General features: G+C 47.3%; 2 protein-coding genes, 1 long non-coding RNA gene and 3 other non-coding genes across 7 annotated transcripts in view; 2 read left to right on the top strand and 4 right to left on the bottom strand.

The window, feature by feature from the left end:
• The window catches only part of LOC123643854, a 1694-nt gene extending 345 nt beyond the window's left edge, over nt 1-1349 (top strand). The window contains exons 1-2 of the long non-coding RNA XR_006736941.1: nt 1-296; nt 1131-1349. The exon at nt 1-296 is cut by the window's left edge and continues 345 nt beyond it. This is a non-coding gene — a long non-coding RNA (uncharacterized LOC123643854). The remainder of the gene's footprint in view (nt 297-1130) is intronic.
• A 652-nt stretch (nt 1350-2001) lies between these two features.
• Nucleotides 2002-6190, top strand: B3GNT7 (UDP-GlcNAc:betaGal beta-1,3-N-acetylglucosaminyltransferase 7). Of its 2 annotated transcripts, none has more exons than XM_045559659.1 (2): nt 2002-2165; nt 3875-6190. In XM_045559659.1, exons 1-2 carry the CDS (start codon nt 2155-2157, stop codon nt 5058-5060), a joined length of 1197 nt encoding a protein of 398 aa, XP_045415615.1. In that variant the 5' UTR covers nt 2002-2154; the 3' UTR covers nt 5061-6190. The 2 variants fall into 2 exon arrangements, with proteins under 2 accessions (XP_045415615.1, XP_045415616.1); XM_045559660.1 differs by lacking the exon at nt 2002-2165 and adding an exon at nt 2431-3657.
• Nucleotides 6191-37298: 31108 nt separating this feature from the next.
• NCL (nucleolin) lies at nt 37299-46400 on the bottom strand. Its single transcript, XM_045559658.1, has 14 exons — nt 46209-46400; nt 45011-45130; nt 43459-43939; nt 43001-43198; nt 42807-42893; nt 42475-42616; nt 41895-42019; nt 41185-41308; nt 40273-40430; nt 39545-39668; nt 39221-39354; nt 38574-38700; nt 37955-38178; nt 37299-37797 (listed from the first exon to the last, which is right to left on the bottom strand). The coding sequence occupies exons 1-14, from the start codon at nt 46224-46226 to the stop codon at nt 37721-37723; spliced, it is 2139 nt and encodes a 712-aa protein (XP_045415614.1). The 5' UTR covers nt 46227-46400; the 3' UTR covers nt 37299-37720.
• On the bottom strand, nt 38362-38497 carry LOC123644238. The gene has a single exon (XR_006737057.1). It is a non-coding gene; the product is annotated as a small nucleolar RNA SNORA75 (small nucleolar RNA).
• LOC123644244 lies at nt 39010-39089 on the bottom strand. The gene has a single exon (XR_006737063.1). It is a non-coding gene; the product is annotated as a small nucleolar RNA SNORD20 (small nucleolar RNA).
• On the bottom strand, nt 42692-42761 carry LOC123644242. Its single transcript, XR_006737061.1, has one exon. It is a non-coding gene; the product is annotated as a small nucleolar RNA SNORD82 (small nucleolar RNA).
• Nucleotides 46401-62233: the final 15833 nt, after the last annotated feature.

Genomic DNA, 62233 nt, shown 5'->3' with positions numbered 1-62233 from the left:
GCCCTGCAGGGGGGGACAAATACTGATGATAATATTACCAGCAGCCGGCCACGATGCTCACCGCGAAGGGGACACTGGTGTGTGCACTTCGCGTGCGTCATCTCACATAACCCTGTGCTGGCAGGAAACTGAGGTCTCAAGGGGGTAAGCCACCTGCCCCTAGTGACATCCAGGAAATGCAGGGCCCTGACTCAACCCCCACCCTTCCAGTCCCTAAACACAGGCTCAAAACCCCTTCCTAGGGACAGCTGTGCCTGCCCCTCACCAGGCACCTGAGGAGACCCTGCAGCACTCAGGTGAGAGGTCAGTGGTGAGGCCAGGTGGGCTCTTCTCAGCAGGGCCCCTCGAGCAGAGCCTGGAGGGCCTCCATAGCCCTTCCTCAAGGCCACACTTGCAGAAGCCTGGGCAGCGCAGTGAAGCGTGTGGATGAGTGTCCAAGGCCCAGCTGGGATGGGGCAGGCAGCGGGGGCCGCAGGGGCTGGGGTGGCCCTCAGCGGCAGGCAGCCAGGCCAGCAGGGGCTTTGGGCGGCAGGTCAGGCCTGCCTGCTCTGGGACTTCAGGAGGGCCATTCATTGCAAAGGGCTCTGGCCCCAGGGTTCTCCTCAGGAATTCTGCCTGGAAGGCCCTTCACATTCCCTGATTGGTGCTTACAACATCCCAGAACATTCTATTGCACCTTAAGTTTTTCTTCCCCTCCAAGGGGCCCTCAAACCTAAGGAAAGGGCTGAAGGGGCTCCTCACTTCCTGCTCAGGAGCTTAGGGCCCAGCTGCGGCCTCCTGCCCACCCTGTGTGCCCCAGGGCAGGAAAGTGGCTCCCTGTCACTGCTGTCCCTGGGAAAAGGGCTTGAGGAAGGGCCCAGGGCCCACCTCCGCACCAGGCAGGCCTCTTGGATTTGCTGGCCAACCATGGGCTAGTTGCGCACTAAGCTCACTGGGCTGTCCCCTCTACACCTCCATTTCCTCCTTTGTAAGGTAGGAATAATAATAGTACGTGCCTCTAGGATTATGCGAGTCATTCATGCACGAACCTAGAATCAGGCTTGGCATATTGTAACCACTCGGTGAATGGGTTAGCTGTTATGATTGGACCATAAAATGCTTCTCTTTCAACTCTATGGGCATTTTTTTAGTTCCTCCTGTATGCTCAGCACTGTGACTTCAATGGCGGAACAAGACCAGAACAAACAACCTGAGTGACAGCAGGACGAGTGAAGGCTTTTACCTGTTGGAGAGACTCACAGTGCCCTGGATGGGACCCTGCTTGAGCCAAGGATGTCCCCTCCATGTTCCATGTCCAGGTGCAGCCCACTCCCCACAGTAGGTGGACATGGCATGCACCAGCAGATTAATAAAGGCTTGGGGACAAAAAGGGCTTTAAATGAAATATTTTTTGGTGGATGAAAAGAAAGAAGATGGCGCTGAGGCAGACAAACAGGCTGGGCAAACAGACCTTCCCTTGGAGGTGCTGGGGAGCCCTCAGAGGGAGGAGGGACCCCAGAGGTGGGGAGGGGACAGCCCGGGGGTACAGAGGCGGCTTCCAGAGACGCGGCCTGGGCCGGGGTCCTGACGGGGAGCCTATCCTCCTCCAACCTCTTCTCCTAGTGGCCTGCTGGTGGTGGTGGTCGTCGTGGGGTCTGCCTGGGGAGGGGAAAAGGGAAAGAAGCAGAGGGGAAGAAGGCACCCCTGTCCGCCGTCTGCCTGCGGCCCCCAAGAAAAAGTCCGGAATGGGCCCAGAGGGACACGGCGGGGCCGGGGGCGCCCCGCGGGGCGTGGAGGGTGAACGGGCGTCCAGGCTAAGCACGCGTCCGGGAGGGGCCCGCGCCCCCGGGGAGGCTCCGCAGGGGACAGGCGTTCCCGGGGTTGGAGGCGACCCTCGTGGGGTCCCGCCTCGGCCGCTCGCGGTCGCGCCCGGCCGGCCGACGGAGCCGCGGGGGGCGCCTCGGAGAAATGGGGTGGTCCCGGCCGTCGGCAGCGGGAGGGCCGGGGGCGCCGAAGGGGTTAAGGCACCTGGGCCGCCGCCGCCCCTGTCGGCCCCTCCTCCCGCCGCCGGGAAGAGGAAAGTCGCGGCGGGGGCGCGGCCCGGCCTCCGCCCCCGCCGCCCGCCGCCGGCCGTCCAGAGCCGCGCGCCCCGCTCCGCCGCCGGCCCGGGCCGCCATGTCTCTGTGGTGAGTGCGGGGCCGGGGACCGGAGGGGTCGGGACGGGACGGAGGCGCCCCGGTGTGCGGGGCCGGCCTCAGTTTCCCGGGCCGGGCGGGCTCGCGCGGCGGCGGCAGGAGATGCCCGGGCGCGCTCTCCAGCCCCGGCCGCGCCGCCCCCGGATTCCGCTCCGGGACCCGGCGGCGGGGACTCGAGGTCTCTCCGGCAGCCGCGTACCCACCCCATTCCGGCCGAGCTCTCGGACCCCGGGGGGCCTCCCGCGCCGGGCGACCCTCTCCCCTCCCCTGCGGCTCTACTTCCCCGGAGCTCAGGCCTCCGCCTGCCCCGGCCCCTCTCCCCCTGCGGGGCTTTTCTCGTGCAAATGGAGTGGGCAGGGGCAGGTGGGGCCTCGCCCAGCCCCTGGGGAGCACCCCCCCTACTTTCCTGGGCCTGGCCTCCCAAACTGGGGCGAGGGACTTCTCTGGACCCCCCAGGGCTGGAGGGCTAGATCCAGGGTACTCAGCTCCCCTCCCTGGGAGGGTCGGGCCTTGGGTCACACCCCCAGCGCACATCTGAGGTGACCCTGTCTTCCTCCAGCCCCATGCCCAGGAAACCTTAGGACCCCTTAGAAAAAATGTCACTCTGGGGCTCTGCTGTCATTCGCCCTGGGTGCCTGGACCTGCCACCTGCCAGGCTGAGGCCATCCCAGGCATCTCCCTGGGCTCCCTGTCTCCCTGCCACACTGCTCCTCCTGGCTTGGAGGTCAGCGCCGTCTCCCTGCCAGGCCAGCCCTGGGCCCTCAAAGGCCACTCTGCTGACCTGCCTTTTCCCAGGAGCTCTCGGTCCCCCGTCTTCACAGGGGAGACTGCAGCTCCCAGAGGGTGAGCTCAGGAGAGGGGTCTTGCCGGAGGAGGGCTGGGCCGGCTGTGCTCCCAGCAAAGAGCTCTAATTTCTGCTTCTGCAGTGGGTGTGGGGTGGATACCTGGGCCAGGAGGCTCCCTGAGAGCTGGGGTTCTGAATGTGTCCCCTCCCAGGGCAGTGGAGCTGGGACCCGATGTGTCCTCTCGTGATATTAAGTGGGGGAGGGTGTTAAGGTAGCAGTGAGGGGCAGGGGTCATCTGGCAGGTAACCACTCCATTTGTAGGCCTCTGTCAACCACAGGGCAGCTTGCTGGGTCACATGGACAGGAGGGAAGAGGACAGGCTCAGGTCCTGAGCTCCAGTCACTCCCCAAGGTGGTGTTGCTGGCTGCAGAGAGGGCCCCGCCTCTGCCCCTCTGGCTCAGTCACCTAATGATAATGCTGCCTGCAGTTACTGGGGTTATACAGGGAAATGAAAGCCAGTAAGGTGCCAGGGGCGGGGAATAGGGCAGAGGTGTCCACCAGAGGTCCTCTGGGTGAGGTAACTGGTGCCCACTGCCTGCTTGGTGCTTTATATAGCACTCCAGTCCTGTGTTTTAGCCTCACTCCAGGAAGAAATCTCAGCTTGGAGAGGTCAAGACCCACCCTAAGTCATTCAGCATGTAAGTGGCAGGGCCTGATTGCACAGTGCTCCTTGGGAGGGGGTCAGAGTGGAGGGGGAAGCAGGACCCTCCTCTGGCCACTCAGGGGCTCTGGGACTTGAATCTGTGCCCCCAGTGTGCTTGCCCATCTGGGACCAGCCAGCCTCCGTAGGAGGGCAGCTAGGAGAGTCCTGGGCTCATCCTTTCATCTATACTGTTCCCCCCTCTCTTCCCACAGGAAGAAAACCGTCTACAGGAGTGCGTGCCTGGCCCTGGCCCTGCTTGTGGCCGTGACGGTGTTCCAGCGCAGTCTGACCCCCAGTCAGTTTCTGCAGGAGCCCCCGCCTCCCACCCCCGAGCCACAGAAGGGCAGCGGACAGTTGCTGAACTCCAACAGCTTCTGGAAGAATGAGAAGGATGTGGCCACCCCCACTCCCACAGCCTCTCGGGGTCCCCAGGCCTGGGACGTGACCACCACTAACTGCTCAGCCAACATCAACTTGACCCACCAGCCCTGGTTTCAGGGCCTGGAGCCGCAGTTCCAGCAGTTTCTCTTGTATCGCCACTGCCGATACTTCCCCATGCTGCTGAACCACCCAGAGAAGTGCAGGGACGATGTCTACCTGCTGGTGGTTGTCAAGTCAGTCATCACACAGCACGACCGCCGAGAGGCCATCCGCCAGACCTGGGGCCATGAGCAGGAGTCAGCAGGCGCGGGCCGGGGCGCCGTGCGCACGCTGTTCCTGCTGGGCACGGCCTCCAAGCAGGAGGAGCGGACCCACTACCAGCAGCTGCTGGCCTACGAGGACCGCCTCTACGGAGACATCCTGCAGTGGGACTTTCTCGACACCTTCTTCAACTTGACCCTCAAGGAGATCCACTTCCTCAAGTGGCTTGACATCTACTGCCCCAGCGTGCCCTTCGTCTTCAAAGGCGACGATGACGTCTTTGTCAACCCCACTAACCTGCTTGAATTTCTGGCTGACCGGCAGCCACAGGAAAACCTGTTCGTGGGTGATGTCCTGCAGCACGCCCGGCCCATCCGCAGGAAGGATAACAAATACTACATCCCCGGGGCCCTGTACGGCAAGGTCAGCTACCCGCCCTATGCAGGTGGAGGTGGCTTCCTCATGGCCGGCGGCCTGGCCCGGCGCCTGCACCACGCCTGTGAAGCCATAGAGCTCTACCCGATCGACGATGTCTTCCTGGGCATGTGCCTGGAGGTGCTGGGCGTGCAGCCCACGGCCCACGAGGGCTTCAAGACTTTTGGCATCTCTCGGAACCGCAACAGCCGCATGAACAAGGAGCCGTGCTTTTTCCGCTCCATGCTCGTTGTGCACAAGCTGATGCCCCCCGAGCTGCTGGCCATGTGGGGGCTGGTGCACAGCAACCTCACCTGCTCCCGCAAGCTCCAGGTGCTCTGACACCGGCCGGGCCGGCAGGACAGGCCAGGGCACGCACTTCCGAGTCCCCAAGGTATCAGGGCTGAAGCCGCAGTGCCCAGGCATAGCCTTTGGTCCCTGCAGGGAGGTGGAGGGGTTGGGGCCTATGTGCCACTGGGTGTGGTGGGGTGCAGGTAGCCAGAGGGGGGCCTCCCTGTGCAGATAATTTCCAGAAATCAAGACCCAGGAACGGTTGGAGCTGCCAGCTGGAAGTCTGCCAAGGAGTGAGGACATAGGCCCTGGCAGCCCTCCTGACCTGGGTCTGCTGCCTGGCTCCCTCTGACCCAGTGTGAGGCCCTGGTGACCTCTGAAGGAACCCTGTGCTCAGGTACCCAGGTTAGGCCTGGCCCAGGGGTCTGGGGCTACCCTTGTCTTCACAGGGAAGAGTCTCCCTCTGTGAAATCCCTCAGTCTCCCCAGGGACCAAGTGGCCCTTTCAGGAGAAGCTCAACCCTGTGCAGGCTCACAGGTGTCCCCTGCAGTCCATGTCCCACCGTCTCAAGGGCACCTCAGCAGGCTCTCTGCTCCTGGGGGCTGCCCTCCTAGCTGCGTCCTCTAAGGTCTGGAAGCGCAACCAGCCACTCTAACTACCTCAGCGCTCCTCAGAACCTCCACGTGGGTCACCCATCCCACCCCCAGCCCCCCCGACACAGGGCAAAAGAGCCGCGCCCCTGGCCCCTGACATCTCAATGCTGTCTGACCCCAGCCGGAGCCAAGGTCCCTCCTGCAGCCCTACCGAGGCCTGGCTCCCCGACTGGACAGCAGCCAGTTTGGCCCTGGAAATGGACATTCCTCTATTACTGTGAAGTTTTATTTATGAAGAATTTGGAGGGAGAAGGCTCCAGGCCTCAGGAGGTGATGGTGTTCTCCCTGCCCACCCCTTCCTCTCCCTCACTCCAGCCGCCCCCGGCACCTGGGCCCTTGACAGCCCTCTCCAGAGCCTGACTACCCGCTTCTCCAGGGTCTGACAGACCAGCGTTTGCCCCTGTGAAGGGATGGATTGGGGCCCATGGGGTGGGTGCAGAAGGATGCCACCTCCTACCTCAGGCTGGAGTCACCTGGTAAGGACAGAGGGATCAACTATTTTCTCAATAAAATGGGACTGGTTTTTTTTTCTGGTGTGAAACTTCCTGTTGCCAGCTCCATCAGAGGCCCTGCCTGGGGCCCCGGTTGCCAGAGGTTTCTGAAGACATAGCTTGTTCCTTGTTCTTGGCTGGTGGGTGCAAAAGGACGCCTTGAAGGGACTGAGAGGGAGGTGAGTGCGAGGATTACAGTGGGGACAGGGGTATGACAAGGGAGACCTGTGAGCTAACAGGGTACCCAGCTGCTGCCTGTGTGCTGGTGAACAGCTGAGCTCTAGCTCAAGCGTGGACCGATGCCTTCCCATCCCTGCCAAGGACAAGGCCAGAGTTGGCCACAAGGCTAATGTTTCAGTGGGTGGGATTCCGTGGGTGGTGGGCTTCCTGACTTCCCTTGCAGTCAACTTGGAAGCATTGGAAACAAGCTCCCTGGGGATGGGGGTTACTGTCCTGTGCCAGGGCCCTTGGCCTGAGCTGCTTACCTCCGGTGGGGCGTGGGCAGCTACCCCTGGGTGAGAATCACTTGGGTGGCAGTGAGCAAACCAACAGGTCCCTGCATGCACCCAGCTCAGGGGCATCCCAGAGGTGGTCGGGAGCACGCCCATCCTGGGCCCAGCTGCCTGGTCCAAGCCCTGGGGAAGGAGGGCATGATGCTGCTGCTATTTCCCCCTCCCCAGCACAGTCTTCCCACAGTTGCCTCTTAGTCGACATAATTTGCAGAGCTCAGTGCAAAATGAAAATGCAGGACACTGATTCTAAAAAGGTATTAAGAATTTTAAGTTTACAACAGGAGAGCATGAAACCAAGTGCAGGGCACTTCTGAGGGGCCCTGTTTGTTCATCACCCACAGAAGCCAGGCCCTGCCATGGGCTACAGACACCAGAGGGGCCTGGAGCCTCTGTTTCCCCAGAGGTCACAGTCCAGTGATGAAGGGAACAGCCAAGGGACACCCAGGAGACAGAGGTGGAAGGGCTGCTGAACATAGGCCCAGGTGGAGGCCCAGAGGCAGTGGTGGGTTCAGCTGTCCCTGGAGGACCAGGCAGAGGGAACAGCTTATACAGAGGGCTGGAGGGAGGGAGGGGGGTGCATTCTGAGCTGAGAGTAGAGAAGGGAGGCTGGGAGGCAGGCAGGGCTGTTCTCAGGCCTTCTGGGTTCAGGAGGGTGTTTGGACCTGATCCTAAGAGCAGAGGTCCAGGGACAAGGAGCAGAGGTGCTGGATGTGTGCAGACAATCTGAGGGCACAAAGAGACCGGTGGTTTTTAGGCCCCTGCAACCTTCTTCCGTTCACTCCCAGTGGCTCCAGCTGGGCCGAGTGGATACAAAGGTCATTCTGAAAGATTCAGGTATTTACAGTCTTGCTTCCTAGTAATGACATAACAATTACCATTTTATGGAGCTCTTTTGATATGCCTTGCACTGTAGTAAACACTTAACATGTGTAACCAGTGTAACTCAGGGTGCAAATATGGTTACATTTTAATTTTTCTCATTAATTGCTCAAATCCCTTATGTACCCTTATTGGCAGAAAAATCCACCGTTACCCTCTTAGACCCCACCCACTCTCAAACTGACCAAGAACCTCAGGGGTTTCCCTAGTCCAAAGGGTGTTTTCTAGAACTGTGGTCCCCAACCCACAGGGCGCTGCCTGTTAGGTGTCCGCCCCCCACCCATCACCTGCCGTGGAAAAATTGTTTTCCATGAAACCAGCCCCTGTTGCCAAAAAGTTTGGAGACCGATGCTCTAGAAAGTCTGAACAGTCATCTGCAGCTGTTCCCTCTCTCTCCACACAGTGGCGCCGTTGAGCACGAGGCCTGCACAGGCCTGTGGTTTCTTAGGCGCTACCTTTGCTGCACAGGCTACAGTGGAGCCCATGCTTCAGAAAATTATCCTCTCAGTCACCCTCACAAGCTCAGTGATCTGTCCCCAAAGAGCAGCAGCATGCTAGGGGTGCTGGGTCCTGTGGGTCCCAGTCAGCTACACAGTCTGCTAGGGAACCCACAAACTCACTCAGGTTCTCCCTGTCCTATTGCAGCAATTTTCCAGGCCTTTCCAGACAGATAATTGTAGTTAGTCCCCAACCTGATTTGGGGGAGTAGTTTGGGAGGGATGAGTCTTAACTCTTTCCTCTTCAAAGGCCCTGGCTTTGCAAAATGGTTGACCTTCTCCCCTGCAACCAGCTCAGCACTGCAAGGGGCCTTGAAAAGGGGCAGTCTTTGTCAGGCTTAGAAAAGTCCTGTTCCACTCTTCCCTTGGGGCAATAGGTGCCTCCTTGGCCACATTTACATAACTAAGGGAGACCACTCAAAGAATTGTACTCTTCTCAAAGAAAGCCTGTTCTTAGGTGACTTGCTCTGTGCACCCAAACTGAGAAGGAGCTGGGGGAAGCCTCTGGAATCCTGTATGCACCAAGTGCAAAGAAAGAAATGGAGGCCCCCAAGAGAAGGATCCCACAGCTATTGTGTGACAGGCACGATTTGAACTCTGTGCTCTTGGCTCCTAACTCCCCCACCTTACTGTTTCCCAAGAGCTTCCAGCCTCCCTTTTTCCTTATAGTAACTTAGTAGTAAATATGTGTTTGTTATTTTTGTCCGAAAGCCCAGGGAATGGGCAAATGTTATGTTCGATGAGTGAGTGAAATTTTGGTGTTTTGGTGGGGAGCCCAGCACTGTTAGCACTGTAAGAAGTAAATTTTCCCAAATAGTTGTTTAAACTATTGTGAAGAAAAACTTTTCTGTTCCAGTGAAACACTATGCATTGTCTAAAGCAGGGGTCCCCAACCTATGGTGAGTTGTATAATTATTTCATTACATATTATAATGTAATAATAATAGAAATAAAGTGCATAATAAATGTAATGCGCTTGAATCATCCCGAAGCCGTCCCGTCTGCTGCCCCCACCCCCTACCCAGTTGGTGGAAAAATTGTCTTTCATGAAAACTGTCCCAGGAGCCAAAAAGGTTGGGGACCACTGGTCTAAAGCACAGCCCGTAGTTGTCTGCTTCCAGCCAAGTTCTTTGTCCTTGAGCTATTTTGCACCTCTTTTTAAGCTGCAGGTTCTGAGGGCTTTGCAAACTGTCTTGTCAGGTGGAGCTTCCATTGACTCCCCTTTCCTTGGAAAAACCAGTTTGCCTCCATTTGTAATTCAATTCCTTCACCCCATATAAATTTGTGCTTTTTGATAGCTCCTTTGAACTGGTTATAGCATCTGCCTCGCCCCTTCTGTGAGTAAAATAACTCCAACATATGTTCAGTTTTATATCTGTATGCGAGTCATGAATTTACCTTTTTCTGAAAATTATCTTTTATCAATTGCACTTATGCTAAACGAGCACAGATACATTATGAAGTAGAATACAACTTTTGCACACATTTCTAATACAAAACTTGAATCTTGGAATAAATTTTACACCCACTTATAGGGCAAACCATAGAGCCCAATCCTCCCTGGGAGGGTTCAGCGCCCCTGCCCGTCTGAAAAGCCCCCACCCCAGAGAGCTTTGAGAAAATATTTGGTCCAGGCCCCAACCCAAGCGGTTGGATTCAAAACAGTAGGGGTGGGAGGGAGCCGAGGTGTTGTTGCAGCTGCCCAGGTGACTCGGGCGAGCACCCGGTTGGGAGCTGCCGGCGGGGCAGGGATTTACTGGCCCTGCGTGCGGCAGTTGACCTAGCACAAGTCACCTAGCCCTTTGTTTTCCCCGGGGCTTCTGAATCCAGCAGGAATGCCCGGAATTCTTGCCCCGGTCCCAGACTGGGCAGCCACTCGCGGCCCGCCCGGCTCGCTCTGCCCCCAGCGGCTCGTGGTCGCGGGGCAGATTGGAGCTGCCGGGTGGCGCCGGCGGCCGAGGGCCCATGGCGGAACTGGCCTCGCGCTGTGGGGGAGACAGGCGCGCTCGGCCGTCGAGGGCTGGGGGTGATCCCGGCGTGTATGTTGGTGGTGGCATCCGCTGACCCGGCGGCCTGCGGAGGAGGCGGCGGCCGCCGCGCTGCGGGGTGCGTGCCCCGAGAGGGCACCTCGCGGCGGGACCTGCCCGCGGGGACCCGGCAGGTATGGGGGCGCGGGGCGCGGCAGACCCCTCAGACCCGCTCGGAGGCCGCGGGCAGGGCGGGGCCCCGCGGGGAGCGAAGGAGGGCGGGAGGAGTCCCCGGCCTGTGCAACCCCAGGAGAGGGCAGGGAGCGCCCCCAACTGACCACCTGGGACATCGTGACACTGGGGGTGGGGTGAGGTGGGACGATGCACTGGGCATGCGAGATCTGGAACTTTCAGTGCTTGTACCCGAAGGCACCCGTTTTGTGTGCCTCCATCCAGGAACGCTCCACGCCAAACTGTTAACAGGAATTGTTCCTTGGGCGTGAGATTCCCGCGGTTTCCTATTCTTTTCTTTCGGCTTATCTGTGGAAAGAAGACTTTCTACCACAAGCATCTATCACTGAGCTGAGGCCTGAAGTTTAGGAGATAGAAGTGTGCCAACATCTGGACAGACATAGCAGCCTTGGAGGGAGTGAGGTGGCTTTTGGTGCTGGCCAGGGTCCCTTAGGAGCCTGGATCAGGGACGGAGGAATAGTCGCGTTTTATTCGCCAAGGAGGTGAGTGCAGCCCTTCAGGTTGACAGAAATCACTGCAGCCGCCCATCCTCCCAGGCCTGGTGAGGTCAGAACCAAGGCCTTGGATACCAGGAAATAGTTTGATGTTGTTAAGTGTTGCAATCCAATCTCATAGACAAATAACACTAATGCATTTTTATGAAAACTAATATATAAAGCCAACATTGGTCAGGATGTTTAGTTTCAAGTGACATAAAATTCAGTTCAAGCTGGCTGAAACCTTCAAGGGGATTTGCTTGCTCACAGGAGTGATAGTCCGAGAATGCCTGCCACCCGGGGCTGGTCACACTCAGTGGCTGATCCAGGACAGAAAATTAAAACAGCCCCCACTAACCTGGGCGGCCTGGCTGGGAAGAGACGGCTGAGAATCCTCTCAGGCAGCCTGGCCGCAAAAGCTGCACGCTAACCACCACACCGAGCACCCGTGTAGGGTCCGGAGAACTTGGGGGCAGGTCTGGACACAGCTGCCCGTCCACCATAGCTGCCCGCAATGAGATAAAAGCAGCTGCTGGTTGGAAGGGCAGACTCAGCTCATGCTCATGCAGGCTTAGTCGGAGGTTTCTTTCTAGATATTGTTTTATATACTTTGGAGCCATGTTGTTTCACACTTAAAAAATAGAGGGTGGCTGATGAAATGGAGCTTTTATAATGAGGACATGTGAGCCATTGGGCATCCCAGTAAACCCAGCATCCCCCCAAGATGTCCTGCTTCCCAAAAACCATGTACATGATACATGATCACTCCTGTAATTAGCTTACGTTATATGGCACAGTTGGCCTTAAAATAGAGAGATAATCTGGGTGGGTCTGGTCTAGTCCCATGAGCCCTTAAAAGGAGAGAGCTTTCTCTAGCTGGTGGCAGAAAGAGAAGACGGAGAGACCCGAAGCAGAAGAATTCCATATGCCATTGCTGACCTGAAGATGGAGGGGCCAAGTGACAAGGAATAGAAGCTGAGATCAGCTGCTGGCTGGCAGCCAGCCAGGAAATGGCAACTTCAGACCTATGACTACCAGGAACTGGATTCAGCCAGTAGCAGAAGTGAGCTTGGAAGAGGACTCCAAGTTCCAGAGGAGGATACAGCCAACACATTGATTCCATCTCACATGGAGAACCCAGCCATGCTGCACTGGCCTTCTGACCCACAGAACTGTGGCAAAATAAATGGATGTTGTGTAAAAAAGAAAGAACCCAAATGCTCAGCAAAAATGTTAACAGTACAAAGAGATATTGCCAGAAACACAAATGCAGTGAGAGTTTTCAACATACTATTTAATATTTAATCAGTCTAGAAGAGTTTTAGCTCACAAAAATCAAAGACACCAAAGACCCAGCAAACACGACCATGAGTAAAATTGAATCAAAGATCTTTATCAAACTCTGTACCACACACAGCTTGTATCTTCTTTTTGTACATGAAACATTTACCACCTGCACGTATTAGAAAGATAGAAAACATCAAGTATCCCCCAAGGCGGAAATTAGGCCAAACTCTGTTTCCACGATGCACGATAAACCAGAAATTACCCACAAAAGTAATCCAAACAAGAACAATGTCAACAATCTTAGACTCTTTCTTTCTTTTTTTTTTTTTTGAGACAGAGTCTTGCACCCCAGGTGGAGTGCAGTGGCATCATCACAGCTCACTACCACCTCAGACTCCAGGGCTCAAGAGATCCTCCTGCCTCAGCCTCCCGAGTAGCTGAGATTACAGGCGTCCGCCACCACACCTGGCTAATTTTTCTGTTTTTGGTAGAAATGGGGGTCTCACTCTTGCTCAGGCTGGTCTCAAACTCCTGAGCTCAAGCAATCCTCCTGCCTCAGCCTCCCGGAGTGCTAGGATTGCAGGTGTGACCCACTGTGCCCACCCCTTTCTTAAATAACTGTTGAGTCAAAGAGAAAATGAAAACTATAATGGCTAATTGTTTTGAAATCAGGAATAAGACATAATTATGTTTAAGGGGACAATGTCCATTTAGGTCACTATGACTTCAAGGGGTGTTATGTGTTAGGCCTAAAGCTGTAGCTGCTGGATATTGTGAAACTTAACAACTTTAAATGCATTCACTATTGTAAGAAAAAAAGAATACAAACAAATGAACTCATGTTTTAACTCAACATCTCAGGAAAAGATCTTTAAAACAGACTAAAGCAAAGCCAGAAAAAGGACATAAGAAAGATGAAAGTCAAATTTAATGAAGTTGAAAGCAGTAAAATTGATAAATAAATCTAAAAGTTGATTCTTTTAAAAAAATGCATTGAAAGAACTAGATTTATGCCAAGTTAACAGGAGAGAAAATATAATTATACAAATATAATTACCAAGTTGAGGTAATTAATGCAGATTGAAATGTAAAATTATAAGAATTATAATTCTTATATGAATATGTGAATAGATTTTAAATCTTATTGAAATGTATAGTTCACATTAATAAACAAACGAATAGACTCAAAAAGAAAAGAAAACTCGTATGCATAGGTGAGGAAGAATTAGACAGAGTTATCAAAGAGTCACCTTCCCAGAGTCTCTGGAGACCGTTTGGGTAGTAAGTTCTCTCAGACTCTCAAGAAACAACTTGGAAATGAATGACAAGCTCGCCAAATCTTTTTTTTTTTTTTTGAGACAGAGTCTCAATTTGTCATCCCAGGTAGAGTGCAGGGGGCGTCATCGTAGCTCACAGCAACCTCACACTCCTGGGCTCAAGCGATAATCCTGCCTCAGCCTCCGAGTAGGGTAGCTGGGACTACAGGCACGTGCCACCACGCCCAGCTAATTTTTTCTATTTTTGGTAGAGACGGGGTCTTGCACTTGCTCAGGCTGGTCTCAAACTCCTGGTCTCAAGTAATCCTTCCGCCTCAGCCTCCCAGAGTTCTAGGATTACAGATGTGAGCCACCACGCCAGCCTCTCTAATTCATTTTATGAAGTTAATATACCCCTGACCCCAAACCCAGCAAACAGAGCATAGCTAAATTACCCTCATTCCGCCAACTGCACACAGCCAGAACCCTCCTTGGTCTCCTGCTCTCGTAGCTCCCAGGTACTTGGTGTCCCATTTGTGCCTAAATCGTTTTGATCAATAGTCCCCCTGTCAAGAGCAGAGTCAGCCTTCTCTTTTCAGAATGATCTCTGGGACCCAAACTAGCTCAAGAAAACTAGAACTTTTATAACTGAAATCCTTAAGGCTTTAGGCGTGGCTGGGTCCAGTTACTTAAACGATTGTTCTTTGTTTGTTAGGTCTTTTTTCTCTGAGTTGACTCGATTCTCTACTGGGCTTTCTCCAGGTGAGGGGAAAGGTGGTTCCAGGCAGCCTACACTTACATTGTCTTTACAACTCACAATCCCAAAAGGAAAAAAAAAAAAGGAGTGTCTTTTTTATATCTCTGTCAAAAAAATTCAAAGGAGGGCCCCAGTTTGACTGGGTTGGGTCACGTGCACAAGCCGGAACCAGTGGCCATGGCAAGGGGAATGGAGTCCTCTAATCGGCACTGCCGGGGTCAGGCTTAGTCCTACTTGTCCCACCGGCCAGGCCATGGTTCCAGTGGGAGGGGAAGCGAGGGAACGATGGCTGCGCCAGGGAGGAGTGGGAGGAGATGCAGCCACAGAAGCCCAGGCTGAGAGGGGGAGGAGACCCTCCCACAGTATTTGGGGTCTGATGCTTCCCACCCTTGGGCTGCCATGAGCCTGCAGCCTCCCCCAACCCCTTTCTCACAAAAAGGTTGTTTTTCTCTTGACATTTCTTGCAATGTGGCTTCTATTCCCAGCCCACCAAATCCACAAGAAAGTTCATTTGTGGCTGAAACCTAATTTTAAATAGAGTTCACATCATTTTCCATGAGCTTTCAGGTCTGTGCAAATCTGAAGATGGAGCTTGAACCCCAGATTTGGAATGAAGGAAGGAGGAACCCAGGGAAGAAGAAAAGGAGTGGGAGTTTCTATTTTCTTTGCACGTGGGGGAGGCCTGCTTTCCCAGCCCAGAGCCTGGGTTAGTTATCTATTGCTGCATAACAGATTATCCCCAAACTGAAGAGTTTAAAACAATAGTAAGTAGTTATCCCACAATTTATGTGAGTCAGGACTTTGGGAGTAGATTACCAATTATCAGGGCCCACTAGATACAAAAATGTTAAATGAAATATTAGAGAATCCAATTTAGTAGCACATCAAAAATATAGTTCCAGGCCGGGCACGGTGGCTCACGCCTGTAATCCTAGCCCTCTGGGAGGCCAAGGCGGGTGGATCGCTCGAGGTCAGCCTGAGCGAGACCCCGTCTCTACTAAAAATAGAAATAAAAATTATCTGGACAACTAAAAATATGTATAGAAAAAATTAGCCGGGCATGGTGGCGCATGCGTGTAGTCCCAGCTACCTGGGAGGCTGAGGCAGAAGGATTGCTTAAGCCCAGGAGTTTGAGGTTGCTGTGAGCTAGGCTGACGCCACGGCACTCACTCTAGCCCGGGCAACAGAGACTCTGTCTCAAAAAACAAACAAACAAACAAAAATATATATATATATAGTTCCGGCCGGGCTCAGTGGCTCACGCCTATAATCCTAGCACTCTGGGAGGCCGAGGTGGCGGGAGGATCATTTGAGGCCAGGAGTTCAATACCAGCCTGAGCTGATAGAAAGCTAGACCCCCATCTCTACTAAAAACAAAAAAATTAGCGGGGGGTGGTGGCGCAATACGGTTCATCTTACAGCATAATGTTTAGAGGCAAAAAGAAAAGCAAAAAAATATATATTAAAGAAAGAAAAAAGTACAGATCCATATGCAAAGGACTTGAATGGATGTTTCTTCAAAGAAGATAGACAAATGGCTGCTAAGCAGATGAAAAGATGCTTAACGTCACTAGTCACTGGGGAAATGCAAATCAGAAGGATAATGAGATACCATTAGGATGTAGATGATTTTGGTTTGTAATTCCAGGAAAAATAGCTGTAGAGTGATTTTATGAGACAAGTAAATTTGAATACTGACTGGATATTTAATGTTATTGAAAGTGATTGTTGATCTTTAGGTGTCAAAATGATACAGTGATTGTGTTTCTTTTTTAAAAAAGTTTTATCTTTTAGATATACGTTTTGAGGTAATTACAAATGAAAGGACAGGATGTATGTGGTTTGCGTCAAAATAATCCCGTGAGGAAAATGAGTAGAGGTATAGAAGGAACAAGAATGGATATATGTTCACAACAACTTAAATACTGTATAAGAATATATGTGGGTTTTTTAACGCTACGTTTCCTACTATTCTGAATTTTTGGAAATTTCTATAATAGATACTTTTTTAAAAAGTGGAAAATAACAAGCATCGGCAAGGATGTGGAGACTCTGGAACGCTCGAGCCTTGCTCATGGGAATATGAAACGGTACAGCCACTGTGGAAAACAGCTTGGCGGTTCCTCAGAAAGGTAAACATAGGATGACCACTTAATCCAGCAATTTCACCAGCAATTTCACTTTGGCGTACATGCCCAAAAGAATTGAAAGCAGAAACTCAAACAGGTATCTGTACATTCATGAAAATGCAAAGTGATTCATAGTCCAGCAATTCCACTTTGGCATACATGCCCAAAAGAATTGAAAGTAGAAACTCAAACAGGTATCTGTACATTCATGAAAATGCAAGGTGATCCATAGTGACAGAAAGCAACACAGTGGCGGCCGCGAGACGAAGCAGGGAAGCGGAGAAGGAAAGGATTGTGAGGACACCTAGTGGTGATGGATATGTTTGCAGTCTTGCCTGTGGTGATGCCTTGATGGATGTATTGCAAATGTCAATACTTACCTAATTGCACACTCTGAATATTTGAAATTTATCGTATGTCAGTTACACTTGAACAAAGCTGTAAAACAACTCAAGAATTTTGATAGAATTATGTTCATTATTACTTATAATTATATTATTATAATATTATATTTACTATACTATATTTTATTGTTATTTTAGCATGTACTCCTTCTACTTATTAAAAAAAAAAAAAAACTTAACCGTGAAACAACCTCAGGCAGGTCCTTCAGGAGGTATTGCAGAAGTCATTGTTATCATAGCAGATGCCAGCTCATGCATGTTACTGCCCCTGAAGACCTTCCAGTGGGATAAGATGTGGAGGTGAAGACAGTGATATTGATGACCCGACCCTTTGCAGGCCTGGGCTAATGTGTGAGTTTGTGTCTTAGTTTTTAACAAGAAATCCTAGAAAGAAAAAAAAAATTTGTAATTTTAAAAATTAGAAAAAGCTTATAGAATAAGGATATAAAACAAAATAGTTTTGTACAGCTGTACAATGTGTTTGTGTTTTAAGCTAAGTGTTACTACAAAAGAATCAAAAAGTTTTAAAAATTAAAAATTTGGGGCCGGGCGAGGTGGCTCATGCCTGTAATCCTAGCACTCTGGGAGGCCGAGGTGGGTGGATTGCTCGAGGTCAGGAGTTAGAGACCAGCCTGAGCAAGAGTGAGACCCCGTCTCTACTAAAAATAGAAAGAAATTATCTGGCCAACTAAAAATATATATACAAAAAATTAGCTGGGCATGGTGGCGCATGCCTGTAGTCCCAGCTACCTGGGAGGCTGAGGCAGAAGGATTGCTTAAGCCCAGGAGTCTGAGGTTGCTGTGAGCTAGGCTGATGCCACGGCACTCACTCTAGCCCAGGCAACAGAGCGAGACTGTGTCTCAAAAAAAAAAAAAAAAAAATTTTGTAAAGTAAAAAAGTTAGAGTAAGCTAAAGTTAATTTATTATTGAAGAAAGAAAAATATATTTTTTAGAAAAATATTTTTTATACATTTAGTGTAGCTTAAGTGTACAGTGTTAATAAAGTCTACAGCAGTGTACAGTACTGTCCTGGGCCTTCACATTCAGTCACCACTCACTCACTGACTCACCCAGAGTGACTTCCAGTCCTGGAAGGTCCATTCATGGTAAGTGCCCTGTACAAGTGTACCAGTTTTTATCTTTTATACCATATTTTTACTGTACCTTTCCTGTTTAGATGTGTTTAGATTCGCAAACCCCACTGTGCTACAGTTGCCTGCAGTATTCAGTACAGTAACACTCGGTTTGGTTTGCAGCCCAGGGGCAGTGGGCTGCGCCATCCAGGTTTGTGTAAGCGCACTCTGTGACGTTCAGCAAAGATGAGACCGCCTGACCACACATTTCTCAGAACATGTCCCTGTCATTAAGTGATGCTCAGGTATATATGTGTGTGTGTATCCATTTAATATCTTTCAGCAATTGTTAAAATTTTCAGGGTACGGGTCTTGCAAATCTTTTGTCAAATTAAGCCCCGAGTATTTAAAATTTTTGATGCTATTGTAAAAGTATGAATTTTTTTGTATGGCTTTACAATTTTCAATTTCTGATTTTCATTGCTAGTGTGTAGAAATACAATCATAAAAATTATTAGGAATAACCTTAATAATATTAATAAACATAAGAGGTATATAAGGAAACATAAAATATTTTTTAGTGATATAAAACTTTGGAACAACATATGTTTCAGGATGGAAATCTAAATTTTAGCTTTTAACACAAGTCTATCCTAGATTCTGTTTTACTTTTTTATTCTTTTGGAGAACTTGACAAAGCCTTTTTATAAGCCATTGGAAAGGATAAACAATTAAGGCTAGTTAAGAACATTTGAAAAGGAAAGAAATTAGCCTTACCAGATTAAAAACCCATTACAAACGAACTACTGCAGTAGTTAAACTAATATTGTCTGGTACAACAATACATGGTCAGATTAATGATACTTACTTAATAGTACAGAAATTGACCCTGGGATAATCAGGAACGTCATAACTAACAAAGCAAGAATTGCAAATTAGTAGACAAGAGACTGTTCATTCAATAAATGGTTCAAAGACACATGATTGTTTGGAAAATAATAAAAATAGCACATAACAGAATAAGAACCAGAGACATTAAAGGGCTAAACATAAATAATAATGAAGTCACAAAAGCAGTGGGGACTGTAGATGATTATGTCATTGCTCTCTGCATAAAGCAATGGAAGAAGTCACAGAGAAAAAGACACTTTAAAATAGCTATAGGAGTGGAACTAGAATGTTCCTAACACAGAGAAATGATAAATGCTGGAGGTGACAGATTCCCCCATTACCCTGATCATTACACATTGTATGCCTGTATCAAAACATCACAGGTACCCCATAAATGTATACAACTATTATGTACCCATAATGACTAAAAATAAAAAAAGTTTTAAAAAGAAATAGAATAGATACAACTAAATTCACATTTCAATCCTTTGTGCTGTAAAAGCCCGTGGGCTCTGGACCCACAAGGTGATATGGCATCTGGCGGAAAGCCAGAGGAATTATAGGTGAGGGAGGCCAGGGGTGGGGTGGGGAGGGTGGATCTGTCGTCACCACCCCAGTCCTGTGAGGTCAGTCCCCCCATGTCAGGATTGGAGACCCCGAGTCCTTCCAGCTGGGTCGGGGGAGCCGTGGAGTTCCCTCAACCCCACCATCCTCCTCTCAGCTGAGAGAACCAGATGCCCAGGAATTGAAAGAATAAATTATAACACAGCTAAAGTACCTGAGGGTTGAAAATGTGAAAAGACATACAAAATTCAAGGAAAAAGGAAGATGTAGAAGTGAAATGATAAAGTAATTAGATAGCCAGAAAAAGATAAGCCAACCTAAAAGAAAAACCAGGTGGAGCCAGGTCACTGGGAATGGCCTGGTGTGCTGGTTAGAACAGGTATGTCTAAAGCTAGACATCAAAACAATTTCCAGGCACATTTTTTAAAATTAAAAAACAAGAAGTATCAGGCAAAGAGCACAAGCTCCTAAGGGCCGTCTGGACTCAAATCGGGGGCAGGTGGAGAAGGCGGCTCTGGGCCTCAGAGCCTGCAGCCTGGCCAGGCACCAGCCGCCTCCTCAGGGGCATGAATGAGGACTTGTCCCCAGCCACATTCCTCAGCCACGGAAGGGCCAGCCCCACCTCATTTGTGCTGCAGGAAAACCAGCCACCTGCAGAGCCCCCAGTCCCAGGCCTGGCTCTTGTTCTTTCCAAGACCTTGGTGTTGTTTCTTGGTCCTGCTGCCCCATCCCCAGGGGCTGGGGGGCAAATGCTGTCATCCAGGCTGACAGGAACTACTTTGTCCCTCGGTCAGGGCTCTGTCCTCATGACCTTTCTGGGCCTCGTCAGATTTGGGGGCCACCCCTTAGGCCACCAGCACTGCTGAGAGTCACTGGGCATAAAGCAGCCATACAACCCTGCAGTGGGACCACCATGGACCTGGGTTCAGCCGCGGCTTGCCCCTCCACACGCCCAGACACCCCTGTCCCCGCACAGGTGCCTTCTTGCTCCCCTGCTACCTCTGGGGGAACGGTGGGTGGTTGGTTTGGTCATTTGCCTTTTCACTATTTTACTTGCTTTTTGAGTATGTACCTGCACATCGAACAAAATTACAGGAGAGAATATAGTAAAGAACATTCCCCTTCTCCCACCTCCCACTGCAGCCGCCACGTTCCCGTCTGCTGCCACCTGTCTGTGGACGCCCCAGGGTGTCCATGCACACCCAGCGTGCATGCAGCCACGGCCCTCTGTGTATTTCACACAAAGTGAAGCACACTAGGCACGCTGTATTTTGCTTTTTCACTTAAAAGTGACTCTGAAAGATCATTCTGCGTCCGGACACGTGGAGCTGCCCCATTCCACTAGAAGCTGCTGCTTCTCCACCTATGAACAAACCGTGATGCCTTTAAGCAGCCCCTGTGGACCGACGGTGCTGATGCACCATTGATGTCAACGTAACGTCACTCCCATTCCCTCCTACATGTCCCTGCATTTCTAGAATCCGTTTCCAGTATGTTCCAGGCTGAATTCTGCCCACGAGGGTCACCCTCAAGGGATTTAGAAGGCAGAAGGAAGTAGGAGCCATTGCTCTCCAGCGGCAGCTACAGGTAAGCAGTGAAAACCATCACCGACCTCTTTCCTGGGCTTCCGGGCAGCGCTCTGCGCGACCCTCACCGCAGTGCCCTCAGCAGCTGAGATCCTTGGTGACAGCTTCCAGCAGCTCCGGGCATCCTCCTGGGGGTCCTCTGCTTTGGCCTTGCCAGCACCTAGCATCATCAGTGGCACCTTCTCTGCCATCCATCCCCTCACTTCTAGAACCTTCCTGACCTTTCCTCTCCCAGCCCTTCCACTGCTTCTGCAAATCCCTAATTCTCTGTATTAAATCTTTCTACATGAAATACCTAGATTGGCTTGTTTTCCTGGTTGAGCCATAACAGATACAAACAATACCACTTGCATATCCTTGCGCATGCTGTGAACACACGTGCCATTCTGTAGCATACATTACTAGGAGTGGAATTTCTAGGTCAGTTTAAATTTTGATGGTGTATTGGTTTGCCAGGGCTGCCATAACAAAGTACCACAGACTGGGTGGCTTAAACAACAGAAATTTATTTCCTCATTGTCTAGAGGCAGGAAGTCTGAGATCAAGGTGTCAGCAGGGTGACTTCTTCTGAGGCCTCTCTCCTTCCCTTGTAAATGGTCGTCTTCTCCCTGTGCCTCCACGAGATCTCTCTGTACAGGCCTGTGACCAAATTTCCTCTTATAAAGACACCAGTCATATTGGTTAAGGGCCCACCCTACCGGCCTTGTTTTACCTTACCTCTTTAAAGACCCTGTCTCCCAATACAGTCACTTTCTGAGGTATTGGCGGTTAGTATGCCAACATAGAAATTTTGCAGGGGACACAACTCAGCCCACAACAGAGAGATGGCTACTGCCAACTCACTGTCCCTGAAAACTATACCAAACAGCATGCCCCACGGCAACTCGCAGGGGATCCCCCATCCACACACTTGCCAACAGAGTGTGTCAGCAAACCTGGGGATTGTCACCAATGTATTAATAATAGGTAAGAAAAGGTACATAGTGCTATTGTTTTAATTTGCATTTCTCTTACTCCGAGTGAGGTTAACATCTTTTCATTTGCATTGCCTCTTCTGAGAAAGGTTCGTGCAGGACAGTTCTCTGGGTAGCCTTGGACCGACACAGTCCTCTCCCTTTCTCACTTGCAGCTGTCAGGAGTAACTGTCGAATGTGACATCTGGGGACAAGGGGCAGCTGGCCAGAACAGCTCAGGCTCTGTTCCAGTTCCCCCTTAAAAACACCAGGTCCTCCAGCACCGCAGGCTGGTGACTCATGGGGCATAAGTCAGAGCAGGATGCTTTTTGGGGTCCCTTAGCCATGGTGCATGTGGGGCACACACAGTTGAAACTCCATCAGCTGTGGACAGCTTTCCTGAGCCTTGGGGGATGGGCTCTCAATGAATCCAGTACCTTGCCGACTATGCGTAAGTAATAAACCTGCTTCATGTAACTTCCATGTATGTGTTCTGTCCAGCCGGATTCAGACAAGTGGTAACCAGCGCACAGTGAACCTGCTTCACAGCTTGTTCATATCTGTTGTCCATTTTCCTTTGTTTTTCTTTCTTTCTTTTTTTTTTTCCTTTTGGAAACAGTCTCACTCTGTCGCCCCGGCTAGAGTGCAGTGGCATCATCATAGCTCACTGAGCCTCAAACTCCTGGGCTCAAGCAATCCTCCCGCCTCAGCCTCCCAGAGTGCTGGGACTACAGGTGTGAGCCACTGCGCCCATTCCTGTTGTCCTTTTTCCTATTGGCTTATTTGTCCTTTTCTTATTGATTTGTAGAAGGGCTTCATTGAAGAAATTTATCTGATATGCAGTACAAATATTTTTCCATTTGTCATGTGTCTTTTGACTTTCTTCATAATCTTCTACGATACAGTAATATTTTATGTAAATTATCTATCTTTTCTTTTATAGCTTCTAGGTTCAATATCATTCTTAGAAAATCCTTTCCAACTTTGAGATTATAAAATAAATTCTCCCATATTTTCTTCCAGTAATTTTATATGTCACTTTTCACATTAATACCTTTGATCTACCTGAAATTTACTTTAATATAAGACATGAAAAAACTCAATTTTTTTCTAGGCAAATGGTTATCCCATGGTCCCAACACAATTCCATGTTGGCCTTCTGATTTCAAGATTGTTCCTTTTTAAGCACCAAGAAGGCAAGAAAAACTTCATCTTCCTCTGCTGCACCCCTTTTAATAAAAGGATTTGCTCCGTAAAATTTGGATTCAGTCAAAAGGCCACACTGAAAGACCTGGAAGGCCACAGGTTCCCCACCCCTGCATGCTCTTCTCAAACCTTTGACACTAACATCTCTCCTCTTTTCATCCACGACCTTGCCTTTTAATTCACAGAGGACCTGGAGGGACCGTGAGAGGAGCACCTCCAGTTTAAGGTGGAAGACCCACTCCCCCTCCTCTCGGGGGCATCCCTCCACCTGAGTTTCAGAGCCCCCCCTTCCCGAGCTCCTCAGAACCTCTTTCTCTCTTCTGTGGTCAACATCCGCCGCTGCACTGACCCTTCTCCAGGGCCTCTTAAATGGGCTCAAGTCTTTCACATATTATAATAAACAAAGACGAAAAAGTCTTTCAATCCCACGAACCTCTTCCACCTTGCCATCTTTTTTCTGACCTCACAGCCAAAGTCCCTCAGAGCGCTGTCCCCATGCACTCCTCCAGCCTCCGCAATCTGCTTGGACCCCCGTCAGTCTAGAGCTGCGGTCCCCAACCCCTGGGCTGCGGACCCGTACAGGTCTGTGGCCTGTTAGGAACGGGGGTGCACAGCAGGGGAGCGGCAGGCCAGCCAGGGAAGCTTCACCTGTATTTACGGCTGCTCCCCACCCTCACAGCACCTCCTGAGCTCCGCCTCCTGGCAGATCAACAGCCGCACTGGATTCTGCACTGTGGTCAGTTGTGCAATTATTTCCTTGTATGTTAAATGTAATAATAATAGAAATAAAGTGCACAATAAATGTAATGCACTTGAATCATCCTGAAACCATCCCCCCCACCCTCCATCCATGGAAAAATTGTCTTCCATGAAACCAGTTCCTGGTGCCAAAAATGTTGGGGACCGCTGGTCTAGAATCAGGAGGCACAGGGAACTCCTGGTCACTCTTGGTTGTCTGGTCTGTCCTCCCAACTCTGAACCACTGCATCCTCTGTCCACATTACACAGGAGTTCAGGCCGGACAGGGTGTGGCCCATGATAGCGACTTCCACACAGTGCCCGGGACGGGAGCCACAGGCAGAGGTTCTGCAGGTGGCCATCCTCCAGGCTCCTCTTCAAGAGGCCCTGAGACAAGCCACCGTCTGCTCTCCTGCAAGCGACCAGGCAGGAGTCTGGGTTCATGCACAGATACTGCAGGAAGCGACAGGGTTTGCGCCGAAAGCCTGAAGATCAGTGGGTTGTGCAGAGGAGTGCCTGGCAGCCCACGGGAGGGCAGCACAGATGCCCACCTGCCCACCCTAAGCCAGGCCCTGGGGCCAGCCGCCCCCCTCAGCATTTCCCCATGGCCGGTCCCCAGGCTGAGGGAGACTTGCGGGGTCCCTCACAAAGTGGAATGCATAGTCAGAATTGGGGTGAGTGCCCAGCTTGAGGGGCAGAGGGCTGAGGTCAGGAGCTGTGTACTAAGCAATTCAGCCTCCCCAGAGAGAGATCTGGCCTTTGTCCCTTTGTCCAGGCTTCTGGGAGATAACCTAGAAGCCCTCGGAATTCTCCAAGTCATAGGAGTGTCTTCATTTCTCACAATGGACCCCTTGGATCATACCTGATAGTTTGTTCTAGCAAAGTGACTCACAGTGGGCCTTGGGGCCAGAGACATCAGATCAACCTCTGGGGCGGGAGGTAGGGGGCAAACTGGGGATTGAGTTCAACCGTGTGGGCAATGATTCGATCAATCATGGCCACCTAAGGGAACTGCAGTACAAATTCCGGCCATCAAAGCTGGAGTTGGCTTCCCTGGTTGGCAACACTCTGTGTGTACTGCCACCCGTCATGGCCAGCGGAGGTAAGGCCATCTGTGACTCCACAGGGAGGAGATGACTCCCCATCAAGAGCCTCCCTGGATTCTGCCCTATGTGTCTCTTCCTTTGGCTGGTTCTAATTTGTATCCTTTCCCTACAATAAACACAACGAGGGGTTTAATAATTTTCAGTGAGCTCCATGAGTCACTCTAGCGAGTTATCAAATCTGAGGCCGCAGTTACTATAGGCAGCTAATCTAAAGTAAAGGTATTGCTGGGGACCCTGAATTTGTGGGTAGCATCCAAAGTGAAGGCAGTCTTGTGGGGACTGTTCCCTGCAACAGGACACTTGGCTGAACTCGTTGCAGCTGGTGTCATAAGCCTTGGGCAGATGTGGGAGTCAGAAGGACTGTGCCCTTCATCTCAAGCTTGGCTAACTCCCAGGTAGGAGCAGGACCGGCCCTAGTCCTGTCCCTACTTTCGCCCAGGGAGGCCTGTTACAAGTCTCCAGCGTGCTCTATGATCCTGCCCCTAGCCTTGCGACCCCTGCGGTCCCAGAACATTTATGAGAGTAGTAGAGCTGGAATCCTTCACCTTTTGCCTTGACTGTGCCTGACCCAGTGATGTTTGACACAGGGGAAGAGACTGAGAGAAAGACTTGGGGCTCACGAGTCTCCCGAAGTTGCTTGCAAGATCTGTGTACAGACCTGTGGCTTTTTCTGGAGAGGGCCGAGAGCTCTCCTCAGATTCTCAAAGCAACAGCGCAAGTGCCAAGACAGGAAGGGCACCCAGATCTATCACAGACTTTCCTGGGCTCGTGGGCAGGTGCCAAGATGCTCCGAGATGCTCTAGATCATGAAGGAGGCCTCTGGAGAGAACCATGTCCACTTGGGGGGGTCATAACTAAAGGTCTCTGTGTGATAATCCCCCGGTTCCGTGTTCTGGGACGTGTGTTGATGTAGCGTTGGAAAGGGGTGTGAAAATGTGATCTTATGCAGAGGGGAAGGGCAGGGGTCGTGCCAGTGGTGTAATAGCATCTCCCAGGCGTGAGCCTGAGGTGGGAACCATGGATTCTAGGAAATATGTGCGAATCCTCCACGTTCACACCAGGGACTGGGGCCGGATCATCCCGGGATGGACCACATCCTGAGTGTAAGGACGGCCACGTCCCACCCAAAGCAGTGGAGATGTTGAGGCAAAAGGTCTGGCAAAGCTGAAATCTGAGAGTGACTAAGGCAAGACAGGGTCCCTCGGCCTGGAAAAAGCACTGTGCCAGTCTAGTCACCCTGCGAAGCTCAGTTTCACCCACAAAATGGAAACAAGAGTGACGTTCAAGGGCGATATCGTGGGGGCAGTGGAGCTGCGCTCGCTCAAGGGGGCATCAGCAATTGGAGGGGAAATGTGAGCCCAGGCAGGAAGGATCAAGGCCCAGCCCATGGTCTGAGGATGATGAAGGAGGAAGACCTCATGGCCCAGGACCTTCAGCTGAGGGGCACTTGGTGTGGGGGCACAGACGGGATGGTGGAATCTGTCACTGGGATTATCAATCCACCTTTGTGACGAACCTGGCTGAGTTTTCTGGGATGGTTGACCAACTGATCCACATACAACCTTGTTTTATGTTTGTTTCTATTTAAAGACATCTTACCTGATACAGAGCGTTGATTCATTAACATTGAACGCATGGCCAACAGCACTACAACTCACACCTGAACCTGATAACAAAGCTTCTCTAACAAGAGCATTTTCTGCTAAGGCACATCACAGCATCTTGCACTTAGGGACGCTGGACAGTTCTTGAGCACTTCACTCAGAGGCCACATTAAACAGGGAAATCATCAACAAAAAGCACAAAATGCAAAAAACACAGCACTAAATAGACCACAAAAAGGACACTTGTTTATGAGAGCTGAAGGCAGAGAGTGACCTTGTTCCACCTCAGCTGGGACTGTGCCCATCAGACGAGTCACGTTTTTTGCCGCACTGTCATGAATGACCACAAAAGTGCCACGAGTATTAATTTGGGGATTACCAATATATCTTAGCAAAGGTGAATTTGCTAATACTGTATGAAATCCATGAATAATGAGGAACAACGGCATATATTACATTTATGGCAAGGTATTGGCTTACGCAGTTGCAGGCACTGGTGAGTCCAACTCCATTCGGCAGGCCTTCAGGGCAGGCGAGCTGGAACTCTCTGGCAGGAGCTGAAGCTCACAGGCAGCAGATCTTCTTGGAGGAATCCTCCGCTCTGCTCTTAAGGCCTTTCACGTGTTTGAATCCAGCCCACCCAGATGACCTATGATAATCCCTCTTACTTAAAGTCACCTGACTATGAACTTTCATCCCATCTACAAAATACCTTCACAGGAAGCCGATTACTGTTTGATTGAAGAGCTGGGAACTATTGCTTAGGCAAACTGACATATCAAAAGACCATCACAGTCACCCAAAGAAATCACAGATACTATCACACCACATTACAGTTGTAGTATTGAAGAAAGAAACATACGGAAAAGACTGTGTATCATTAGATTCACTTTTAGTAATGAACATGACAGGACACAAAAGCTACGGTATCTTTTTGTGCTGAAAAATTCTTGTGAATGGAAGAATGAAACCAGCAAAACTAAAGGGTCCCTCTTGAAAATGCATTTAAAGACACAGGGGTTGTTTTGTTTTGTTTTGTTTTGGTATAAGGAAAGCTCAATTCAAAAAAAACTGGAACACTTACGTGGTTTGCTGTTTCACAATATGATTACATGCTGACCAGAGTGCCAAACAAAAGACTCCCACACTGTTAGGGAGACATGTCAGAGCACAAGGTCAAGTGAACAGAAATTATGGAGTTACTTTTTGGCTTGGATCAGAAGAAAACACTGTAAATAGTTCCCCTATCAAATGACGTAATATGTTCTGGAATAAACGACATTTCTGTTAACATTTTGAAGCAGGTTGTTGAAAGGAAGCAGCAGCCTCGCCGTTGCCCTAGAGCATTCGACTTGGTGCAGCCACGGCCATCTCTCAAGGCAGGTGCCTCCTTGCTTTTGTTCAGTCTGTGTGCACCGACGCTGACCACCGCTGTCCAATCGTTGAGTCATCGTTGCAAACTACAAAGGCTATCGACATTTGGGCAGTGGTAAAAAGATGTTTTGCCGAACAAAACTTTGCCTGGAAAGAAAAGTGTCATTCTGCACAGATGGACCTCTTGCAAAGCTGATTTTGCAACTTTGGTGAAAAAGGACTCTCCCAGGTCCTCATCACTCAATGCATTTTACAAAGACTTTCCCAACACGTCTGAAAAATGTTCTGTCAACATTGATAAAAGTCATCAACTTTAACAGAAGCAGGTCTCTCAGTCATTGCATTTGAAAGAGTTTATCAGGAAATGGCCCGTGTGTGAAGTGCTTGTCACTAGCTTTCAGAGAATGAGTCCTGAAGTGTTTGTTCAAACAGAACAAACAGCAGAAATCTCACTTTTTCTGACAGAAAAAGAAAGCCTACTTCTGGAAACACTTTGAAGGAAGAGATTTTATCCTTGCATTGACTTATACGGTAGATATTTTTAACCATATGAATGAAATAAGTTTTCCTATTCAAGGTCCTAAAGTCACCATTTATGATGCCCCTCCTAGAAAATTCACAAACTTTCTAGGGTGAGCTGCTGGTATGGGAGAATAGAGGTAATGTCCTTGCAAATAATCAGCTTACAGCGAGTGCTTCCTCAGAACAGAGCAGAGACACAAAATTCTCTATCAATATGTTTGCAAAGAGAAATTTGCCAACACCTGGAAATATTTAATAACTCTTGCAAAAGTTATTTTGATCTTGAGGGCATTAAAGTTGAACCATGGATCCATAATTCTTTTCTTTCTGATATAATGTGCACCTGAATTGTGACCTAGCTAAAGATGAACTAACTCATTGTTCTTAGGACAAAAATACTTATTACAAGTAGAGTTTATGGCCGGGCATGGTGGCTCACGCCTGTAATCAATCCTAGCACTCGGGGAGGCCGAGGTGGGTGGATTGTTTGAGCTCAGGAGTTCGAGACCAGCCTGAGCAAGAGCGAGACCATGTCTCTACTAAAAATAGAAGGAAATTACATGGACAGCTAAATATATATATATATAAAAATTTAGCTGGGCGTGGTGGCGCATGCCTGTAGTCCCAGCTACTCAGGAGGCTGAGGCAGAAGGATTGCTTGAGCCCAGGAGTTTGAGGTTGCTGTGAGCTGGGCTGATGCCACGGCACTCTAGCCTAGGCAACAGAGTGAGACCCTGTCTCAAAAAAAAAAAAAAAAAGTAGAGTTTTAGTAGAACTAAAATAATTCTTATGTTCTTTGAAAAAAGCCTATCTTGGAGCTGAGTGCAGTGTCACGCACCTGTAGTCCCAGCTACCTGGGAGGCTGAGGTGCAAGGATGGCTTAAGCCCAGAAGTTCAAAGCCAGCCTAGGCAACAGAGCGAGACCTTGTCTTAAAAAAAAGAAAGAAAGAAAAGCCTATCTTCACCTAGTAAAGCAAGTCCTGGAGGCTTAGATTCCATTTGCATCAATATATATTTGCAAATCAAGATTTTCTGGATTTATACTACCAAAAGGAAAACTTGAAATCAATTTGATGTATAAAATTATATGATATTGCCTTGTCAAAGATTACCCCTATAGGCCGGGCACGGTGGCTCACGCCTGTAATCCTAGCACTCTGGGAGGCCGAGGCGGGCAGATCGTTTGAGCGCAGGAGTTCGAGACCAGCCTGAGCTAGAGCGAGACCCTCGTCTCTACTAAAAAAAAATGGAAAGAAATTATCTGGCCAACTAAAATATATATAGAAAAAATTAGCCGGGCATGGTGGCACATGCCTGTAGTCCCAGCTACTCGGGAGGCTGAGGCAGTAGGATCCCTTAAGCCCAGGAGTTTGAGGTTGCTGTGAGCTAGGCTGATGCCACGGCACTCTAGCCGGGCAACAGAGCGAGACTCTGTCTCAAAAAAAAAGATTACCCTACAGTTTGTTTTTATTCATATTAAGTCACAACAGCTTTCACACTGTTATGTCTTTAAAAAACAAATTTTCATTTTAATTCGCTTATATATTTTTTTAAGTTGATATGTATTAATAATTTATATTCAATAAAATGCACAAATCACAAGCATACGGTTTGATTAGTTTTGACAATTGCACACATCTATGTAATCACCACCCCTTTTGAGACATGAATATTTCGATCACCCCCCAAAATTCCCTGAGCAGCTTTCCCCATCCCACTCCCAGAGACAACCACTTTTTTGATTTCTATGACTGGTGTTTAGCTTTGCTTATTAATTCTGGCTTCTATCACACCACTTGATATTTTGGACTCATCCATGTTGTTGAATAAACAAGTAGTATTTTTTATTACTAAGTAGTATTCCATTGCGTTAATATATTACAGTTTATTCATCCAGTCTCCTCTTCATGGACATTTGAGTTCTTTCCAGTTTTTGGCTACTGTCAATAAAGCTGCTACAAACATACTCATACAAGTCTTTTTGTGGACGTATGTTTTAATTTTTCTTGAGAAAATATTTAGGAGTGGAATTGCTGAGTCATAGGATAGGTATATGTTTAAGTTTGTTCTCTCATAAACTGTCAGGGTAGGTATATGTTTAACTTTATAACAAACAATCCCATACTTCCTGAATGGCTGTACCATCTCACACTCTACCAACGATACAGGAGACATCATTGCTCTACATCCTTGATGCTTTGGCATTGTTGGTGTAACTAATTTTAGGTATTCTGGTGGGTATAGAGTGGTATTTCATCGTGGTTTTATTTAGGTATTTTTAATTTTTTTTTTTTTTTTTTATACAGAGACAGGGTCTCACTCTGTCACCTAGGCTGGAGTGCAGTGGAGTGATCATAGCTCACTATAATAGCTTCTGGCTGATTTTTAAAAAGTTTTATGTTTATGTTCATGAAAAATACTGGTCTTTTTTTTCTTATAATGGCCTTGTCATATGTTGGTATCAGTGTCCATAAAACAAACTGGAAAACGTTCTCTCCTTCTCTATTTTCTGAAATAGTTTTTGTAAGATTGGTATTATTTCTTCCTTAAACATTTTATAAAATTTACGCAAGATTTTGGTGAATGTTCCATGCGCACTTGAAAAGAATATATTTTTCAGTTGTTAGGTCTAATTGATTGACAGTTTTCAATTCTTCTGTATCATTACTGATATTTGTCTACTTCCTTTATCTATTACTAAATGAAGGGTGTTAAAATCCCCAACTGTAATTGGAAATGTTTCTCTCTCCCTTTATTTAGCTCTATCAATTTTTGGCTTCACGGATAGTAAAACTGTTATTATTTGCATACACATTTAGGATTGCTATATCTTTCTGATAAATTGAGCTTTTTTTCATTATGAAATGTCACTTTTTATCTTTGGTTATACTCATTACTTTGAAATCAACTTTCTCTGATATTAATATAGCCACAACAGATTTCTTATGCACTTCGTGTTTTCATGGTCTATCTTTTCCATCCTTTTACTTCAACCTTTTTCTTTATATTTAATGTACATCTCTTGTACATATCATGTAGTTAGTTCTTATATTTTTTTATCCAGTTTGATGAGCTCTGCCTTTTAATTGTTTAGTTTTAATTGTTTGGCTGTTTTCACCTAGTGTGATTATTGATATGGTTGAGTTTAAGTCTATCATCTTGCTATTTGTTTTCTAGTGCTCCATCTAATCCTTGTTTATCTATCCTGTCTTATTTTGGGTTGCATATTTTTTAGTATTCGATTTCATTGTAATTAGTATTCCATATCCTCTATTGGCCTTTCAGCTATATCTCTTTGTATTATTTTATTTAATGGTTATTCTAGGGATTACAATATGCATCTGGAATTTATCATAGTGTACCTTGAATTAACATGACACTACTTTAAGTGCAATATAAAAATCTTAAAACCATATAATGCTGTTCATTTGCTTTCCTCAGTTTGTGTTGTCTTTGACATATATTTTATTTTTACAAACATTAAAATTCCATAATACATGTATTATTTTTGCTTTAGACAGTAGTGGTTTAAAGAAAATATTATTTACCATTTCCAGTGCTCTTTATTTCTTCCTGTGGATATAGCTCTCCATCTGATACCATTTCCCTTCAGCCTGAAAACCTTCCTTTAGCATTTCTTAAACTGCAAGTTCATTTTAAAATGACTTGTTTCTCCTTCATTTTGGAAGAATAGTTTGTAAATACAGAATTCCAGATTGACATTTTTCTTTAAGCACTTTATTTATATTTTCTATTTGAGACTGGGTCTCTCTATTTCGTTTAGGCTAAACTGCAGTGGCATGATCATTGTTCACTGTAGCCTTGAACTCCTGGGCTCAAGCAAGCTTCCCACCTCAGCCTCCCGAGTAGCTGGGACTACAGGCCCATGCCACTGTGTCCTGCTAATTTTTTTCATTTTTATTAATTTATTTCTCTTAGAGACAGGGTCTTGCTGTCACCCAGGCTGGAGTGCAGTGGCCAGATCATAGCTCACCGTAACCTCTAACTCCTGGGCTCAAGTGATCCTCCTGCCTCAGCCTCTGGAGTAGCTGCGACTACAGGTGCCTGATCAATATTTTTAATTTGTTTTTTGTAGAGACAGGGTCTGTGCCCAGGCTAGTCTTGAACTCTTGGCCTCAAACGATCCTCCTGCCTCAGCCTCCCAAGTCCCTGGGAATACAGACATGAGCCACCACACGTGGCTTCTTTTAGCACTTTAAAGATTCATCCATTCTTTTTTTTTTTTTGACACAGAGTTGCACTCTGTTGCCCAGGCTAGAGTGCCATGGCATCAGCCTAGCTCACAGCAACCTCAACCTCCTGGGCTCAAGCAATCCTACTGCCTCAATCTCCCAAGTAGCTGGGAATACAGACATGTGCCACCATGCCTGGCTAATTCTTTCTATGTATATTTTTAGTTGTCCAGCTAATTTCTATTTTTTTTTTTTTTTTTTTTTTAGTAAAAATGGGGTCTCGCTCTTGCTCAGGCTAGTCTCAAACTCCTGAGCTCAAACAATCGGTCCCCCTCAGCCTCCCCGAGTGCTAGGATTACAGGCGTGAGCCACCTCACCCGGCCTCATCCACTCTTACTCTGTGTTTTTCCTGATGAGAATTTAGCCATCATTATTGTAAATGTTCCTTTGCATGCAATAGATCTTTTTGTCTGGCTGTTTTAACGTTTTTCTTTATTTCTGGTTTTCAACAATTCACTTATGATGGACTGAGACATAGCCTTCTTCTTGGCTCTGTGGGTTGTTTTTCATCAAATTTAGAAATTGTTTTCCCCCTGTTTCCATACCTTACCATACAAAATTTAGAAATTTCTTGGCCATTATTTTTTAGAGTTTTTTTCTGCCTCAACCTCTCCTCTCCTTGGACTCAGTTACACACATTAGACAACTTGATATTGTCAGTGAGGCTGTGTTCACTTTTTTCCCAATCTTTTTCCCTTTTAGCTTTTGTTTGGATAATTTCTATTGCTCCACCTTCTAGTTCACTGATCCTTTCTTCTGCTGTTAAACCCTTTTAGTGAATTTTTTGGGTGTTCTATTTTTCAGTTCTAGAATTTCCATTTGGTTCTTTATTTAGAGTTTCCATATCTCTGCAGAAATTGCCCATTTTTCATTCAATATATTCTTATTTTCCTATAAATTCTTTAACATATTTATAATGATTAAAGTCCTTGCCTAACAATTTCAACGTAGGAGTTGTATTGGCTTTTTTTCTCTTAATTGTGGACTACATTTTCCTATTTCATTGCATGTCCAATAAGTTTTCGCTTACTGGACATTGTATCTGATAGAGTCTGGATTCTGTTATCTTCCTTTCGACACTGTTGAATTTTGTTCCAATAGGCAATTAAGTTATTGACAGATCACCTTGACTGTGTGGGGGCTTAGTTTTAGGCTTAATAGAGTGAGTCTGTTTTGGTTTTGCATTTTCGTCTTAGGCCTTAGGCCTGGAATGTATCTCTTACTTCTAAAGTATGGCCTTTTCAGTGAAAAGCTTGAGGTGTTTGTTTATCAAGCCCCTTTAACTGGGCAGAACTTGAACTCCAAACTGTTTCTCTAGCACCAGGTGGCTGCTGAAACCTTCAGCCAATTCTTGAACCTTTCAGTCATTGTTTTCCCCTGGGCTCACTGGAAAGTCGCCCTGCACATGCACAATTTAGGAATCAGGCAAGAATTTGAAGGCCATTTGTATGCAGATTGTATGGCTTTCTCTTCTGTCTTTCTCATTTTCATGATTTCCCAAAATTTCCAGACTCACACTCCAAACCTGATTCCTCAGTACAGTAACACTTCCACTTTCTTCTCTCTCCCCCAGGAATCATGTAAGCCGGGGGATGCCCGAGGGGCAGTGCTGGTTACTCCTGGGTCTCACCCAGTGTGCTCACCTTCTTTCAAGAATGGCAGCTGCTCCACTTTCTATCTGGTATTGTCTGTCCTCCAACACTCCAAAAGCTGATTTTTTAATATTTTGCTCAGAGTTTATAACAGTCATCAACAGGAGGGTTCGTCTGTTCTAAGCCACCCCATCACTACCAGAACCAAACTTCCCAGTGTAAACTGTGTTTTTTATGTAACTGCTTTCTAATCCATTAATGAACACATCTATAATTCTATCACAAAAGTTGTGCTCAAATATTTTAACTTTATTTCAATGCAATCCATCTCCCTCGTATTCCTTTCCTATTTTAAAAATGATTTTGAAAACATTATTCTGAGAAGGGTTCAAAGGCTTCATCAGACTCCCAAAAGAATCCTTGGCACTAAAATATTAAGAACTTTAAAAAATACATTAAGAAAGCCTGGCCCAAAGATACCCTCCTGCTGCTACCAGACCCTAAGTCAGGGGAAGGTGTTTCCCAGGGTTCTCCGTAAGTTGCTGAGCACCTACTGTGTGGCAGGCACTCCTCTAGGCTCGGGACAGCATAGTGAACAAAACCAAGTCCCTCCCCTCAGGCTGGTGGGAACACGTGTGCCCTTTTCATGTTTCCATGTAGAAGGGTTAGCAATAGAGCAACCCTCCTGGCCTCTCACTGCCCTGTTCCTGGGCTGGTTACGTGATCAGTGCAGACAGCTATTGGCTCCCATCTTTTAATTGTATGGAACTTGCCTGTTGAAGGGCTCTAATCCCTGGGGATTTGTTCTTTTCCTTCCTCTCCAAGTCAGCCTGGTGTCACGGAGTCACCCCTGTAGTGTGTCTGCCTGTGTTTTCAGGAGTGGAGGAGTTCAGGCAGGAAGGAGGAATCAGCTGTCAGCCGCTGCAGGGAGGCAGGTGAATTGAGGAAGACCGACCACTGGGTTTGGTAGCTTTTAGTCTTGGCACCTGATGGGGACGGGAGGATAGAAGCCACACTGCCAGGACGCTAGAGTGTGGTCATTCTCAAAGTTTGGCAACAAGGGAAAAGGGGACAGCTGTGTGGGGTGGCAGGCTCAGGGGACTGGCTTTTAGGGTGAGAAAAGCTTTGGTACTTTTTAGGCTGAGAGGAGGCAGAGACTGAGGTACAAGGAGATAATGGGGTGAGTCAGAGAAAGAGCACAAGACAAGCTTTCAATAACCGCTTCTCTGGGGGTCCTGGAGCACCTCTGGAGGTGTGCTGAGAACACCTCCTGCAGACTCCCGGGCTGCACCCCCAACCTGAAGGCAAGTTTGGAGACTCACTGGCCCGAAGCCAGGTCATCTCCAGGCTTCCCTCCAGACATTCCTGGTCGGGAGTTCCCATCCTTGTGGTCTCATGCTGCCACCTGCTGGAAGAACGACGCACGTGGCAACAACCATTTGCTGAAGAGAACCGATCACTTTTCTAAAATGGCTGCGAAACCCACCAAATCGGAAACTAGACACAGGCACCAGGGGAGCCTGTGATTGCAGGATTCCAGTCCCTAACTATAAGCCCTGGCGTCTTTCTGCCTGCAGGGTAACCGGCCTCCATCCTCATCTTCACTCTACAGGAAATCAGCACACCCTTGCCTGGCCCGATAATTAACAGGGCTGGACCATTTCGACTTTCCTTCCCTTGAGGAACAGGAACAGAATAGCAGTCAGGAGGCAGGAACCTGAATTCCCGTCTTGCCCCACAGCAGGCTTATAGAAGGGCACACTGAGCGCTGACAGCAGCAATGGCTAACTCACTGAGCATCAGTAACGACTGTGATGACACAGTGGGTCCAGGCCTGTAACACTTCAAATGCAAGCCCTAGCCTGGGGGCCATGAACTCTTCCTGCACGTGGGCTAAGTTTGAGCCTTACCTGCCACATAGCCAGGGAACCCGTCAAAAAATGTGCTCCCCACAGGCTCTGCGAAGCCACATAAGTGCAGAACAAGCAGCGCCTGTGCTGCAGCCCAGCTAGGAGAGAATTGAACTCAGTTCCGAGTTGGCTAAATGGTTTACTGACATCTTGTTCACTTAATCCCATGGGCCTGCCAAAGACTGAGTGAAGAAACCAGCCACAGTACATATGTGCTTGGGAGATTGCAGGGTAATGGGGGGCGGGGGCTAGAATCACCACTCGATGGATTCTAGGAGACGTAGAAGCCAACCTTATCACTAAGCCTTTCTTGAACGAGTCATCTGGGACAGACTGACATGTTGCCAATGTAAACTGACACATGTGCTTGCACTAACCAGCCCTGCTGTAATTTAAGAGCTAACAGACTTAATCCATTGCATCCTTGATGGGCTTCAATCGACTTGAAGCTTTTAAGTCATCTTTCTAGAATTTAGGCTGCCAAAAGCCTTTGTCCTTGGCCTGACAAGAGACCCTCCCACTTTTTCTTCACAGCTGCACCCCATTCACTGGCCATCTTCCCCTCCAGAGCATGAGGGCCATGTAACATGTCCCCTTCTCACCCCAGTACTTGGAACAGGACAGGTGGTGATGATGAGCACAAGGTTCTCAGATTTCCCCACTCCAACACGGAAAGTCAACCAGGGCAAACACAAAGCCACATACCGACAGTCTCCAGGTTGCCTTCTGAAGTCACTGCATTCCACCACGTAACCTTTTATTGACTTCACTTGTCTGATTAAAACAGTCTTTGGACTTAGGTGCCTAGGTTTGTTTTGGGAACTGTTTCAACTAAATTTGTCAAAATGCTGGTAATCCCTTGACCTAAACCTCTAAGGTGGCCTTTTGACTTCGGGGCGGGAGTGTTTAGTAAGACCAGACAGATTGAATATACATAGTACAAAACTAAAGGCTTTTTGGGAGGTCACTTATTGGTGCCCCCTCATCCCCAAGTCAACAGTCCCGAAGTTCCACTGGTCTATTCACCTAGCATAAGTTCTACACATTGTCATTCTAGAACTGATGCTCCAACACCGCATCTTAGGAGACCGAACTAACATGTGCCAATGCCTGTCTCAGAGCTCTTATTCAGTACACAACCCTCAGGCCTGCTACAAGCCACAGAAGCCTTCTGACACACCTTCCATGTCACCCCACCAGCCATTCCACCCAAATTGGGGGTTGGGATACTGGAAACCAACACACTGATCATTTCCATCAGGATGGGTGGAACTGAGTGACCGAGCTGGCTTTGTCATGCTCTTCAGTGACTGCCATCAGTGACATTCCAGGAGAAACTCTTTAGGAAGTAACGAGTCTGGCAACCAGAATTGACTTTTAATTTGTCCTAAAGCTGAAGCAAAACCCATGATAAAACATTCTGCCTTCCTTTACAACCCCCCAATGCAAAAAAAAAAAAAAAACAGGAAAACAAAACAAAAACAAACTATTTGTAGGAAAAAATGGTTTTGTACATGGGATGAAACAATATAAATTCAAAACTTACAGATAAGGGTTAGCTCTATCACTCATCTCTTTAAAAAGTTTATATGAATATCCAGTCAAAACCAACAGGGTATCGCTCTTGAAATGTTATCTATACGGATTTCCAAGTAGACCACAGGACTGTATACTGTCTTGGAATGTCCTCAGAAGGCTCTGTCATTGATCATGTAACAGAGTAAAAACCCCAGAGTCCTTTCTTTCAAATGGAAGAGGGAAAGACATAGGGACAGAAGCTATTCAAACTTCGTCTTCTTTCCTTGTGGCTTGTGGTCTCCTCCTCCTCCTCTTCCACCTCGGAAGCCTCCTCGGCCTGCAGGAAGGCAAGACAGAGTTAAAGAACAGGTACAAAGTGACCCACATTCTCCTCCCCAGTGATCAGGTACCCTGCCTAACAACAGCACAGGGCCTGAAGTGCACATGCCACATGGTGTTTCAGTACAGATGCTGAGGTCACCCCCGTGCCTTACCTCCAAAGCCTCCCCGGCCTCTGCCACCAAATCCGCCTCGGCCTCCTCTGCCACCACCTCTGCCTCCAAAGCCTCCTCTGCCTCCACCACGACCCCCAAAGCCACCTTCACCCTTCGGCTTGGCCCAGTCCAAGGTAACTTTGTTTCCATCAATTTCACCATCTTCCATGGCCTCCTTTGCCGCTTTGGCATCTTCCTCACTGTTGAAGTCTACAAAACCAAACCTAAAAAACCAAATGAAATCACCCATTATAAAGCAAGCACATACTGAACAACTGCCAAGTTAACGTCACATGTTGGATAGCTGTTCCACAGAAAGCAGCCTTGCTTAGTTAGGAAAAGCCCAAGTGACAGAGTAGCTCTCTTATGGAAATTTTTAACTGGTTTAAGTGACTGCCTAAACCCCAGAATGTCTCACAAAACAGCCAAATATACCTCCATAAAAAAGAAGGTAGAATAATGCTAAGGTCTGTGAATTCTTCTTCTTCTCGTGCGAATCCATAAACTGCCACCAAGAGACAGAACGGAGCTCAATGAGAAGACAAGTGAGACCTGAGATCTTCACACAGCATAAAGACCCTGGGAGTGGAGGCAACGCTGCACATCCACTGCACCTTACCCTTTGGAGGATCCGGTTTCCCTATCAGTGACTATCCTTGCACGAATAGAGCCATCAAACGACTCCTTCAATGTCTCTTCGGTGGTATCCTCAGACAGACCTTTGACAAACAGAGTTTTGGATGGCTCTGGGGAAAGAAAATAAAAATTGTGCCTTTTTACTAAGTCACAATTCATAATGACACTGAATTTGCACAATGCCTAGTACGACTACTGGCCAAAAATGCTTGCCTTAGTGGAGAAAGCAGTTAGAAGCACCTTAGCCAACTAGTGCTTAATTAAAGGGCTCATATCAACAGCCCTTTTTTATTACCACTGCCTAGTTGAGATCCTGCCCCAGATCTTTTATGGAAAGTGGGAGAAGCAACCCAAATGGGAGCGCTGCCCACCATCTAGGGCAGTAAATCACAGGCCAATCTGCTGCTGAGTTGACACAGCTGGATCAGAACTTGACTATCTAGAGGAATTTTCTTGAAATTTCATCAATTATTTCTCAGGTAATCAGTCATCATATCCAGTTATCTTTCACTCAGTAGCAATAGAAGAAAAATGGGACCTGTAGTCAAAGTAAACACTGACATAAACAAGTTCAAGCAAAACACTGAGAATTCCACCCCCAACCACAGTACCCTGTCAACACGAACTTACGACTTCTGGCATTAGGTGATCCCCTGGGTGCTTGCAACTCCAGCCTGATTGCTCTGCCCTCAATTTCCCTTTTATTACAGGAATTTAAAGCTTCTTTAGCATCTTCAAATGAAGCAAATTCTATAAATGCATACCTAAGGATGAAAAGTTAAGACCTCAAATAAATGACCAAGCACACGGCTCTCCCACTACCCTATGATACCACCAAATCTTTCCCCAAAGCAGGTATTAAATGCTGCTTTACACTGATCTGCATAGCTAAAATAATTCAAAACACTCCTAATAGCCTACAGGTTGACAGTATAAAGATATTAATTATTTTACCCTTTAGATTTGCCATTTTGGTTTTGGGGCACTTTGATCAAGGTTGCCTTCTCAAATACTTCCTGAAGAGTTTCTTCTGTTGCACTGTAGGAGAGGTTGCTTAAAACCAGAGTTTTTGACTCACCTGCAAATAAAGAGATGCCCACAGTCTGACTCTGAAGCAGTGGTTCCTAGCCTTAGTCACACTTCTGAAGAACTTCAGTGCTTGGGAAGTTAACATGCCAATATTGATGTAGGCGAAATATATCCTGCTTCTATTACTTAACACGTTGAGTACCTTTCATGTACTGTAATGTCCTGCTTATTGTTCTTTATGTATATATAGGTTGACTACTGGTCTACGTCTCCCTACAACAGTAATCAGAGTTCAGAGCACACACGTCAGCACCTGAGTTCTGCCTGCCCACCACCGCCTCAGTGGAAAAATTGTCTTCCATGAAACTGGTCCCTAGTGCCAAAAAGGTTGGGGACTGCTGATTTAAAGCATACAAAAGGAAGCAGATTTGCTTACCATGTTCCAACGCAAAAGGATTTCAGCTCTCATTCAAGGGACTGGAGATTACTATTACAACTAAGGACAAGACTAGGGGCATAACTTCCTTAATCTGCATCAAATTAATTAATCTTTACTGATTATAATCAGTACTTAAACTTATGAAGTACAAAGATACAAAAGATTTCCCCCCATCAATGCTGGAAACCATGTAAACAAGCCTGTAAATTCTCACCACTCCAGGTGCTATTCTTTCCACCTCTATAGTCTTGACTTTGACCTTTCTCTCCAGTGTAGTACAGGGAAATGGATCGCCCATCGATCTCTGTTCCCTGCTTTTCTTCAAAGGTTTTCTCTGCATCAGCTTCTGTCTTAAATTCAATATAAGCAATCCTGCAATGGGCAGGGGGAAAGAACACCAATGTTTTAACCTGACAGACCTTGCTTCAGCTCTGAGTACAATAAATACCTTTAGTTTTATGCTCATTGAAACATTCAAAGTTTCTCCTATCTTCCACTTTTACATTAAAACTTGAGCTTCCCTCTTACCTCCCACTACAAAGTTTAACAAATACTGTTAGAAAAATCTTCTCAGACCTGGTACAGTGGCTCACGCCTGTAATCCCAGCACTCCGAGAGGCCAAGATGGGAGGACTGCTTGAGCTCAGGAGTTTTGAGACCAGTCTGACCAAGAGCGAAACCCTGTCTCTACTAAAAACAGAAAAATTATAGCCAGCGTTGTGGCATACACCAATAGTCCCAGCTACTTGGGAGGCTGAAGCATTGAGGACCACTTGAGCCCAGAAGTTTGAGGTTGTAGTGAGCTATCATGATGCCATTGCATTCCACCCAGGGTGACAGCAAGACTGTCTCAAAAAATCTTTTCATATTAACCTCACCTCACTGCAGTACCTGGCACTTTCAAAGAAGCACTTACAAACTAGGCACATTCCTTACTCCTTTACATGTATCAGCTCATCTTTCAAAATATCCCTATAAATCAGGTATGTTATCCTTGCTGCACAGAAGGGAAACTGAGGCACAGGTTCAGAGGTTAAACTATCAGAGATCACACACCTAGGAAAATTGGACCAACACTGCCTTAAAAAAGCAGGGAAGTGCCTTAATTTTAATAGATAAAACATACCCTTTACTCTTCCCATCCTTGCTGACTAATCTGATCTCCATAGCATCTTCAAACACTTCTTTCAACTCATCCTGAGTGACTTTATAAGGAAGATTTTTGGCCAAAAGTGTTCTGGCATCTCGATCTAGATTAAAAAAAGAAAAACAACAACACAAAAATGAGCTGCATGGCCTACAAGACCAAAGAGAGAAAAAAGAAAAAACAAAGGCAGTTCTATTCAACAACTAATGTGAGATCCTATGATGTAAAAGGCTCTGTGCTAAGTATGAAGCCACAGACATTGCAAAATACAAGTGGGTCCTCTCCACATTGTCACAGCTGATGTCAAACTCCATCTAAAGTAGATGCTCATTATCTCTGAATCTTAAAAACTAGGAACATACCACTTTAAAACAGAAGTGTATAGAGGAAAATAAAGGATTCAAAGGGAGCAATTAGGGACCAAATACAGTTTCAGTGAAGAAAGGCTCCTGTATATTAATTTAGGTGAATCTAATAATCCTTTTTCTAAGTAAGTATTCTTGCCAGCCTGATTCAGGAATTCATATTACAATACCAGCAAGCACTGCCAACTACTGTTGTAAACACTTTACTAATTCAATTCTCACATTAATACAAACCACGGGAGAAAAGTTACAAAGCATTTTCCCTACATTAGACTACGACTTCTTAGATACATTAGGAGCACAATCTCCCAAAGCCTTACATACCTTTCTTACTGTCTTTCCCTTTTGGTTTCTCTAGTTTAATTTCATTGCCAAAGACTTTCAAACCAGTGAGCTCCAAGGCTTTTTCCAGGTCTTCAGCAGATTCAAAATCCACATAGCCAAATTTTCTTTAAGGTGAAGAGGAGGGCAAAATTACACGTGAAACAAGTCAAAAGCTACACATGTATTCTGGGCAAATGTGACATTAGAAAGATCAAGTAAAAAACCACCTATAGTATTTATTATTAACAAAATAAAGTTAAGCCTGTGCAAATTGTGGCTATAGAACAAGGTCTATATTATACCAAGACAGGACATGCAAGTTCACCTTTGAGGTCTTCATGATCAGCTAAATTGCTTACACCAATAGTAGTAGCTAACAAAAGAACCTACATAAAGCACTAGGAAAGGAGAATCCTGTCTGAATAAAAGCATTTACTGTGCTGACTATTCGGGTCTAACAGATTAGGTATTTGGAAGAATATAAACACCAAATTTCTATAACAGGCTAAGGTAACAGTTCTAACAAGGGAGGAGAAAAGCATTAGCAGCCTTCATTTGTAATGTGCAGTGAAGCACTTACCTAGTCATACCAATTCTGACATCCACAACAGCAAGATCATTTTTAGCAAAAACATCACTGATACCAGTTTTTAATTCGGGAGCAGATTTGTTAGAGTTCAGGTTTCCAATAAAGAGATTGAAAGATGTAGTTGGTTCTGTGCCTACACAAAAAATTGAAATATCAATCTATTTGTAAAGCATGGTACAAAATTTCTAATACGAAATTTCTACGTATAGCACATCAGCATGTTACAGCGTAACATCAGGTTTCAGTATTAAGTCCCTTTGTCATTCATCATTTGTGCTAATCTGACTTTATCTCCTCTCACACCCCCTAATTCTGCTAGTTACCTTCCACTTTCTGTTTCTTGGCTTCAGGAGCTGCTTTCTGTTTGGTCATTTCCTTCTTTCGTTTTCCAGGCGCTTCTTTGACAGGCTCTGGACAAGATTTCAAACAATGTGTCACCCGTGAGTAGCTACATATACCTAAATACCCCCTTTAAACATAACTCAGGTCAATGCACCTCAGAATTGAATCCAATTACCTTCCTCCTCCTCCTCCTCCTCCTCCTCTTCATCATCTTCCTCCTCCTCTTCATCATCTTCCTCATCATCGTCATCCTCATCCTCATCTTCCTCCTCTTCATTTTCATCCTCAGCCATGCTCTTAGCTTTCACAGGAACAGCTTTTGCAGTTTTCTTTCCTTTGGCTGGTGTGGTCTCCATAGCTTCTTCTTCAGAGTCTGAAAAAGAAGCCACTTAGTTAACAGATCACTTGGCAGCAAAAGCCTATGTTATGAAAAATGCTCACAGAGGGTACTGTTGATAAGCATTTCCTCAGGGGCAGGAAATCATTCACTCATAGTAGAGCTTGGCACACAGTAACCCAGAGTTTCCAGAAGGATCCTCATCTAATCTCCAGGTTGTCATATAAAGTGTATGTAGTGTTGCTTCCAGAACCTCATCTCAAGATATCTTAGTAGGTACTGAGAGAATGCCTTACCATCTTCTTCGTCATCATCCTCATCATCATCCTCCTCATCTTCATCATCCTCATCATCATCCTCCTCTGAGACAGGGGCAGCAGCTGCTGCTTTAATCACTGCTGGTTCAAATTCATCCTCCTCATCTTCATCATCCTCCTCATCCTCGTCGTCCTCCTCGCTGTCATCCTCCTCCTCATCACTGTCTTCCTTCTTGGCATTCTTGCCATTCTTTGCCCCCTTGGCTGGGGTGGCAGCTCCCTTCTTACCAGGAGTTGCTACCAGTGCTTTGCCTGGTGTGGCTCCCTTTTTGCCAGGTGTCACAACTGCTTTGGCTGGTGTAACCGTCTTCTTGGCCTGTGTGGCTGCTGCCTTTTTGCCTGGGGTGACAGCTGCTTTCTTCGCAGGTGTGGCAACTGCAACCTTTTTTGTTGGAGAAACCACCACCTTCTTTGCTGGGGTTGCAGTAGCCTTCTTGCCTTTCTTCTGAGGGATGATAACCTTGAGAATACAAAAAAATAATAATTTTTTTAAAAAAACAGTAAGTCTGCCCACCCCCTACTCCAAAAGATAGCCATGGTCCCAATGAGTGTTAGATTCTGGCACTGCCTCAGTGCCACAAGCATTAGGTGTATGATAGCATGTGAAACTCCAGAGCCTTGTTTTATGTCCGTAAAGTCATAGTTCTATCAGGTAAAATACCCAAGCATAAACAAACTTTCTGAACACTTAAAATACCTGTGGAATTCTTCTACCTTATACTTTTTTAAACCTCAACGTTCTCATCTGAAAATGACAATAGCATCAACCATAAATGCAGCTTAACAATGAAGAATATGTGAATATTATTCAAAACCTTATACACAGAAGGCTGTGTTGACTGTTAATAAATCATTTGGGGTTCCTAAGTGTGGTGATAGAGCCCAACAAATACTCAATTCTTAGGACTCAAAGTAAAATGAAGTTCAAATAGCCAGGCTAAATAACCCCTGCCAAATTATAGCACATCAAAGAGTGAGCATGTTAGCCTGATAAAAACCATCATTCATCTACATTTAAGTCCTATTCAAATCTGCTTTTGGATTACTAGTTTTACCAGGTAATACGTGGAAGGGTAAACTTTTATTAAACTCTAAAAAAGAAAAGTTAGCACATTTAAGTGGTTAGTTGTCTTTATAGTGAGCAAATGATAGCTAGGAGTGCTAATCTATACCAGAGATAATGATAACAGTGATTAGTGTTACTAAGCTTATACACGGTGGAATAGAAACCAATTAATCTTGATTAGAGGGTAGGAAACGAATCTGATAAGGTCATCCTCAGATCTAAATACAATGTTCAGCTCTGCCACTTATTTTATAACATATACCTTTCCCTCTCTAGCCCACAGGGCTAACAATAACATGTTGAAACTGGATAATGTAACAATTTAACACAACTTATCACAGGTCAAGCCCTGCAGAGGGCATATGAAAAGGAAACTCCGGAGCTCATGTGTCTCAAACTCATTCAAATACCCAAATGACATTGTTTTAACTCTCCATTTTGTAGCATTAAGATGGATATAATTACCTCTTCTTCTTCACTGCTGTCATCATCTTCATCTTCTGACATTTCCTCATCTTCACTATCTTCTTCTACTTCCTTCGGGGGAGGAGCCATTTTCTTGGGGTCACCTTGATTTTTACCTGCCTAAAAAATGGACACAAGTAGAACACTGCACTCCCATCAACTTTTCAAGCTATACATATTTTGCCATCACTCTACATAGTAAAATGCAATAATCTCCTTTCTCAGAATCCATTTTTCATAATGCTAAATAGCACAACAAAGACTACTCTTGATATGCAAGAGGAGGGAATCCTCAAATTCCCACACGTTTTTCCTGTCAGGTTTTACAAACAGAAAACCAAACTTCAAGATAAAAAGGCAACCTGAAATAATTTCTCTTCCTGTTGCCTTAGTTAAGCACATCAGGCACAATCATTAATAACCAGTGCCCTGCAACAGGACTATTTTCCAGCGAACTATTCACAGTCCTTCAGTAAATTCTGGCACCTTATTCTACCACCCTCGTCTGAATCCAAATTAAGGCTGAAGATCTTTAAGACACTTTTTTTTTTTAAATCGCCTTTTAAAAATAATTGCCTTTGGTCTTACTAAGTTTTCCTTTCCCAGCGACACAACCCCGCCCCTTCCAGACCCGAGGGGCCACGTGGGGGTACACGGTAGGCCACCATGTGCGCCCAGGCCGGTGCAAAAAGTACGCGGCAAAGCCTCCTTTCACGGCCCGCCACGTGTCCGCCGGCCTGGCTCGGGCGGAAAGGTCCAGGAGGCCACTGAGCTTCCCACTAGGGCCATCCACCGTTTCCCGCCTTAGGACACCAATCTCTTCCGAGACTCTGGGACCCACGCGGCTGGGCCCACGTGGTGGGCCGCACTCCGGGACACGTGCGTCAGGAGGCGGGGCCCAGCTCGTTAGTCGCAGGAGTTTGGCCTCATCCTGCCTGCCCCGAGGCCCAGCGCCCCCTCCTCGCCTAAGTCTCCCCCCACCGCTTTCACCACCCCCCGCACCTGCCAAAGCTCTCCACCTCGCCACCAAGTAGCCAAAAGCCGCGAGAACTCCCCGCTTGTCGCGCGAGACTTCCCCGCAGCATGGCGCCCTCGAACGCGCCCGGGACTGCGCGCAGGCCTTCCTCCCCGCGGCGCCGCGCGCGCGCTCCTCGAAATGCAGGCCTAAACGTCCGTGCTTGTGCGCAAGGCCTCTTACCTTTGCGAGCTTCACCATGATGGCGGCTTACGACGGCGGAGTATGTATCGGGCAAGTGGCAGAGACAAACCTAGAAGAACTAAGCGACGTCGACGGCGGCCACGGGTACAGACGATCCCGGAGCACGTACGCCTAGCTGCCAGCTAGAGCTCGAGACTGAGGCGAAAGACTGAGCCTGCCCAGTAATCGCCTCTGGAAAGGCGACGACGACGCCCTCGTGACTCCGCTTCGACCAACCAGAGCCCGCGCCCGTCCCCAGGAGCCAATTGCGAGCCTCTAACCTAGAACGGCGCGGGGCGGGGCGCGGGCGGGAGTGGGCGGGCCGAGACAGGCGGGGGAGGGGGAGGGCTCGGCGGCGGCGCCCTGGGGCGGGACTCGCTTTGTGCCAGGCGGGCGCTGATTGGGCGGCGGGCGCGCGGGTCCCGGCCTGCGGGGTGAGATGGGAATTTTGAGCGTGGGGTGTGAGGGGAACGCGGGGACCTTTGGTCCCGAATGTGGTGGTCTGGTCCTGTGGACTCCCGGCGGCCTTGGAATTTCTCAGAGACCCCCACGGGCGGCCCCGGCACTCCACGCTAATCCTCCTGGCGGCCCTGGGGAAAGGAGTTCGGCCGGTTTTCCTGCTGATGAGCCCGCGAGCGCCGGAAGTTCAGGAACCGCAAAGTTCACGGTGGCCCCTTCGGAGGCACACCTTAGCCCTGCCGGCCGACGAGGTTGGGGCCAAAGTCGTCCCCCTGGCTGCAGTGATTCCCTCCCGGGCCACGTGCCTCAATCAGCCTCCTGAGAGGTGTAAATAAAGGCAGTCGCGTATATTCGTGAGGTTGACTGTGAGTAGTACACAGACACCCCATTTAATGCCAGAGTAACCTCATGGGGTGGGTATTCCTCCTAATGGGTAACAGCCTCGGAGAAGTAACAGGGTATTGCGACTGTGGGGATGGGAGAGGGACTTGGGCAGACTGACCGCAGAGCCGGGCCTTTGGCCACTCACAAGTTCCCTCTTTGTTATTTGGGACTAATGCACTCATTAAAATGTGCCTGCGAAGTCAGTGTCACCAGGTGGCTCAGGGGTAGGTCAAGAGAGCCAAAGGAAAGGTTCCTTCGATGGCACCGGCGCTGAAGATTGCCTTTGCATCACGCTTTTGCCAGTTACTCAGTGGGTTACCATATGGGTGGAACTTAACTGGTGCGAGACTTAGCAAACCAGAGCACCTTCCTTCATTTTAAAGCCTGCCTGGGATATATCCTGGGCATCTGGTATCTAATTGTTCCTACAGAACCAGGATATCTTCAGCTAGGTATCACCTCTGGAGATTCAAATTAAAGAGATTTGTGTTGGGGCCCAGGATTTTGTATTTTAACAAGGCCACAGGGGATTCTTATGAGCAATCAAGTTATTTTGCAATTCTTACTAGCACACTCCTGAGACTGAGTATAGGAAACCCACAGCTACCCATTGGGCCGCTTTGATCATGGCAGGAGGCTGAGACCAGTTTTGTGGGCCCCACCCTGTTTTCTTTTGGTCTGTGGAGAGCCCCCTGAGGAGGTTCACACTTTGAACTCGACTGGATGGGGGCCAAAGGGATACTTTCTGGAGGATGAAGACAGAAAGAACACACCAAGACATGGTGGAACAAGACCATGTATTTTCAATCAGAGCAGGCTTAGGGCATTCATAGAGGCTGGAGAGATGAGCAGTGGATGTGCTGAAGTGACTGGAATGAATTCTGGTAATAGTGGCATGGCTGGCTACTTTCTCATTCATATCTCAACTCTTCCTAAGCCTTCCCCAACTCTCCAATGAAAAATGCCTCCCAGAGAGACTCGCCATCACACCACCCTAATTCAGTCCTCTGCGGGTACTTAGCACTACCTGATATTTTTCTTTGATGTTTACTGTCTGTTTGCCCCCACCCAGCCTTGAGAACACAGACTGTTTTCTGATGTATTGCTGCTGCCTAAAGCATTGCCTGCCACACAGTAGAGTGAAAATTATCTGTTAAATGAATGAGAAGTATAATTTAGGTAGAAGCAGCAGTAGGGAAAGCCCATATAGTTCACGTGGCATTGCTCTGGAGTCAGTCTGGGCCAAAACAGCAATAGCTAATACTTATATAATGCTTATTAAGTGCCAGGCACTATTCCAGTTCTTTATAAATTTATTTGCTTTTCAAAATAACCTTGTGAAAAAGTTATCACTGGGGCATAGAGGTAAATTAACTTGTCCAGGGTCATGTAGTTAGTCAGTGGAGGAGGTAGGATTTAAATTGAGACCCTGCTCTGTCATCCCAGTTTATCTATAAAGTAAGGATAATAACAGTACTTGCCTCTTGAGTTATGCATACTAAGGGAGATACTGCATGTATTTTTTTTTTTGAGGGCACATAAGCAGCTTGGAGGTGGGGGGGAGATGAATATTCTTACAGCCTATGAGGAATGAGCCAGTAGAGGGAGACTTAGAAGGCCAGAAAAGAAATGGGGGGTGGGGAGACCAGCTTGAGTGAGGGAGGGGCCGCCTCCTGGTCCATTCCAATTTGAGAATAAAGGTAAGAGTGGGCACCTGGGAAACTAGTGGCCTAAGTGTATGCCAGAGTGTAGGCTCTAGGGGAGGACTTACTGTCTGGCTGGCTGTGTAAGAGCCTCCTATGTGCCCAGACAGTGCCTAGGTGTGAGAATTAAGGTAATTCCTGTCTCCTGGTCTCTTCTTTGGGAAGAGTTTGGTGGACACAGGCAGGAGAGAAGGCAGGGACACAGTCTTAAACTCCAAAGAACTGAATTAAAAGGTAAATAAACTGCAGATGAAGTAAATTGCCTACAGTAAGAAGAGGGAAGAACAGATTACTGCTTTGAACAAGATAATGGTCTTCAGGGTGGACATCCCTAACAAAGTCCAAATGCCTCAGTCCTTGGATGAGTGGAAATTATAAAATCTGAACCTGCCCCGGCATATAATGGGTGGGCAAACATGAAATATTACTTCCTCCCCATGTGACCTTGGGCCTCAGTGTTTTTCATCTATTAAATAAAGGCAGTAATTCGTGTTCTCTTTTCCAAGGGTTTGCCCAAGTACTAAGAGTGACGCAAAGATGGATCAGATCCATGTCCTCTGGGGCTCTAGATCTGAGATCCCGGAGAGGCAACCACGAGTGGGCTGCCCAAATGCCCAGAAACTTAAGTAAGGCTACCTCCAGCTTTATTCTCTTGCCACCAGGGTCCAAATGCTGTCCCCCATCCCCACCCTGTAGCTAACCTGGACCACAAGACCAGAATGGGAGGGGTGGGTAAGGAGCTTGCTTGTTTCCAAATGCTTTTTTTTTTTTTTTTAGTTTCGAAAACATGAATCATTTTCCCAGGTTACTTTTAGGAAAACAAAAGAAAAAGGAAAAAAAAGAAAACATGAATTATTTATTTATTGAATTGTAAAGCATACACAGTACAAAATTCAAAACATTCAAAAAGATGCACAGTACACTAAGTCTTCCCTTGCTGTCCTGTAGCCTCCCCATTCCAGGGTAGTGCCTGCAGCAGTCTCTTGTGTATCCTTCCAGATGCAATCAACGCACTTGCAAATAGACAGGTGTATTTATTATACTTAATACAAATGCTGTCATACTAGGTACGCTATTCTGAACTCTTTTTTATTAACTACATTTATCTTGTAACTCATTCTGTATCAGCACACGTAGAGCTGCTTCATTCTTTTTAATAGCTACATGGTGCTCCTTATGTGAAAGGATCACAATTTATTTAACCAGTTATCACTGCTGGACATTTAGGGTTGTTTCTTATGTTTGGCTATTATAAACTGCTATAACAAGTTTTTTTTTTTTGTTTTTTTTTTTTTGAGACAGTCTCACTTTGTTGCCCGGGCTAGAGCGAGTGCCGTGGCATCAGCCTAGCTCACAGCAACCTCAAACTCCTGGGCTTAAGCGATCCTACTGCCTCAGCCTCCCGTGTTTTTTTTTTTTTGTTTTTTTTTTAAGAGACAGGATCTTGCTCTGTTGCCCAGACTGGAGTACAATGGCATGATCATAGCTCACTGCAGTCTTGAACTCCTAGGCTCAAGCTGCCTTCCTGCCTCAGCCTCCCAATTAGCTGGGATTACAGGAACGTGCCACCTGTTATTAGCCATCACCTAATTTTTTTATTTTTTGTAGAGGCGGGTTTTCACCATGTTGCCCAGGTTGCTCTCAAACTCCTGGGTAGGATTACAGCCTTGAGCTACTGTGCCTGGCTGTAAATAGCCTTTTTACGCACTTTATTTTACACATGTACAAATCATATCTGTAGAATACTGCAAAGTAGAACAGCTAGGTCAAAGGCCTTTTGCATTTTGATAGATGTTCTCCCAAGTGCTGCCCTTTGAAGTTTTTGGTGACAGTTTTAGCCAAGAGTGACCCCCACCTGCTCTGACTAGCTGGGGTTATCTGCTGCCCCCAGAGCTCCAAGACAGCACTGTACGTTTTTTTTTTTTTTTAATGACGCAACAAAAGTTTATTTGCAAATCAGTCATTTGGATATTAGAATATGTTTTTCCAGGCTGGGCACGGGCTCACACCTGTAATCCTAGCACTTTGGGAGGCCAAGGTGGAAGGATCACTTGAAGCCAGGAGTTCAAGACCAGCGTGAGCAAGAGTGAGACCTTGTCTCTACAAAAAATAGAAAAATTAGCTGGGCGTGGTGGTGTGGGACTATAGTCCCAGCTACTCAGGAGGCTGAGGCAGGAGGATGGCTTGAGCCCAGGGAGTTGGAGGTTGCAGTAAGCTATGATGACGCCACTGCACTCTAGCCCAGGTGACAGATCAAGACCATGTCTCCAAAAAAAGAAAAAAAACAAAAATGGAACAGTTACTTATATGCAATGCCTTTAGTACTGTACATTTTGCAGAGGAGGAAATGGCTGGCGGGGAGGGTAACGCTACCCCATCCCCAAGGTCATGGCTCTAATTCTCTGGGGAGTCTTACTAGTCCCTGACACCAACCCAGAAGCCTCAGGGGCACTGCCTTGAGCAGCGCTGGCCACCTCTGCAGACCTGCCTGGATCTGGCCTGACTCTGCCCGCTGCCTGGCTGGTCTGCATTAACCACCACACCTGTCCACGCACTGAGGTGCCCACTTGGGGCATCCATGGGCACTTCTGGACCCCAAGACCCAGTCGGCCACAGTGAACCTTGCACCCATGCAGAGGTCCAAAAGCCCACAGGAGGGGGTCTGCAGGGCTTCAGAAGATTAACTCCATTTCCCAAATCCAGGCCTCTAGGAACTGAATGTCTCAGGCTTCAACCAGCAAATAAAATCACATCAGGTATTTAAAACGGAGTTTTTGGGGTGTCCAAGCACGAGTGCCAGGCGCCCTGTGTAAAATAAAATAAATAAAAAATAAAACGGAGTTTAATGCAGGGACTTGGTGACATGGTTGATGGAATTACTAAGAAGCCAAATGGGACATGAGGTGAGAGCAGGAAGCTGCTGCCACTCTCAGGCGCCCCACCGCCCCAGGCTCTTCCAGTGAAGGTGGACCCGGGAGGAAGAGGCTGGGCTACTACCAGAGAAGCTGCCCAACGCAGAGGGGTGGGAGGTGGCGGGTATCCTGTTCCCGTGTCTCCCCTGCTCTTGCTCCTGAGATCCAGCCAGCATGCAGCTGACAAAGCCTACAGGGCAAGCCCCCTGCAATGTAGGCCAAGCAGGCGGCAGCAGTGGGCTTTGCAGCCTCAACCTGTCTCCAGAACTCCAGGCCTGGGTGTTGCTGTAGTGATGGGCAGAACCAAGTTCCCGTTGCCAACCCAGCCCGATTCTGTCCTTTGGGTTCCCTGAGGCCTTCAGATGTTGTCTAGAACTTCCCCAGAACTTTCAGCCAGATGCCAAAGGGGGATCCTAAGCTTTTCCTCCCTTGCCAGGCCTTGCTGGGTGTGTTAGCCAATCTTCCCCTGCTGGATGCAATGTGTGCCTCCAGGGCTCAGGGGCCAGAGCCAAAGTACCCAGCCTTTGTCTCCCCAGAGCAGCTCAGGTGGCCCAGGAAGCTTCACCTGCTAATCAGAGGTTGGAGTCAGCCCCTTAGCTCACCAAGCCACCCCTGAGCCTGCTGGAGGAAACTGTAGCAGGCCCCAGATCCTCACTCCAATTTTCCTGCTGCACCTCCCAGTCCAGGCCACGGTCAGCTCTCCCATCCCCATCCTGGAGGATGGGCCTCGCTGGAGAGAGATCTGGGATGACACAGGTCTGGGTCTCCACTGCCCTGCGCTCGGCAGCAGCCCTGGTGGCAGCCCCAGCCACTAGCTGAGACAATCTTCCAGGAGCTCCTGACGGGCTCTCATTGCCATCTCCCCAGCATCTATTCCAAGCCTCTTTTTTCCGGGGCCCTCACTCCTCTTCTGCCCTCCCTGTCAACAGGTATTTATCCTTTCCTACACAGCAAAGACACCTCTCTCAGGGATCCCACCCTCTGATTGGCACACAGCCCCAGGCAGCCTTAGCTTCCCCCACCCTGGCCCAAGGCCCCAGGGAAGCCAGAATCTTTCTCTAAAACACCCTTTCCCCTGGACCAGGGAGCCCCTCCTGGCCCCCTCCCAGGGTCCCAAACCAGTGATCTCCTCTGAAGCCACCTGCCATCCCAACACCTCCTTCCCTCCATTGCCCTTTGCAGGAGCAAGCTCCAGGGAGAATTGACAGTTGCTGTCAATGTCCCAACCCCCAAAGGGGACCTCCAGTCCCACCCTCTGCAGACACCCTCTTTGTTGCTAGCCCAAAGGATGCTCTGTAGACTTTATCTCTCTTGCCCCTTCCGCAGCTTCTCTCTCCTGACCACATCCTCCTTGGAACTTCTCCCCTGCCTCCCTGACACCACTGTCCCCTGGTCTCCTTCCTCTGCCTACCTTCTTCCTTTCTCAAAAGGGAATGTTTTCCCCTTTCTCCTCCCTGCACATTCCCTGAACAAACCCCTTTGCCCTGGGGCCTCAACTACCATCTGTACACACACCCACTTCCTACCCTCTGCTGGGAGCAGCTTGTCTGGTAGCAGCTGCAGCTCCTCAGTGGGTCCACCCTCTAGTGGCTGAAGCCATCTGATGGCACCCAAATCAGGGTCTCTCCAGTAGCATCTTTCTTCCTGGGCTCCAGACTCATTAACCCAGCAGCCTGGCAGATGTCTCCCTTTGGTGCCCTGTAAATCTTCAAATTCAGAGTGTCCCGCTTTGACTTTACTTCTTCCTCTATCCCTGAACTGCCATCTTTCCTACCTCAATACCAGCTTTCCAAGCCAAGAGCGGGGATGTGATCTATCTTAGTCCATCTGGGCTGCTATAACAAAATATTTTAAACTGAGTGATTTACAAACAACAGAAACATATTGCTCACAGTTCTGAGGCTGGAAATCCAAGATCAGGGCACTGGCAGATTCAGCGTCTGTGAGGGCTCAATCTCATAGACGGTGCCTTTCTGCCGTCTTTACGTGGCAAACAGGCTCCCTCAAGCCTCTGTGTAAGGGCACTAATTCCATGCATGAGGGCAAAGCCCCTGTGAGCTAATCACCCCTAAAGGCCCCACCCTAACTGACATTAGGTTTCAACATGTGAATTTGGGGGGACACCAACATTCAGACCATAGCATTGTCTAGACTCCACCCTCTCCCTCAGCTCCCACAGCCAGGCTTCCCAAGGCCTGGGCTCCAAGTGTGCTTGGAGTCGTTCCACCACATCCCACTACTCTGTCCCCTGCCCCTCTCGCTGCAAGCCTTCCTCAGTTCTGCCTGGATTCATGCAGCAACTGTGAATCAGCCTCCCTGACACCAGTCTCGCCCCATCTCCTCTGCCACGCTGTAGCCAAACCAGTTTTTCTCATCAACAGATACAGGCACATTCTTCTAGTTAGGAGCTTTCCATGACTTCTCACAGCCATCCTGAGGAAGTCCAAGTGCCTTAGCCCATTCCTTCTGCAGACAGCGACTAAGGCAGGGCAAGGCACTTGCCTCAGGCCCCACCTCTTAAGGGACACAACAAACTCAGCCATGAGAGAACTATTTCAGTGCCATGTTTTTCAATTACTGGGAAATTAAATCCATGATGAACAAAAAAATCAGAATTTTAAATGAACACAGGATCACTATTACTGATAATTCTTTTGCTTCAGGCTCCACTATGGTTTACACAGCGCTGTTATTGATCCTGTCCTTTTTTAAAATTTGATACTTTGTTCATGATGGATTTTATTGCTTTAATTTTGATTTTAAAATGTTACATTAAAATATTATATTGATTTCTGAGATTTTGACCTTAAAATCTGTGCACCAGGCATCTGCCTCACTTATCACACCCTAGTCCCCATCTTGTGCCCTGCAGTGACCTCCAGGCTCCAGATCATGTGGACCATGGGTTTTCCCCCAGTGGTCCCTCTGGGCTCTGTCCCTCCTGCACCTCCTCTTCTGCTCCCTCCCTGCCTGAGATGACCACCCCCAACCCCAGCTTCCTGGTCATCCTTCAGGACTGAGCCCCCTTTTCCAGGAGTCCTCTCTGTTGTCCTCAGACTGGGTCAGGTTCTCCTCCATGCTCTGAAAGCACCAGCTGTCACAATGCTCTTGGGTGAGCATACTGTGTCTGTCTCCCCATTCAACCGGGAGCTTCTTGAGGTCATGTGGAACTCACACTCTTGACACTAAGCTATGCACAATGTCAGCAAACAGTTGGTGCTCAATAAATGCTGATTTAATGAATGATTCTTACCAGGCCTACAGTTCTTGGAGGGACTTCAGAATAACTTTAATGGGTATTCCAGAGACTGAGATCCTAGATACTACAGAGAACACGGCAGTTGCTTCCAGGCCCCCAAGTCTAACCCTAGCCTATGGCCACCTTGCCTGAGCTGGGGAACCCTGGCCCAGCCAGGTACTGTCTTTCATGAATCCCCCTGTCCCTCACCTAGGCCTCAGCCTCTGTTCCTGCTTAGTCTTTTCAATGCTATTGTAAATGGAATTGTTTTCTTAATTCCATGTTTTATTGTTTATTGCTATTGAATAGAAATATGCTTGATTTTTTTGCATATTGATTTTGTATCCTAAAACCTTGCTTAACCTTTTATTAGCTCTAATAGCTTTTTGTGAATCTGTTGGATTTTCTATATAGAAGATAATATCATCTGCACACAGAGATAGTTTTACTTCATCTTTTTCCAATCTGAATGACTTTTATTTAGTTTTCCTTGCTTAATTGCCCTGGATGGCCCCAGTACAATTTGAATAGAAGTGGTAAGAATGAACAAGAAGTGCCTTGGTTCCTGATCTTAAAGGGGAAAGTTTTCAGTCTTTCACCATTGGCTATGATGCCGGCTGTGGATTTGATAGTAGATAACTTTTATCAGATTGAGGAAGAGCTATTCTCTTTTGTTCAGTGTTGTTTTTTTTTTTTTTTGTTTGTTTGTTTTTTTATCATGAAACGGTGTTGGCTTTTTGTGAAATGTTTTTTTGACATCTATTGAGATGATTATGTGGCTTTGTCCTTTACGGTTAACATATTTTCATTTTTAATTTTTATTTATTTGTTTATTTTGCAGAGACAGGTCTTGATATGTTGCCCAGGATGGAGTGCAGTGGCTATTCACAGGTGCAATCATAGCGTACTACCGCCTCAAACTCCTGGCCTCAAGCAATCTCCCTGCTTCAGCCTCCCAAGTAGCTGGGCACACAGGTGCACCACTGTCCCTAGCTTTTTGGTTAACACATTTCTCAAAGTAGTTCCCTGTGCAGGGTAGAGGAGTAGGAACCAGGCAAATGGGACACAGGCGTGCAAAAGAGAATTTTTACTGACTATCCTTTCATACTTTTGGTTTATTGAATGTATTTCTTATTTAAAAATTGTGATAAAATACACATAAAATGTACCAACTTAACCATTTTTAAGTGTACAGTTCCATAGTGTTAAGTATATTAACATTGCTGTGCAACCAATCTCCAGAACTTTTTCATCTTGTAAAACTAAAACTCTGCACCCATCAAACAACACCTCCCCATCTCCCAGTCCTTGGCAACCACCATTTTACTTTCTGTTTCTATGAGTTTGACTACTCTAGATATCTCCTACAAGTGAAATAATATTTCACAATAATATTTGTCTTTTTTGTGACTGGCTTATTTCACTTAGCATAGTGTCTTCAAGGCTCATCCATGTTGTAGCACGTGTCAGATTTCCCTTCTTTTTAAGGCTGAATAACTTCCACTGTGTTTATCCATTCATTCATTGATGGACATTTAGGTTACTTCCACCTTTTGGCTATGGTGAACAATGCTGCTATGAACATAAGTATACAAATATCTTTTTGAGACCCCGAGGCTGAGGCCGGAAGATCACTTGAGCCCAGGAGCTGGAGACTGTAGTATGCTATGATCCTGCTGCATTCCAGCCTGGGCAGCATAGTGAGACCCTGTTTAAGAAATTTTTTTCAATCTTACTTTTTTTAGAGATGAGGTCTTGCTATGTTGCCCAGGCTGGTCTCGAACTCCTGGACTCAAATGATCTCTGACCTCAGCCTCCCAAGTAGCTAATTAAAGGAACATGCCACCACATCTGTTTTTTCCCCCTATCCCCCACCTGGGCCTCAGCCTCTGAGTAGCTGGGACTATAGGCATGTGCCACCACATCTGGCCTGTTAGTAAGTTTAACAAAAGAAGTGTAAGACTTAAACACTGAAAAATACAAAACAATACAGAAAGAAATTAAAGACCTAATAAGATTAGGCAAGGGGTGGGGAGAGTAGAAAAAAAATACCTAATAAGTGGGAATACATCCCATTAAGTCAGAAGACTTAATTTTGTTAAGATGGCAATATACTCTCCAAATTGATTGAGAGATTCTGTCCAATCCCTATCAAAATTTCAGCTGCCTATTTTTGTGGAAATTGATAAGTTGATAAGTTGATCTTAAAATGTATAAAAAATTCGAGAGACCCTGAATAGCCAAAACAATCTCAAAAAAGAATGAAGAACACATTTTCTTTTCTTTTCTTTTTTTTTTTGAGACAGAGTCTTGCTCTGTTGCCCCAGGCTAGACTGCAGTGGCATCATCAGAGCTCACTGAGCCTCAGACTCCTGGATTCAAGCGATCCTCCTGCCTCAGCCTCCCGAGTAGCTGGCACATGCCATGACGCCCAGCTAATTTTTCTATTTTTAGTAGAGATGGGGTCTCGCTCTTGCTCAGGCTGATCTCAAGCTCCTGACCTCAACCAATCCTCCTGCCTCAGCCTCCCAGAGTGCTAGGATTACAGATGTGAGCCACTGCACCTGGCCGAGAACACACTTTCTGGTTTCAAAACTTACTACAGAGCTACAGTAATCAAGACAGTCTAGTACTGGCATAAGGCTGTATGGAAAGACATATAAATAAATGGAATAGAATTGAATGTCCAAAAATAAATCTACAAATTTATGATCAATTGATTTTGACAAATTTGCCAGAACAATTCAATGGGGAAAGAACACTGTCTCTTTTTTAATTTTTAATGTTTTAGAGATGGGGGTCTCACTGTGCTCAGGCTGGTGTCAAACCCCTGAGCTGCAGCTATCCTCCTCCCTCGGCCTCCCAGGAAGCTAGGACTACAGGCATGAGCCACCATGCCCAGCCAGAACACTCTCTTCAACACATGATGCTCGGACAACTGGTATCCACATGTAAGAGAATAAAATTGAACCCCTATCTCACACCATATATAAAAATTAACTCAAAATGGATGAACATCCTAGATGTGTGAGTTAAAACTACAAAACTCTGAGAAGAAAACATAGGCATAAATCTTCCTGACCTTGTATTAGGCAGTGGTTTCCTAAATATAACACCAAAAGCACAGATAACAAAAGAAAATAAAAGGTACATTGGACTAAATCAAAATAAAACACTTTTTTGTTGCAACAGACACTATCAAGAAAGTGAAAAGATAATCTACAGATTGGGAGAAAATATTTGCAAATCATATATCTGATAAAGAGTTAATATCCAGGATATATAAAGAACTCCTACACCTTAATGACAAAAAAAAAACCATTTTAAAAATGGACAAAGGATGTGAATAGGCATTTCTCCAAAGAAGACATATAGATAGTGAATAAGCACAAGAAAAGATGCTCAACACCATTAGCCATCAGGAAACACAAATCTAAACCACAAAAAGCTACATCTTCACACCCATTATGATGGATAAAATTTTAAAAAGTCAGAAAATAGCAAGTATTGATGAGGATGTAGAAAAACTGGAACTCCTGTACACTGCTGGTGGGAATGCAAAATGGTGCAGCTGTGTTGCAAAACAGTCTGGCAGTGCCTCAAATGGTTAAACATAGTTACCTTATAATCCAGCAAATCTACTCCTAGGAATGTAGCCAAGAGAAATGAAAGCACATGTTCATACAAAAACTTGCTCACAAATATTCATAGCAGCACTATTTATAATGGACAAAAAGTAAACAACTTAAACATCATCTGATGAATGGATAAACAAAATGTGGTATATTACAATGGAATATTACATAGCAATAAAAAGTATTAATCTATGCTACAACATGAACGAACTTTGAAAACATGCTAAATGAAAGAAGCCAGATGCAAATACCTCATATTTTATGCTTCCATTTATATGAAATTTTCAGAACCTGCAAATCCATAGAGATGGAGGGCAGATTAGTAGTTTCCAGGGTCTGGAGGAAGGGGGCAATAGGGAGTGACTGTTAATGGGTATGGGGTCTTTTTCTGAGGTGTCAAAAATGTTCTAGAATTAGTTGTCATGGTTGCATAACTTTGTGAATATACCAAAAAAAAAAAACGCTAAATTTTACCCTTTAAAAGGGTGACTATTATGGTAATTGTAATAAAAATTCTATATTAAAAATGTATTAACCTTCAAGGAGAAATATATAGCTCTCACCAGACCGGGACTGGATTATTTGCAGACCTCCAGAGGAAGCTGAATCAGAAGGTAGCTTGGCAAACATGGAATGCCAGTTTAGTCTAAATTCACAGTACATCCAGAATCCTCCCCGTTCTTACCACCTCCACCCTGCCAAGACAATTCGCTCCCCTCCCAGCTCTGCCCTGACTCTCTGCTCCCCAGCCTGGATGAATTTCTTTTAAATCTTCAGATTCGCCCAGCCACACTTCCAGGGCCAGGTCTCATTTGCCTTCCTCTAAGGACAGGAGTGTGAGCATAGATCACCAGTATCTCCAGAGCTCCTGTGCAGTGCTGGGGTCTAGCCTGGTGCCTGGCACAGGGCAGGAGCTCAGGAAGCATTTCTGGAGTGAACTTGAGAGTTAGGAAGAGACTTATTGAGGAAATGCCATTCAGGGTGAGCCCAGTAGGGCCGTGGGTCTGTCAGCCAGGTGGGGGACAGGGAGTGCCCTGGGCAGGCAGAACAGCATGTGCAAAGGCCCTGGAGAGAGGGCGGGTGCCCTCAAGCACTCAGGGATGACTGAGGGGCTTGAAGACTATCGATCAATCTCATTGAGCGGAGAGGAAGAGGTGACAAATGGGGCCAGAGAGACAGCTGGGGGGTTGAGGGGCTTTGGCATTGTATCTGAAGCACAGTGGGGGCCGCCTGACAGGTGCAGGCCAGAGAATGACGTGGTCCTATCTCGTATTTTGTGAAGATGGATGCTTCATAGAGGCTGGATTGGAGGGTGAGCTTGGGGCTGTGGCTACTGTCCAGGGGAGACAGGGCATCTAGGGAGAAAGAGCTCCCCTCAGATCCTCTGTCTTGGGAGTCAGTGCTATTCGTCCGGAAACACCTCCTGCTATTGCTCATCTGTTATGTCCACTTCCATATTCTGTTTCACTTTAGAATGACTTAAATAGTCAAGGGGCTTCCACGGCTCACAGCCCTGCAAAGTCCAGCCCTTCAGGCCTGGCTGGATCCAGCAACTCCTAGATGCCATCCTGGAGCCACCTTCCTGTCTGTCTTTCCTGCTGCTCCATGTCAGCTTCATCTCAGGCCAGCTTTCGTCATGGGGGCAAAACGCCTCCTGCTGTGGTTCAAGCAATAAATCTCATGTCTACATATCTTAGAGTCCAGAGGGAGATAGAAAACATCTTTCCCAGAAGCCCCCAGCCACAGAGGAGTCCCCTCCACTGTCCTTGGATCACAGGCCCACCCATGCAGCCAGGCCATGTAGCAGTCATAGTAATGTCAGTGTGCCCCTGGGCCACCTGTCCCGCCCACAGGCCCTGGGGTGGGAGGGAGACAGGGAACCAGAGAATGATCAGGGAGGACCTGGAGAGCAGAGAAGGGTCATGGGAGGCCACCCGATAGCCACTGCAGCCAGAAAACCCAAATCCTTCATTCATTTCCTTGTCAGTAGTGGGCGGCCATCACCTCTACCTTGTGGTTTATAAGCACAGAGTGGTTCAACCACAACAGTTAAGTGCTGCCACCATCAGCAGGATGCTGTGGCTGGTGTGACCTCGGGCAGAATCCCTCCGTGCCACCTGGCTGTTTTCTGTGAAGGGAAGGCCCTGGTCACCGGTGACCTCCAAGTCGCTTCCCCACTCTTCCTAAGGCCCTTCTCTCCTAAGGGAGGGGCAGCGGCCCCAGTTGGCCAGCAGGTGGCAGTGCCGAGGCCGGCCAGTGTGGCGCAGCCTGCGAGGGGCACCTGGGGAAGGGCCTGGCCTCTCCTGCCGGCCCTGCCATCCAACCGCTTTCCTGGGTGCCCCACTCTCAGATGGCAGCAGGGTGGGCTTCATGGGTGTGTGACCTGCACCTAGAAGGGCTCTGGGCTTGGTTTAATGTTCTGCCGTCACCATCTCAAGGTCTTAGTTTTTTGGGTTTTTTTTGAGACAGAGTCTCACTCTGTTGCCCAGGTAAAGTGCAGTGGTGTCATGATAGTCCACTGCAACCTCCAACTCGTGGGCTCAAGAGATCCTCTTGCCTTCGCCTCCTCAGTAGCTGGGACTACAGATGTTCACCACCACGCCTTGATAATTTTTCCATTTTTAGTTAGTAGAGATGGGGTTTTGCTTTTGCTCAGACTGGTCTTGAATTCCCAAGCTCAAGCGATCCTCCCACCTCGTCTCCCAGAGTGCTCAGATTACAGGCGTGAGCCACCGTGCCCAGCCTCATCTTGAGGTCTTAGTACCTGTTCAACTAACCAGAGCCCTGTGTTTTCATTTTGCACCAAGCCCCTCAAATTATGGTGCTGGCTGGTGGGACTCCTACTGCCTGGGACACCCCCAGCCCCCAACCAGGTGGGGCAGGTGGCCCAGGAGCACACTGACATTACCATGACGGCTACATGACCTGGCCTCGGGGGTGGGCCTGTGACCCAAGGAGCTATGATGACGCCACTGCACTCTAACCCAGGAAACAGAGCGACTCTGCCTCAAAACAAAGTTATGGTTACCCTAAAAGTTAATCCAACTGTGATAGTACTACTATATGCTGTACTCATCAGAGCAAACCACTGGAGGCACCACATTTTAAAGAGGAATGACCAAATTACCATTGTGAACAGTTCCAAACCATAACACATGCATATCTGCTTAAGGAAAATATACTGTGATTACTCCTGTTTTCCTCCAGGCTAACACAATTTGGGTTTCAAAACAAGAGTTGCATTCACCAAGAATTTCTTGGCTCTGATTGGTACAGAAAACTAATGCAGTGTATTACTGACATCATAGTATAGGTTGAGCATCCCTAATCTGAAAATTCAAAATGCTTCAAAATTCAAAATTTTTAAAGCAACATGACACCAAAACCGGAAAATCCTACACCTGACCTCATGTGACAGGTTGGAATAAAAATGCAAGTGGACAACACAGTTTATTTAGCATCCCCAACGGAAAATGAAATTATCTTCAGGCTATGTGTATAAGGTGTATATGAAACATAAGTGAATTTCATGTTTAGACTTGGATCCTGTCTCCAAGATATCTCATTAAGGGTATGCAAATATTCCAAACCCCCCCCAAATCCAAAAGCTGAAACACTTCTGGCCCCAACCATTCTGGATAAGTATGCTTAACAAGTTCAGTAAATGCTCTCTTAACTATGTCAAGTTAAGCCA

This window comes from Lemur catta, chromosome 8 (assembly GCF_020740605.2).
Source record: "Lemur catta isolate mLemCat1 chromosome 8, mLemCat1.pri, whole genome shotgun sequence".
Taxonomy (NCBI): domain Eukaryota; kingdom Metazoa; phylum Chordata; class Mammalia; order Primates; family Lemuridae; genus Lemur; species Lemur catta.
This window is presented reverse-complemented; position numbering and strand designations above follow the sequence as displayed.

Excerpts from the sequence above, each read along its gene's own strand:
- NCL (XM_045559658.1), bottom strand. Across the intron at positions 43,940-45,010 it reads ACAGCAGTGAAGAAGAAGAG|GTTATCATCCCTCAGAAGAA; the intron begins GTAATTATATCC and ends TGTATTCTCAAG. Across the intron at positions 38,701-39,220 it reads ATCACCTAATGCCAGAAGTC|AGCCATCCAAAACTCTGTTT; the intron begins GTAAGTTCGTGT and ends TTCTTTCCCCAG.